This window comes from Mobula birostris, chromosome 13 (genome assembly GCF_030028105.1).
Source record: "Mobula birostris isolate sMobBir1 chromosome 13, sMobBir1.hap1, whole genome shotgun sequence".
Taxonomy (NCBI): Eukaryota; Metazoa; Chordata; class Chondrichthyes; order Myliobatiformes; family Myliobatidae; genus Mobula; species Mobula birostris.
In genome coordinates, this window is record NC_092382.1 from 66696285 (window position 1) to 66768373 (window position 72089).

General features: G+C 45.2%; 1 long non-coding RNA gene across 1 annotated transcript; it reads left to right on the forward strand.

Moving 5' to 3' along the window:
• Positions 1-5843: 5843 nt before the first annotated feature.
• LOC140207670 (uncharacterized) lies at positions 5844-17166 on the forward strand. The gene is made up of 3 exons (XR_011888614.1): positions 5844-5873; positions 14626-14870; positions 16953-17166. It is a non-coding gene; the product is annotated as an uncharacterized lncRNA (long non-coding RNA).
• Positions 17167-72089: the final 54923 nt, after the last annotated feature.

Genomic DNA, 72089 nt, shown 5'->3' on the forward strand with positions numbered 1-72089 from the left:
CTGCCACTTACCCACACCGAGAGTCTCACACATCATCCCCACATCTCAGACTGGGTGGTGCAGTCAGGGATTCCCCCACAACCAATGTCCAGCTGCTTGAAATTTCTGCTTCATTGCATAAGGATGACCACCCAGCCCCATCTGTAGAAGCAGTGAACAATGTCAAAGCCAAAACACCAATAGTTCCATATCCCTGGAATGCCAATCACAGGATTATAGCCCAAGCACCAACATCTCCCAGTACTCTTTGCTGCCAGTAAAATGCTGCAGTGTGTCAGCCAGTCACAGTTCAATAACTAGCACCTCCACACCAATGCACAACAGAACTGGAACCTGATGACCCTTTGGCATTCCAGCTCACAAAAACTGATTCCAGAAATAACTCAGCGAGGCCAAAGCTGTAAAAGAACACTCACAATGAAGACAAGTGTTAGAAGAAAGATTGCTGATATATATCATTGAAGAGGTGTAATGCAGGGTGGACCAAGGTTGACCCAGATGGTTGATATACATCACTGAAGTTGGGGGAGAGAGAGACTGGACAGAGGTTGAACAAGATGGGCAGGGAATGAGCAAATGGAACCAGGTGGAGAAGAGTTCAAGAAGAATCAATGATGGTTCTCCAGCAATACACAGATACAGAATTAATAGTAAACACTACCATATAAAAGATCTTAAAATGACGAAGTTAGAACAAACAATAAGAACTTTGGCATTTACAATTTGACCCTCACCAAATTTTTATCAGCACACCATAGAAAGTTTCCCATCAGGACACTTCAACCCCTTGCATGGTAACGACTCTGCCCGTGACTGTGAGGAACTGCAGAGACTTTTGGATACAGATCAGCACATCACAGAAACCATTCTCTCCCCTAGACTTCCCAGTCCCTCGGTAAGCAGGCAGTGAAATCAAACATCCCCTCAACCTGGGACGTTCTTTCTCACCCACCCTAGTCAGGGAGAAGACACAACAGCCATAATGCTCAAGGACAAATGCGAGGAGCCTCAGGAATCGAGGCGAGTTGGGAGAAGTTAACGGGACTCAGTGGCCAACATCAGATTTCCCAACACAATATGGACGAAGCATCACCACACATCCTGGGTCTTTGAGACAATAACACGTGATCTTGCGTCGCACAGCAGAGGGCGGGGCAAATCTGCGGGAAGCAGCCTCACGTGACCTGTTGGCGGGACTGCCATTTCAATTCTGCGGAAATAGACAGCCTGGGCTGCTGGTTTGAATCGTTCAATGCAGATTCAGTGAAGTCTGCGCATTTTTGACGAGCCCAGATAACTGGGTACTAAATGAGTAATCGGCCCTCAGTTCCGGGCTCACGGCCAACATCGGATCTCCCCGCTCGGGATCGGTCTCTATACTCACAGATGGGAAAGTGACATCTTCGGCCCGCAAACAGTGATCCCGACGCCCGGGTCTCCGACTGAGAAAGCGAGGACGCTTTCCCAAATCCGCAGACGACCCGCTTCGGCACTGAGCAGGGAAGAAAACACTGCCCAACCAGCATTGTGAGCATGCTCGAAGTGATTATTGCATCATCCGGAGGGCGGGGCCTCGGAAACAGACGCGCAGATACTGCCCATCTGTGGTTAAATGGGAGGGGCGAACGGGATCACGTGACCGGTGTGTGTGTGTGTGTGTGTGTGTGTGTGTGTGTGTGTGTGTGTGTGTGTGTGTGTGTCTCTCTCTCTCTCTCTCTCTCTCTCTCTTCCTTCTCCTCCTCCTCCTCCTCCTCCTACCCTCCAACCCCACCCCAGGCAAAGCATTCCAGCTACCCATCACTCTGTGGAAATAAACAAACTTGCCCCTCACATCTCCTCTCACCTTAAATGTATTAGACATTTCAACCCTCAGGAAAAATATATTGTCTGTCCACTCTATCTATTCCTCTCATCATCTTATAAACGTCATTCCAGTCTCGCCTCAGCCTGCGCCGCCCTGGGTGTCCAACCTCTCGTTACAGCTCATGCCCTCTAATCCAGGCAGTATCCTGGTAAACTTCTTCTGCGCCCTCTCCAAAGTCCCGACATCCTTCCGAGAATGGGGGCGACCAGAACTGTATGAGATACTCCAGATGTGGTCTAACTAGTTTTATAAAGCTGTGTTATGAACTGTAACGATTTAGAAACGAACCAGCAGCAATACAGTTCACACTGGAATCTGGTTTTGATGTTAAATCCACTATTTTTACTAGTATCTACTTATAATGTAGTAACTTAACGAAATAAAGGAAAGTTTACAGTGTTATGTGTATATATGTGTAAATATAACTCCCAAACTATCGAGTCTGAGGGAACAAAGCTTAGAGTCTTCAGATGGTAAAGTAGGAAAATTCAGTAATCCACGGAATAAATGATGGGAGAGAGATATTTGTAATCCAGGGTGAAACGTAGAGAAAAGGCCGTTACATCAAAATAGCCGTCTTCGAAGTTCTTATCCGTTGAATCCGTCCACATACAAGTTATCAGCGAAAGTGACCTGTCACAGGAATACCGTCTTCCAGGGGTTACCACACAACACACCCAGGCAAGGGTTAACACAAGCGGTCCCCCAAAATATTCCAAAAATTCACTCCTATGGATTATACGAAGTGATAGCCACACACATTCGTTGTGGTTCCCTGTACCGATGATCAAGAGCATAGGAGAGTTCCAAGCCTCAGCTGTGACAAACTGAAGCTATCAGCTTTTCCAATCCCTCTCTCTCTCTCTCTCTCTTTAGACTGGCCGACTGCCTGTCTGCAGATCGCTCTCTCTCTCTTATGGTTAAATCCACAGTCAGCGCCGTCAGCCTGTGACTGACGTCATAGCACCGCCTCCTCACTCCGGCGCTCTTAAAGACACAGTCACAGTCCGACCGCAGGCTCGCAACAGCCGCAACACAACTTCCCGACTTTTCAACTCAGTGCTTCAACTAATAAAGACAACCACGTCATTTGCCTTCTTAACCACCCGATCAATCTGTGCAGTCTCTTTCAGGGAGCGATGAGCTTGGAGTCTAAGATCCCTCTGATCATCACCACTGTTCAGTGTTTTGAGTTTAACAGTGTACTGTCTCATACATTCGACCTACCGAGCTGCCAAGATGATCATCACTAATCAAATCTCACTGAGATTTCTCAGGTCCTGTTGAATTTATTGCCAAGTGCACAAGTACGGGAAGGTGCAGGCACAGAGAAACACTGACTTGTGGCAGCATCGCAGGCAAGTACATTCAGATAACACACGGAACACAAATTATACGATTCGCTGTCAGTAGCAATATATAAATATGATTTATGTCATTAACAATATATAAAATACAGTACATTCTGTCATGATCAAAATTAAAATGTGCGATAACAGACTTGGAAGTGTTGAATTTGATCCCTGTCTCCATTCCTCCTGTAGTCCACAACCAGCTCCTTTGTTTTTGTCACCATGAGGGAGAGGTTGTTTTCTTGACACCACTGTGTCGGGGTGATGACTTCTTCTCTGCAGGCTGCCTCGTTATTATTTGAGATTAGGCCAATTAATGTAGTGTCCTCAGCCAACTTAATTGGCAGATTGGAGCTGTGGGTGGCGACACAATTCATGGGTGCACAGAGAGGGCCAAGGAGAGAACGCTGTGGGGTATGTGTGCTGAGGGTCAGAGAAACAGAGGTGAGGGAGCACACTCTTACCACCTGCCGGCGATCTGACAGGAAGTCCAGGATCCAGCTACACAAGGCAGGGTGAAGGCCGAGGTCTCTGAGCTTCTTGTCGATACTTCACGACTTCGTATGGCTGCTGCTCTGCCCATGACTGCAAGGAACTGCAGAGAACTTTGGAGAGCAGAGAACATCCGAGAAACAAGCCTCCCCTCCATGGACTCTTCCTACACTTCCCCTGCCTCGGAAAAGCAGGCTATGTACACAAAGATCCTCACAACCTGGACATTCTTGCTGCAAACCCGCTCCCCCATCGGGGAAGAGATACAAAAGCCTTAAAGCGCGAACCACCAGGCTTAAGGACGGCTTCCTGTCTGCGGTTATAAACCAAATGAATGGTCTCCAGTTCGATAAAATGGACTCGACCTCACAATGTAACTCGACGTGACCCTGCACCATATGTCTATCTGCACTGCACTTTCTCTGCAGCCATAATGCTTTGTTACAGTTATTGTTTTGACATATATCAGCTCAATGTACTTTTATAATGTACAGATCTGGTGACTGAAGGCAGCTGCAGGTTCATGAGGGACTGTCACTGTCAGATTCTCCAGTTCTTGCGGCTGCTCATCGCACCCAGGACTGAACCCTGGTCACTGAGCATTGGAGGAGTCCGTTCTGCTGATGGTAGCCTTAAACTGGACTGATGGTTAATATTGTGAATCTGTGAAAGATAAATCAGTTCTGTATCAAATCCCATGTCTCAGGTACTTACTGTCTCTACCACACTCACAATGTACACTAGAGAGGCCACTCCTCCCATCTGGTCCCTGCCCATGTTTCTGTTCCATATCAGTATATCAAAATCTATCCCTGCCGTTCCCCTCTCACTCTCCCTGTGATGACAGGTTGCAACTAGTCATCACTCCGTGGGATAAGAGATTTCCCTTGAATTTCAGAGGATCATAGAAATATGCAGCACATTACAGACCCTTTGGCCCACAATGTTGTGACGACGTGCAATTTACTCCAGAAACTGCGTAGAATTTACCTACCGCACAGCCCTCTATTTTCCTAATCTCCACGTACCTATCTAAGAGTCTCTTAAAAGACCCTATTGTATCAGACTCTACCACCGTCACTGGCAGTGCATTCCACACACACACACCACACTTTGTTCAAAAAACTTAGCTCTGACATCTCCTCTGAACCTACTTCCAAGCAGCTTAAACATAACCCCCCACCCCACCCCGTGTTAGCCATTTCAGCCCTGGGAAAAGACTCTGGCGATCCACACGACCAATGTCTCTCATCATTTTGTACAGCTGCATGGATTTCCTGCATGCTTCTCTCCAGGCTGAATAACACGATGAGCTCACAGTGGTTTCAACGTTCTTCAGGGCTCTGGACTATGGTGGTTAAGCTCCTTCTTCCCTGCTTTTTTCAACGCTTTGTGTCATTTTCAATCATTTGAAAGGACTGTGCCATAGACAGCTGGGTTGTTGCAATGCGCCTCTAAAGTCTGACAGCAGATGAGCCAGTGAATCTTCGATGGTGCAGAGTCAGAAACCAAAGAGTTACCAGCCTGAGTCAGGGCTTTGGGGCTCCAGAAAGAGATGGGGTCTAGACTTTACAAGGAGGAGGAGGAAGAGGAATCAGACCAGCAGGACGTGGCCACAAATAAAAGATCAGAAACATATTGAAACTGTTTCATTGAAAAAAAAGTGGTTAATTTCTTCAAAACACTGGAGGAAATCAACAGATCAGGCCGCAACTGTGGAGAGGAATACGTTTAAGCCGAGACCCTTCAGCATGCCGAGTCTGTGTACTTTTCTGCTTAGTTGCTGCCTGAACTGCAGAGTTCCTCCAGCATTTTTGTGTGTATGTGTTTATATTTCCAGCAACCGCAGAATTTCTTTTGTTTTATATCTGCATTTCTAAGAAGGTTCTACTTTGGCATTAGACACGTGGAAAGTTTGTTAATATTAAGTGTATTGTTTATGGGAGCTGCTTTGTGCGTTAAAACAGCACTGAGTTTTCCCACGCACAAAAAAAGAGGTCTGGACATAGAGCTGGTGCTTGCAGAAACCTTTAATGGAAGCGTGTTTACCCAGAAGGCTCTGCGAACAATATTCGCCGTCGCTGAAGCACCGATCGAACGCATAGGCTGTTCCCGAATATCGCGCATGCGCGCAGTGCACAAAGGCCTCGAGAAGTCTGCTCCAGGTAAGAGATATTCCCCGGCTGCGGGTGGGAATTTTCAACACCGAATTCGGGACAATTGCTGTGAGCTCCGGACACCGTGGCCCGCAAGCCCGGGATAGTCCTGCTCTCTTCCCTCTCTCTCAGCACCACGATCCGCCCGGGGGAGATTCCGGCTGATGAGGGAATGGGAACTGATGGATCTCTCACACAGAGTTGAACTCCAGCTATCTAAATGCAAGGATTAGGAACTCGGAGAAAGGGGACAAAATCTTTTACATCAGCTGTTAAGAAAATCACCTTTGTTCTGCCTCCAATCACAAGCAAGGGATAATCTGCAGATATTGAAAATCCAGACAACACACACAAAATGCTGGAAGAACTCAGCATTAGTACTCCTTTCCATAAATGCTGCCCGGCCTGCTGAGTTCCTCCAGCATTTTGTGTGTGTTGCTTGTTCGACCTCTTCTTGTTCTGGACCTTTTTCACCCGTGAGGACATGTTTTGATCCATTCACTCTGTGAAAATAATGATATCAAACACCTTTGTCCTGGGCAACAAATAGCTTTCACATCACGAATGTGCCAGACTCCATTGAGACAGAATACTGCCCTTCATTTCATATGCATTGGCCGTCAGTCACCTGGGGGAGGGTTCAGGGGAAATATTTATGTACAATACAGAAACTGGTATTACCTGTGTGTATTGTGGCGATGCAAAAGTTGCTGGAGAATTTGCAAGTGGGAGGAAGTGGAGTGATATTTGGAAATCTGACTTTTTAAAGTGTCATTTAGCAAGCAAATCAGATATGGACGATGTGCAATAGCTGGAGTGAGAAAATCCTTCATAACCCTTTACGGGCCTGCTACATAGATTGTGTGAGAGTGCAGATGAACTTGATCAAACCCAGAGGATGTCTTATTAACAGTGATTTGCTAACTGTTAAAATAAATAACTCTGTATTTAAAATTCAGTGTGCACATATTGTTGTTACTGGGTAAAAATTGCACAGCACAAGATTTTTTGGCACACCGATCATTACAAATGAGGGGACGTTGGTGGGAAGGTGGGGAGACTTCCAGTGTCCTTGACACCCTCACGTACAAGATGTGCATCCGGCTGCAGCTTGTAACCCTGCACGTTAGGGAGTTGGAGCTGGAAATGGATGAATTCCAGATCATCTGGGATAGATATGACATGAAGAGCGGTGAGTTACACCCAAGGTGCAGGACACAGGAAACTGGGTGAGAGTCAGGAAGGGGAATGAGGTTAAATAGCCATCGCAGAGTACTCATGCGGCCATTCCACACTACAACAGGTAGACCACTGTAGAAACTGTTGTGGGGTGGGGGTGATTACCAAGCAGAGCAATGTCAAAGGGTTGATAGAGGATTTGTTAGTTCAGGAATTAAAACTAGCAGAGATCAAATATCCTAGTGGTAAGTCTTGCTAGTGCTAGTGTGTGGTGGGGGGAGGTGGAATTAAAGTTCCAGAGGGGATTAGAGTCAGACTACCAGAACAGATAGTGGAGAGGGCGAATTGAAATAACTTGTATCCTTAATATACATGAGGAGTAGAAATCTTTATATTATTTCTCCATCTAAATGTGCAATGTGTAATTTATAGTAATTTATAATAAATAGTTTGTACATAGGACAGTCATTATAACATAGAAATACAGCTGCATCAGCGTGAATTAATCAGTCTGATGACTTGGTGGAAGTAGCTATCCAGGAGCCTGTTGGTCCTGGCTTTTATGCTGTGGTAACATTTCCTGGATGGTAGCAGCTGCAACAGTTTGTGGTTGGGGTGATTCAGGTCCCCAATGATCCTACGGGCCTTTTTACGCACCTGTCTTTGTAAATGTCCTGAACAGTGGGAAGTTCACATCTACAGATGCGCTGGGCTATCCGCACCACTCTCTGCAGGCTCCTGCGATTGAAGGAAGTACAGATCCCATACCAGGCAGTGATGCAGCCAGTCAGGATGCTCTCAATTGTGCCCCTATAGAAAGTTCTTAGGCATTGGGACCAATACTAGACTTCCTCAAGCATCTGAGGTGAATGGGGTGCACAGCCACATACCACACAGCCAGTATGTACAGACCAAATGAGATCCTCGGTGATGTTTATGCCGAGTAATTTAAAGCTGTTCACTCTCTCAACCCCAGATCCATTGATGTCAATAATGATCAGCCTGTCTCCATTCCTTCTGCTGTACAGCCGTCCCCAACCACCGGGCCGCAAAGCATGTGCTACCAGGCCGCGAGGAAACGATATGAGTCAGCTGCACCTTTCCTCATTCCCTGTCACGCACTGTTGAACTTGAACATTGGGTTGTTAACTGTCCCTTATTTGCTGGGACATCCCGTATATTGGGCTAGATTGGTTTGTCCCATACGGATTGTCCCGTATTTCCCCCGCTAAGGTAGAGTGTTCCTATGAAACCATTCATGCCGGAATGGCGTGAAGCGAAGAAGCAATTACCATTAATGGGAAAAATTTATGCGCATTCCCAGACCCAAAAAATAACCTACCAAATCATACCAAGTAACATATAAAACCTAAAATAACACTAACATATAAAAACGTAGTAAAAGCAGGAATGATATGATAAATACACAGCCTATATAAGGTAGAAATAATGTATGTACAGTGCAGTCGGGAAGATTAAGCCAAAGCCGATTTGTGGTAAAAAAAAAATGGCACGTACGCACATGCACACACAGTGTCCGCGCAAGGCTTCATGGTCATTGTAGTCTTTCTCGGGGTAAACACAAGTGACCCATATTTGACTGCTACTTTTGTCCCTTATTTGGGAGTGAGAGAGTCGGTAACCCTAACTGTAAAAGACATGTTGAGGTGAGTTTAACCCTACTTGAACACTGCCCACCCCCCGACCCCCAGGTCGGCCGGTCCGCAAGAATATTCTCAATTTTTCACCGGTCTGCGGTGCAAAAAAGGTTGGGGACCCCTGCTGTAGTGCACAACCAGTTCCTTTGTTTTTGTGACATTGAGGGAGAGGTTGCTTTCTTGACACCCAGACAGATGTTGCTCAGACAAAGTCATCAATCAAAAGGTTGAGCATGGTGTGATGAATGTGCTGAGCTGTGTATATCACAATGCAGGAAGCATCATAGGAAAGCCAGATGAGCTCAGGGCATGGAAACATGATATTATAGCCATTTCTGGGACTTGGTTGCACCCAACAGTCTGAGGGATTTTGAGGAACGAATTTGTAGAGAGATCGCAGACCATGCCAAGAAACAAAGGTTGATTCAGTCAGTGATTATAACTTTCCATATATTGACTGGGACTCCCATACTTAAAAAGGACTAGATGGGGTAGAGTTTGTCAAATGTGCCCTTAATCAGTACATAGAACTCCTGACGTCGAAGTATGCAATAGGCTGTCAGGGAATGATCCAGGGCTGGTGACAGAAATTAGTGATCATAATGCTATGAGATTCAAAGTATATATGGAAAAAGAGAGGTTTGGACCATGAGTTGTGATTCTAAATTGGAGAAAGATTAATTTTGATGGTATCAGAAAGGATCTAGAGGAACAGATTTGTAGAGAGATTGCAGACTATGCCAAGAAACAAATGTTGATGTAGTAAGTGATTATAACTTTCCATATATTGACTGGGACTCCCATACTTAAAAAGGACTAGATGGGGTAGAGTTTGTCAAATGTGCCCTTAATCAGTACATAGAACTCCTGACGTCAAAGTATGCAATAGGCTGTCAGGGAATGATCCAGGGCTGGTGACAGAAATTAGTGATCATAATGCTATGAGATTCAAAGTATATATGGAAAAAGAGAGGTTTGGACCATGAGTTGTGATTCTAAATTGGAGAAAGATTAATTTTGATGGTATCAGAAAGGATCTAGAGGAACAGATTTGTAGAGAGATTGCAGACTATGCCAAGAAACAAATGTTGATGTAGTAAGTGATTATAACTTTCCAAATATTGACTGTGTCTGCCATACTGTAAAAGGTCTAGCTGGGGTAGAGTTTTTCAAATGTGTCCTTAATCAGCATGTAGAATTCCCAATGTAGAAGTGTGCAATAAGATATTGGGAAATGATCCAGGGCTAGTGATGGAAATTAGTGTATGGGAACACCTTGTATCGACTGATCATAATGCCATGAGATTCCAAGTAAATATGGAAAAGAGAGACCTGGACCACGGGTTGAGATTCTAAATTGGAGAAAGGTCAATTTTGATGGTATCAGAAAGGATCTGACAAGTGTGGATTGGGACAGGCTGTTTTCTGGCAAAGGAGTACTTGGTAAGTGGGCATCCTTCAGAAGTGGAATTTTGATGTGTAGAGTTTGTATGAGCCTGCCAAATTAAAAGTTGAAGGTAACTGGTTCAGAGAATCTTGGTTTTCCAGAGATATTAAGGCCCCAGATATCTTGTTCCTCTGAATGCCTCAGACTGTTGGATGCTACCAAGTCTCATTAATAACTGCAAATCATAATTCAATGCCCTGAGCATATCTGATTTTTTTAGTAGTTGTCTTCTGTTAGTTTTAAAAACTTTCCAATAGTTTTTGTTCTATTATTTGCCATCTCTTTGACTTTTATGTTGGCTTTGGCTTCTCATTTCAGCCACGGTTGTGTCCTCCTGCCTTTCCAATGCTTCCACTTCTTTGGAATGTATCTATCACTCACCTCCTGAAATTCTCCCAGAATCTCCAGAAATTGCTGCTCCATCATTAATCCTACCAGTCTCCCCTTCCAATCAAGTTTGGCCGGCTCCTCTGTCATAGGGACATGGAGAGGATCTGTTAAACAGGCCATTCAGCCCATCGAGACAATGCCTAAAATATTTAAACTCTCTGATGCAACGTCCCACACTGGGACCACAGCCCTCCATACCCCTACCATCCAGGTACCCATCCAAACTTCTCTTAAATAGTCAAATTCAGCTGGCACGAGCCACTTGTGCTGGCATCTCATTCCACACTGTCACAACCATTTCAGTGAAGAGTTTTTTCTACATGTTCCTCTTAAATTTTCACCTTCCCCATTTGCCCATGACCTCTGGTTGTCATCGCACCCAACCTCAGTGGAAAAATCCTGCTTGCATTTACCCTATCTAAACCCTCATAATTGTGTATACTTCCTACAGTTTCTATCTTTAACTTTTATTCTGACAAGCACATATCCAAAATTTTTCAAAATTTTGCTTTAAAGGCCTCCCATTTACCATAAAGCAGCCTGTCCCAGTCCACAGTTGCCAGATCCGAGTGTCATAATTCCAGGTGTTGATCCATGCCCTGAACAAATCTGCCTTTCCTACGATTCTCCTGGTATTGAAATATACAGGGTTCAGCATATTCACCGCACCATGCTCAACTTTTTCATTTCTGACTTTGTCTGAGATCTGAACAACATCTGTCTCCAAAACCCCTCCACTCTCTGCTCTGTTATTCAGACTCCCATTCCACCTTCAAATTTAGTTTAACACCCCCGCCACATCCCACCTCCCACCATGCAGCTCTATCACCCCTTTGGCTTTCATCTCCCAGATCAATAAAAAGCTGGTGCATACCAGGTACAGACAGATCGGAACAAATGGGGTACTTATGAAGTACATGAAATTCAAGTGAACACTTATGAAAGAAATAAAAGAAGGTATGAGGTTGCCCCAGCAGACATGGATTCTGCAGATATGTTAAGAGCAAAAAGATTGCAAGGGAAAAAATTAATCTTCAGCAAGATCAAAATGATAATCCATATGAGGAGACAAAATAGATGTGGGAGATATTTTTTGCATCCGTATTTACTCAGGAGATGGACACAGAGTCTATGGAAGTGAGGCAAAGCAGTATCAACTTCATGGACCTGTACAGATTACAGAGGTGGGCGTGTTTGCTGTCTTATGGCAAATTAGCGTTGATAAATCCCCAGGGCTTGACAAGTTGTTCCCTGGGACCCTGCAGAAGACAGGTGCAGAAATTGTCGAGGCCCAAGCACAGATATATAATTCACCCTTCGTGACAGGTGACGGACTGGAGGATTGGAGGACAGCCAATGTTGTTCTGCTGTTCAAGAAAGTCTCTAAAAATAAATGAGGAAATCTTATGTTGGTGAGCTTGACATCAGTAGGGGGAAAGTTATTGCAACACATGTGCAGGAACCAGATGTATAAGTATTTGGATGGATGTGGACTGATTAAGGATAGGCAGCATGGCTTTGTGCATGGCAGGTCACGTCTAGCCAATCTTACAGATTTTCTCGAGGAAGTTACAAGGAAAGTGGATGAAGGCAAAGCAGTGGATGTAGTCTACATGGACTTTTGCAAAGCACTTGACTAGGTCTCATATGGGTGATTGGTCAAGAAGGTTCAGTCACTCAGCAATTAAGATTAGACATTAAATTGGATGACGCACTGAAGCCAGAGTGTGTTGCAGATGTTTGTCTCTCTGACTGCAACCTGTGACTGGTGGTGTGCCATAGAGATCAGTGCTGGGTCTGTTATTGTTTGTCATCTATATCAGTAATCTGCAGTGAGGAAGGTTTTCAAAGCTTGCAGAGGGATTTGGACCAGCTGGAAAAATGGGCTGAAAAATGACAGATGGAGTTTAATACAGACAAGTGTGAGGTATTGCATTTTGGAAGGACAAACCAAGGTAGAACATACAAGGTAAATGATAAGGCACTAAAGAGTGCAGTAGAACAGAGTGATCTGTGAATGCAGATACAAAATTCCCTAAAAGTGTCATCACAGGTAGATAGGGTCATAAAGAGAGCTTTTGGTACATTGGCTTTTATAAATCAAAGTATTGAGTATAAGAGTTGGAATGTTATGGTGAGGTTGTATAAGGCATTGACAAGGCTGAATTTGGAGTACCGTGTACAGTTTTGGTCACCTAATTACAGAAAGGATATTAATAAGATTGAAAGAGTGCAGAGAAGGTTTACAAGGATGTTGCCGGGACTTGAGAAACTGAGTTACAGAGAAAGGTTGAATAGGTTAGGACTTTATTCCCTGAAGCGTAGAAGGATGAGGGGAGAATTGATAGAGGTATGTACAATTATGATGGATATAGATAGAGTGAATGCAATCAGGCATTTTCCACTGAGTCTAGGGGAGAAAAAAAAAACAGAGGACATGGGTTAAAGGTGAGGGGGGAAAAGTTTAAAGGGAACATTAGGCTTCTTCGCACAGAGAGTGGTGGGATTATGGAATGAGCTGCCAGACAAGGTGGTAAAAGCGGGTTCTTTTTTAACATTTAAGAATAAATTGGACAGATACATGGATGAGAGGTGTGTGGAGGGATATGGTCCAGGTGCAGGTCAGTGGGACGAGGCAGAAAATGGTTCAGCACAGCCAAGAAGGGCCAAAAGGCCTGTTTCTGTGCTCTAATGTTCTATGATAACATGGTTAGCTGGAGCAGCAAATTTGTGGATGAAACCGAGACTGGGGGTTTAGCAGACTGTGCGAGGACTATCATGGCTTTGCAGTGCAAACTGGAGCAGCTGGAAAAATGGCCTGAGAATTGGAAAATAGAATTTAATGCAGACAAATGTGAGGTGTTGAACTTTGGTAGGACCTACAAATGTAGGTCTTTCTCAGTGGCTGGTAGGGCATGGAGGAGTGTTGTTGAAGAAAGGGATCTGGGAATACAGGTGTATATTTTAGTGGAAGTGGTGTCACAGTTAGATAGGGACAGAAGGAAAGATTTTGGCACGTTGGCCTTCATAAATCAAAGTACTGAGTACAGGAGGTGGATGTTATGTTGACTTTGTACAAGACATTGGTGAGGCCTAATTTGGAGTATTGTGTGCAATTTTGGTGACCTACTTACAGGAAAGATGTTAAAGAAGTTGAAAAAGTTCAGAGAAAATTTGCAAGGAAGTTGCCAGGTCTGGAGGATTTAGGTTATGAGGAGAGATTGAACAGGCCAGGGCTTTATTCCTTGGAATGTAGAAGATTAAGGGGAGATTTGATGGAGGTGTACCAAAATAATGAGGGTTATAGATAGGGTAAATGCAAGCTGGGATTGGGTGGGACTACAACCAGAGGCCATGGGTTAAGGGTGAAAGGTGAAATATTAAGGGGAACATGAGGGGAAATTTCCTCACACAGAGGGTCATCCAGGTGTGGAATGAGCATCCAGCACAACTGGTGTATGTGAGCTCAATTTCAACATTTATGAAGTTTGTATAGGTACTGGGATTGTAGGGGTATGGGAGTGGAAAGTTTAAATAGTTCAACACCAACTATATGGGCCAAAGGGCCTGTTTCTGTGTTGTACTTTTCTATGACTGTGACAAGAACCTTCAGTAATACTAATATTCACTCGAATTCCTTTTAACAGCTGTGCAGACCAACCATACATCTGAGTAGGAGATATTTACATGGCATTAAAACTGTGGCACTTTCAGTTAACAGTACATAAAGAAAATCTGAGCTGCACATTAACAAAGGCTATTTGTGTGAGAGTGCTTCAGTTACTGTGAGGCCAGGCAATGCCGCTCAGGCAGAACAGGGAATAACACCAATGGACAGAGTCAAACCGAACCAGGTCACAGATTGGAGTTGGCAGAAATGCCCCATTCTTATAGAGACAGGAAGAGCATCAGAGAATTTGATGGTCATTCCAGTCACCAGCACTGTGACCAGCTAGAAGATGATTTCTCTCTCCAACTTGGGTTGAACTTCACATTAATAGTGCGATGTCACACCTTGGCAACTAAAGTGATCTTATCTGAAATGTTATCCTTCACCCATTGATGGATTTTGTAAATCTTTTTTCAGGTTTAAAAAGGACAGGGAATTTGTCTTTGGGAATCTCGAACACGGCACGCCAATTTTGCTGTCTCTGTCTCGATATTTAAGAAGTGGAGCAAGGGATTCACTCGATCATCTTTCCTGCTCAGTCTGTGGGGAGGGATTCACTCGATCATCTGACTGACTGGCATGCCCGTCATTTTACACAGGGAGGAACCCATTCGTCTGCTCAATGGATTCAGTGGGAATGGATTCAGTCATCTGAACTGAAGGTACATTAGCAAGTTTACACTGGGCAAGGCCATTCATCTGTTCTGTGTGTGAGAAGGGATTCAGTCGGTCTTCCCACCTGTGGACACACCGGTCAGTTCACACTGGGCAGAGGCTGGTCATCTGCTGAATTTGTGGGGAAGGATTCACTCGGTCATCTGACCTGATGGCTCACCAGTCAGTTCACACCGGGGAGTGGACGTTCTCTTGCTCGGATTGTGGGAAGAGATTCACTTGCTCATCTAAACTGAAGGTACATCAGAGAGTTCACGCTGGAGAGAGGCCGTTCACCTGCTTGGTCTGTGGGGAGGGATTCACTCAGTCATCCAACCTACAGAGTCACCAACGAGTTCACACTGGGGAGAAGTCATTCACCTGCAAAGACTGTGGAAAGGGATTCGCTAAGTCATCCACCCTATTGGCACACCAGTCAGTTCACACTGGGGAGTGGCCATTCACCTGCTCAGAATGTGGGAAAGGATGCACTCAGTCATCTGATCTGCTGGTACACCAGCGAGTTCATACTTGGGAGAGGCCATTCACCTGCTCAGACTGTGGGAAGGGATTCAATCAGTCATCTCACCTACTGACACACCAGTCAGTTCACACTGGGGAGAGGCCATTCACCTGCTCAGAATGTGGGAAAGGATGCACTCAGTCATCTGATCTGCTGGTACACCAGCGAGTTCATACTGGGGAGAGGCCATTCACCTGCTCAGACTGTGGGAAAAGATTCAGTCATTCATCCAACCTAATGGCGCACCAGCGAGTTCACACTGGGGAGAGGCTGTTTACCTGCTCAGTCTGTGGGAAGAGATTCACTCGGTCATCCAACCTAATGGTGCACCAGCGAGTTCACACTGGAGACAGACCGTTCACCTGCTCAGACTGTGGAAAGGGATTCACTCGGGCATCTCACTTACTGACACACCAGTCAGTTCACACTGGGGAGAGGCCATTCACCTGCTCGGTCTGTGGGAAGAGATTCCGTCGGTCATCCAACCTCAAGACACACCAGCAAGTTCACACTGGGGAGAGGCCAATCACCTGCTCAGACTGTGGGAAGGAATTCACTCGGGCATCTCACCTACTGAGACACCAGTCAATTCACACTGGAGAGAGGCCGTTCACCTGCTCAGAATGTGGGAGAGGATTCATTCAGTCATCCGAACTATTGGCACACAAGTCAGCTCACAGTGGGGAGTGGCCATTCACTTGCTCAGAATGTGGCAAGGGATTCACTCGGTCATCTAATCTGCTGGCACACCAGCGAGTTCACACTGGGGAGAGGCCATTCACTTGCTCAGACTGTGGGAAGGCATTCACACATTCATCCAACCTACAGAGACACCAGCGAGTTCACACTGGAGAGAGGCCATTCACCTGCTCAGACTGTGGGAAGGGATTCACTCGGGCATCTCACCTACTGAGACACCAGTCAGTTCACACTGGGGAGAGGCCGTTCACCCGCTCAGAATGTGGGAGAGGATTCATTCAGTCATCTGAACTATTGGCACACCAGTCAGTTCACACTGGGTAGAGGCTGTTCACCTGCTCAGACTTTGGGAAGAGATTCTCTCAGTCACCTCAACTGTATGTGCATCATTCAGTTCACACTGGGGAGAGGCCGGTCAAGTGCTGTGAATGTGGGAAGAGATTCACTTAGTAATCTAACCTTGTGACATATTACCGGGTTCACACTTGGGAGAAAGTTTCAATAAGCTGTATGCTGGATATTTGTCTATCACTGTTGCTGATGCAATTTCGAGAGTGACTGTCAGTGCTGAACTCTGCAATTATTGCTGCTGCTCACCACACCCAGTCCTGCACCCTGGCCACTGGGCATGGGAGGAGTTTCTTCTGCTGCATATTCACCTTTAATGGGACTGGAGTTTAATATTCTGTGTAGTGTTCTTAGTAATATTAGTTGGACTGTTAACTGTTAATTGCTAATTACAAAATGGCTTCTCTGAAGTGTTATACTAAAACGGCTTCCCGTACTGTTTGCTGCTGAGTAAGGGGTTCTCTGTAACAGCATGTTTGGGTTATAATTAGTGATAATGGAAATTGTATTCATTTGCCAGCCAATGGAAGTCATGATATGCTATCTTGCATGTGTGTGCTGAGCTGAGGATCGGGGGCTTTTTCAGGAGGCAAGCGGAGAGGATGGATGTGTGGGGAACGGACAGCGGTTCCAGGGCGGCAGATACCAGACCTCGGGGGTTCGGATGGTGGCCAGAGTCTTGGAAGGACATTTTGGATGGAATCGGAGGTGTGAGCTCCAACGTATTAAAATATTAGGTGCACAAGACTGATAAGTTACTTATGTGGCGCCTTTTCTTTTAGTTGTTTCTACAACCCATCATTATGAATTGCTATAAAGTATGTTCCGGTGGGATGAAAGACGTTACATTGTGGGGGCTCGTCCAGGATTTGAATTCTGTCAGATACAGAGTAAGTCACCGGGTTTAAATTAGGGGAGATGGACTCGGATAAGATTGAACTTTGGTGTGAGATCGATGATGTCCCAGTTAATCATGCCTGTGTACTAAGGGGGTGGACATACGTACTCCGGACGATGTGTTAATTCGATGTTTGACTATGGTCAGAGCTATCGGTAAAGTTGAGATTGTAAGCAGAAATATTGGTAAAATGTGGGACTCAGCCTTTGTGCTGGTACAGACGGGCGCTGACGTCAAGGAATTGGGACTGCAGCCGTGTACCAGTGACGTAGGTGAGGCGGGTCTATGGGGCGTGCACACTGTCATGGAGGAAGGGTTTGAAGGGACACCAGTAGCGTTGCCCGCAGCTTGGGGCGCAGATTTTAGAAAGCGGGTCAGTCGTTTTTGAAGGATGAAGGAAGGGAGAGGTCAGATTTTGAGAATGTAATTGATTCTCATTCCCCACGGAAGGGGGAAGGCTCTGAGTTGGCTTCAGCCATTATCTCCCTGGTGACCAGGGCGGGCGGTCCACGTCAGAAGTTAAGAATTTTCTCAGGGAGGGCTCCCATTCCCGAAGGGAAAGATGATGATGAAACCTGGGCAGAACATACTTCTCAGCTGCTCGGTGAGTGGCAGTGTTCTGAGGAGGAGAAGCGGCAAAGATTGGGAGAAAGTTTGAGAAGGGTGGCAGCCGAGGTGGTAAAAGGCGTGGAAGTTAACCAGCCCTTGGCTTCCTGGAAGGAGTATCTGGAAGCATTCGTCGTCTGAACCCTCAGTGCCTAGGTGGCACATGGGGTCTCCACAAGGGTCTAGAAGCATTCGAGGAGGCTTTTGGGCAAACTGGGGGCAGGGTGGAGCTTTTAGGGGGAATTCAGAATTTGTGTCAGGATAAAGGGGAAAAGCTTTCTGAGTATCTTTTCCGGCTGGAGCGAAGGCTAAATTGCTTGAGACTCCGGGGATCATTTCAGGGAATGAGGTGGATTAGATAAGGATCGACCAGGTAGCCAGGGGCATGCAGAGACATGATGCGGTCGCTATGAGCCTCCGGCAGCCCCGTAGAACGCGTCTTTTGTTCGGTTGCTCAGAGAGGTAAGGGAGGAGGAGGACCCATTGGGAGCGGAAGGGGGCCTCGTTAGTACGGTGCCGTCCTCGGTAGCAGCTCCTTGTGGTGAAATGGCCGGGGCCAGATCCATGCGGGAGATAGCAAAAGAGATTGCGGCAGGCGGAGTCTCTCCGCGTGGGGGGACTAGTGGGAAAGGCCCCTCCCTGAAGGGACGGACAGCACTGAGGCCAGGCAGAGGCTGGGGTTTCGCGAGACGAGGCATGTGCCATAACTGTGGGGAAGAGGGGAACTTCAGGTGGGAATGTGAATGGCAGGGAGCCCCTTGGAGGGAGAGCCCGCGGGTGTCCCAGCCGGAGAGGAGCGGGGTGTTGGGAAACTTAGAAGAGACTCAGTGAGAGTACGGACTGGAGTCTTCGGGAAAAATATGTTCCCAACAATGTGCCACGGGGCCCTCGAGAGGAAAAGACCCTATCCCAGAAGTATTGGTGGGACCCCGAGGGAGGGGACAGATGCAAAAGCCATACTCGACACGGGGTCGCAGGTCACATTACTGTACCGGTCGTTCTACGATCAGGAGCTGGCGCATTTACCCCTGACACCTTTCAGTGCACTGGAAATGTGGGGTATCAGTGATGGTGATTACCCGTACGATGGCTATTTGTCTGTGAAACTGGAGTTCCTGGAAGCTGAGGTGAGGGTGTCTGAGGCTCACGAGACCCTGGTACTGGTTTACCCCGACACCGGTGAGACTGGGGGTGTGTCCATTCTGGTGGGGACCAACACCCCTATTGTGCAGAGACTCTTCGGAACCTGTAAGGAGAAGTTGAGAAAGACTTTGGAGACCCTGTCAGTGCACCCAGTGTTCTGAGCTGCTTTTGAGGAAGCGTGGGGTCACCCGGGGCTGGATGCGGCGTGTGAATGAGTCACTGTGTTGTGTGCACAGTCGAAGCCCAGGGCGGTACGGCCCGGTGAAGTAGCAAGTGTGATGGGGATCCCTAGATTCCCGGGAGTGCCTGAGGGTGAAGCCCTTTTAGTGGACACCTCGGAAGACCTTGAGGGGGGGCCGAGATTCCCTGCTGGGGTGCTGGTGAGACCCGAGTTGCAGAAGCCCTCGGTGGTGCAGGCACGCAGGCTGGTGGTGACCGTCAGGAACACAGCTGCGCGAGAGGTCACCTTTAAGCGGGGACTGCCTCTGACGCATTTGTTTCTGCTGATGGTGATGCATAGCGCCCCCGTGAGGCCAGCTGGGGAGAGCTGTCGGGAAAACAGCCTAAGGTGACAGCTGAAGCTTTCAACTTTGAGGCATCCCCTGTGCCGGAGGGTTGGAAGCAGAGGCTGGTGGAGAAGATGTTGACGATGATAGATATTTTTTCCATTGACGAATTTAATGTGGGTTGTTCCAGGAGCACTCGCCTCACCATACGGGTGACTGAGATTTATCTGTTTAGAGAACGATCACGGAGACTGGCCCCTGCAGATGTGGAAGACGTGCGGCAGCATTTGTGTAAGTTGAAGGAGGCTGGGATCATCACAGAGTCCTGAAGCCCTTATGCGTCTCCTATCGTAGTGGCCTGGAAGAAGAATGGGAAGGTTCGTATGTGTGTGGACTATAGAACACTGAACAGGCGCACGGTCCCTGATCAGTACACAGTTCCCCGGGTCGAAGACGCGCTGGCCTGTCTGAGTGGGGTGGAGTGGTTTGGCGTGTTGGATTTGAGGAGTGGATATCACCAGATCCCGATGAGTAAGACCGATAAGGAGAAGATGGCCTTCATGTGCCCTCTGGGATTTTACCAGTTCGGAAGGATGCCCCAGGGCATATCGGTGGCCCCTGCCACTTTCCGTAGGGTCATGGTGAAGACAGTGGGGGATATGAACCTGCTCGAAGTGCTCGTGTATTTGGACGACCTCATAGTATTTGGATTCACCTTGGAAGAACACGAAGTGAGACTAATGAAGGTGCTCAGCCGTCTTTAGCAGGAAGGGTTAAAACTTTCCCTGGACAAGTGTCAGTTCTGTCAGACGACTGTTAGCTATGTTGGACACATTGTCTCGCGGATTGGTGTAGCGACCACGGCTAAGATCGAAGCGGTGACCACCTGGCCAAGGCCCCAGACCATGAGTGCTCTGCGCTCGTGCCTAGGCTTCTGTGGGTGCTATCGGAGATTCGTGAAAGGTTACACCGGGATGAGTCATCCCTTGAACCAGTTCCTGCGTGGCTACCCTCCCCTGGGACAGAGGGGGAAGGGGAGGAAAGGACGGGAGGTGGGAGAATATTTGAACCCGTCAGATCCCTTCGGACAGAGATGGGATGACAAATGTGAAGCGGCTTTCCATTCGCTGAAGGAGATGCTGACTCAGGCGCCGGTGCTTGCCTCTGCGGACCCCCGATTGCCCGATGTGCTACACACTGACGCTAGTCGTGAGGGGTTTGGGGCTGTTCTATATCAGGATCAGAGCGCTGGCCTGAGGCCTGTGGCATTTGTCAGCCGGAGTTTGTCACCTTCGGAAAGGAACTATCCCACTCACAATTTGGAGCTCCAGGCGTTGAAATGGGCGGTGGTGGATAAGCTGAGTGACTATCTCTACGGGGCCAAGTTTGAGGTGCGGACAGGCAACAACCCGCTCACTTACATCCTGACCTCAGCGAAACTGGATGCCATAGGCCATCGGTGGCTGGCAGCTTTGTCTTAATATGATTTCAGCCTGAAGTACCGGCCGGGGAGCCAGAATGTCGACGTGGATGCGCTGTCCCGACGGGGCCATGAAGAGCTGGGGAAGGACGAGGAGTGGGAGAGGGTTCCTGCATCCGGGATGAAGGTGATGTGCGAGTTTGCTATCATCGTGCAGGATGAGGAGAAGGAAAGGCCGTATCGAGCAGTCGACTGATTGGGGACATCCAGTGATGCTCTGCCTCCAGTGTACTGTGACATGACTGCTCTGAAGACCACGCAGTTGCCGGGGTTAAGCCCTGGGGAAGTGGCCACTGCTCAGCGAGATGACCCAGACATAGGCCCGGTCTGGCATGCCGTGGAAGAGGGGGATGTTGCACGGACGGAGAAGGCCAAGCACGGTCCCGCATCCCTGTTACTGAAAGAATGGCTTTGGTTGAGGTTGAAGAACCAAATGTTATACCGGGTAACGTCAGCCCGGACCGAGCTCGGTGTTGGCAGCTGGTCCTGCCAGAGAAGTATCGGAAGGTTGTGTTGAAGTCCCTCCATGATGGCTCTGGACATTTGGGGGTTGAAAAGACCTATGGATTGCTCAAGGATCGGTTTTACTGCCCTGGATTAGGACGGAGGTTGAAGAGTACACCAAGTTCTACATTCGTTTCACACGGCGGAAGACGCTGCCCGGGCAGGCTGCCCCTTTGTCCCACTAGCAGAGTGCGGGGCCTTTGGACCTGGTGTGTATGGATTTCCTGTCCATAGAACCCGATGCCACCAACACAGCAAATGTCCTGGTCATCACGGACCCCTACACCAGGTATGCTTAAGCTTTCCCTACCAAGGATCAGAGGGCGACTACCATGGCGAAAGTGCTATGGGAGAAGTATTTTGTGCATTCTGGTCTTCCCCGCTGGATCCATACTGACCAGGGACGAGACTTTGAGAGCAAACTCATCTATGAGTTTCTGGGCATGCTGGGGGTTGAGAAATCGAGAACCACGCCCTATCATCCGCAGGGTGATCCCCGGCCGGAAAGCTTCAATCGGACACTACTAGACATGCTCGGGACTCTGGAGATCAGCAAAAAGAATTGTTGGAGTCGACATATTGGACATCTTGTTCACTGTTGCAACTGCACACGCAATGAAGCTACTGGTTACTCGCCCTATTATGTCGTGTTTGAGCGCGAAGCAAGGTTGCCCATTGACCTTTGTTTCGAGGCTGATACGGGTGAGGTGTCACCGAAGCCTTACTTGAAATATGTGTCTGATATGAGGCAAGAACCGAAAAGAGCTTACGAGTTGGCCGGGGAGGCAGCCGCCCGACAGAATCAGGGAAATAAGAGGAGGTACGACCAGAAAGTAAAGTTCACTCAACTCCTGCCGGGAGACCGAGTCCTCATCAGCAATCTGGGATTACCGGGAAAACACAAACTGGCTGATCGCTGGGCAGCCACGCCCTATGTGATGGAGAGTTAAATGCCAAACCTGCCGGTTTTCTGGGTATGGCCTGAGCATGGAAAGGGGTCTGTCAAGATTCTCCATCGGAATCACGTGTTGCCGCTGGGGCAAGATGTGCAGGTAGAGCAGGAGCCTGAAGAGGTGGCTGCACACCGTGCCAGGACTCTGTGCCCCCGCAGGGTGGAGAACGTGCCCACCCCTGGAGAGACGGGCCCAGGTCCAGCCCCTGTGAGGGATGCTGATTCGGAATTTGATGACTGGGATGGTTGGTACATTCTGCCGTTCGCTGATGCTCCCCGGACGGAGAAAGAGATCCTGGCCTTTCCCCCACTGGGTTAGAGTGGGCTAGTGAGGGGCATTGCGTGGTACCACAGGGCCCTGGAGGAGAGAATGTAGGGCCTGGACAAGAGATAGAGGGTTCCGAGGTGCAGAGGGGCTTTGGTGACCGCTCGGGGGAGGATTTGCCTCGTAGTTTAAAAGGGTCCCCTGTAGTGTCCGAGGCAGAAGGGGTAGACAAGGGGGTGCGTAGGCCTTAGAGGAGTCGGAAACCCCCAGAGAGGTTGGCCTACGTAGCACCTGGGGAACAAGGTCTGATCTCCACTGTGTTGGGGAGTCAGATCACTGCTTTCTGCACGTGGATTGGGCTGTGCGTTCTGCAGGAAGGGATGGTGAATTATCTGAATGTGATGAGGGCATGACTTATTTCGGTGGGGCGGGGTGGAATGTTGGTCTCTCAAGATGCTAGGTGGACGGTTAACTGTTGATCGCTTATTACCAAAATGGCTTTTCTGAAGTGTCATATCAAAATGGTTTCTCGTAATGTTAACTGCTGAGCAAGGGGTTCTCTGTAACAGCAATGTTTGGGTTATACAGGGAGATAATGGAAATTGTATTCATTTGTTAGCCAATGGAAGTCATGTTCTGTTATCTTATACATGTGTGCTGAGTTGAGGAGCGCGGGCTTTTCGAGAGGCGAGCGGAGAGGACGGATGTGTGTGGAACGGACAGTGGTTCCAGGGCGGCGGACACCGGACCTTGGGGCTTCGGAGGGTGGCCGAAGTCTCGGAAGGACGTGTGGAGGGAATTGGCGGCGTGAGCTCCAACATATTAAAATCCTATGTGCGCAAGACTGGTAAGTTACTTATGTGGCGCCTATTCTTTTTTTTTGTAGTTATTTCTACACAGAGGAGCTGAAAGACACCAAGAGGGTTCAAGAGACAGGAGAACAGGTCAGCAGAGGTCTGATGTCTGTTGACAAGTGTGGTTTGCCTGGCAAGTTGAAGTTGTGGTGCTTGCAGTACGGACTGATGCCACGGATAATGTGGCCACTAACTGTCTATGAAGTGGCAATGTCACACGTTGAGGCAATGGAACAGAAAATCAACAAGTATGTGAAGAAGTGGCTTGGAGTACCGAGCAGCCTCACCAATGTTGCAATCCACAGTAGCCAGACAAAGCTTACCATCCCAGTGCAATCCCTTGTTGAGGAGGTCAAGGTAGTCAAGGTAAGATCATTCTTGATGCTTCGAGACTCAAAAGACCCTGTCATCAGGAAAACCCAGCCGGATGTGCGATCAGGCAGGAAGTGGTCAGCCCGTGTAGCAGTTGATGAGGCAGAGTCTAGACTGAAGCACAAGGAGACGGTTGGGGCTACCCAGCTAGGCCGCCAGGAATTTGGATGGACAACCCGCAAGTGGTGGTCATCTTCTACAGGTAAGGAGCGCCTTGAGCTTGTAACACAAGAAATACGAGAGGTAGAAGAGGAGAAGAGGTTAACTAAAACAGCTGGCCTGGCCAAACAGGGGGCTTGGACCTGGTGGGAAAGTGTTGAACAACGACATCTATCTTGGAAAGTTCTGTGGCAGATGGAACCGCTCCGCATTCCTGTTCTATGCAGAGCAGCGTACGATCTGCTCCCAGTACCTGCCAACCTCAGCACCTGGTTTGAAGATAAGACAGACAGGTGTGCTGTTTTTTTAAAATATAATTTTTATTGAATTTTCGAAGTGATTGCATAGAATGATAATATATACCCTCCCCCATCCCCTTAACCCTTCCCCCTGATACATACCCCTACCTGAAAAAGAAAGAAAAAAAAAGAAAGAAGAACTGCCTGGATAGTGGAAGGTTTCCACATGCTCCATGGGATTCAAAATAAATTTAGTATATTTGTTTATTACTTTCCCCAAGGGACCAATATCTTTATCATCGGAGCAACTAAATATGCCATCCTATCGTTTGTAAATAAGGGCGCCAAATATCCAAAAATGTATCATATTTATCTCTTAAAAGTAATTTTTTTCGAGTAGAATACAACTAGAAATTTCAGTATTCCAACGATTCATACTTAAATACGAATCCGATTTCCAAGTAACTGCTATAGCCTTCTTGGCTACTGCCAATGCAATTTTTTATAAATTCTTTCTGATATTTATTCAGTTTAAGTTTCGGTTTTATCCCTTCAGTATTACCTAATAGAAACAATATAGGGTTATGTGTAAGTTGAGTTCCAGTAATTTGTTCCAATAAAAATCTTAAATTTATCCAAAAAGGTTGCATTTTGGAGCAAGACCAAGTAGAATGTAAAAAGGTACCAATTTCTTGATTACACCGAAAGCATTGATCAGATAAGTTTGAATTTAATCTATTTATTCACCCAAAAATACACCCGAAGATTTTATATATAAATGGGAATCTAAATGGATACGGGAAAAGAAAGCATCTCCTATATTAAAACATTTGATTGATCTATGGAATAAGATAAACGTTGATAATGAAATAAAGAAATCGTTATTAGGAAGGAGACTTTTGATCCAAAACAGACTTATTCCTTCTACAATGGATAATCAACTTTTACATAATTGGTACCAAAAAGGGCTTAGATCTATAGGAGACTGCTATGAACGAGGTATATTGATGGCATTTGAACAACTAAAGAATACATATAAAATATCAAATAACACTTTATTTTGCTACCTTCAATTAAGGGCTTATTTAAAAGACAAACTGGGTCAAACAATGTTTTTGCCAAAACCCAATTAAATTGAAATTTTAATTCAAAAAGGAAAGATTTAAAAAATGTATTTCTTTTATGTATAATTTGATTCAAAAACAGACAATTAAACAAGGAATCCACAAGTCAATACAAAAATGGGAAAGGATCTGAATATTAATATTGATGAAACAAATTGGTCAAGACTATGTCTTGACAATATGACAAATACAATAAACGTTCGACAATATTTTTTTACACCAATTATATATTACACCGCAAAAAAAAAAAATAGATTACAGGTGTGCTGCTTGTGGCGAGAAGGGAACACTTCAACATGTTTTGAGTGCATGCAGAGTCAATCTCTCCAGCACTTGGAGACATGACAACATTCTCAAAGTCGTAACAGAAGCGGTTGAGCAGAGAGTACTGCAGCACAACTTATCTCATTGCCCCATGCTGCACAGAACATCGCATATCATTTGTGAAAGAAGGCTCCAAGTCCAGGGTGTGCAGCGCAGGCTCACGATCAAGCATACTTTCTTCAGCCAATGACTGGTGTGTCAATGCCGACCTGGATGGGAAAGGCAGTTTCCCGGAGCAAATAGCTTTCACCACATTGCGCCCAGATATAATCGCATGGTCTGACACCAGTAGAGATGTGGTTATTGGTGAACTCACAGTCCCCTGGGAAGACAATATCGATGAAGCCCATGAGCGCAAGTTAACCAAGCATGCAGAATTAAGATCAGAGTGCAGAGGCAGAGGGTGGAAGGTCTCACGCTATCCATTTGAAGTAGGTTGCAGTGTGTTGATTGCGTTCACTCTCCAGAAGTGGCTGCGTGACCTCGGCTTCACTAGAAGATAGATCAAGTCAACCAGCAGGGCTGCAGCTGAGGCAGCAGAGAAAGGGTCAGCATGGGTGTGGACTAAATATGTCCAGAGGGGCAGATAGTCTGGCAGTGTATACATATCTTGCAAACCCTTCAGTAGTTGCATAGACACCTGAAGAGCAGACTATCTGTTGGATGGAAGTGACCAATAACTCTGATAGAGGCAGATGCCAAGTTTTTAAGCTCACCAGTGGGAGGTGGTGCTTTAGCACTGCTGGCCCACCACCTCGAGGGAGTCTTGATCATAAGCGGGCCGAAACTTCTGAAGACAGGTGTCATATCAACTGATGAACCCACTGGTGACAGCACAGGACAGTTAACATCTTCGTCCACGTGTATTTTTAACTCTACTAACCCATCACCAAATATTTGCTAGAATGTATAATTCTTTACTCGCACTTGGTATATTGTTTCATATTTGTGTTCTGGCTGTTCATTGGGCGGCTCACACCTTACCCGCACCAAAGCAATTGCACTGTTTGGCAGGGTCGACGGCTATTCACCCTAGTCAACGGTGGGTCGGTGGGGCAAAGACTGTTACATGTGAAAAACTTACCCCTGGTTTACCCTCTGTACCTATTTCCCAGCACTTTAAAAACTATGCCCCTTGTGTTAGCCATTTCGGTCCTGGGAGGAAAAATCTCTGACTATCAACACGATCAATGACTCTCTTCATCTTATAAACCCTTATCAAGTCACATGTCAGTAAGATCTTTTTTAACGCAGAGAGTGGTGAGTGCGTGGAATGGGCTGCAGGCGGCGGTGCCGGAGGCGGATACAATAGGGTCTTTTAAGAGACTCCTGGGTGGGTACATGGAGCTTAGAAAAATAGAGGGCTATGGGTAAGCCTAGGTAGTTCGATAGTAAGGAGGTGTTCGGCACAGCTTTGTGGGCCGAAGGGCCTGTATTTTGCTGTAGGTTTTCGATATTTTTATGTCATCCTCCGTCACTACAAGGGAAAAAGCACAAGTCCACTCAAGCTGTTCTCCTAAGGTACGGCCTCCATTCCAGGCAACACCCTTGTAAATCTCCTCCGCACTCTCTCTCTAGTATCCACGCACCCTCTCTATAGTCTCTACAGTATAGAGATGGGGAAAATCTGCGTGCATTCGCCCTGTTCATTTCCCCAACTCTTCCTTTCAAATTATCGCTGGATATTTTGAAGCTTATTGATATTTCAAAACTGTAAGTATGTGGCCAGAACCGATAAACGATATTCTATCTAAGCGTGTTGTACAGCTTCAACAAAACGTCCCAACTCCTGTACTCCGTGACCTGATTGTGAAGGTCAATGTGATCAGAGCTCAATACGAGCCGATCTGCCCGTGACGCCACTTTCCCGGAATTATCGATCTGTATCGCCAGGTCTCTTTTTAAGTACTGCGCACTGAAGTCCACATATTCAATATGTGCACAGAAACCTGCTGTATCTTTTCTCCAAACGCAGACCATCTCACACTTCCCTGTATTAAATGCCATCTACCATGTTTCAGCCCATTTCCTAGCCAGTCAACAGCAAGCTACAAGCTTGGATAGAGTTTCTGGCTGGAACAACGCCCCTAACTTCGGAGTCGTCCGCAATTCTTCGAATTCTGTTATCTACATCGACATCTGATTCATTAACTACGTGATAAATAGCAACGGGCCTAACACTAATCCCTGAACTAGACTTGTCTGAATCATGTTACTGCTCATCCTGCAGAGACCAGTTCATTCTGTTCCTTGCAATGTTTTATCTTATTCGAGCAATATTTTCAAATTATTTCAAAATCTTTAAAAAACTGTCTCAATTTTACTGTACACAAGCATATCTCGTAATTCTGCAATTGACGAACTATAATGGGTTAACTACTTCTCACCTTGACTGTAATTAATCTGACTAGTGATGTAGAATAATTCTCTCGTGTTGTTTATTCTACACCATCTGCTTGAAACTACAGAAAGTTTACACATTTATTCGCAGCGTACAGCACAATTTTTTCAAAGGTTAAGAATACCTCACATATGCTTATACGTACACAGGGTATTTTAACAATTATATTCACTATTTTATTGCTGGTATGAGACATCAGAGAACATCATATCGGTTGTATAAAGGTGATGAGTACTCGGCATTGTCATGTTCCCCCGTGATTTCCATTATCTGAACCTACTGAACACAAGCTGCACCTATTTTCGTCATTCATAGTCATAGTCATAGTCATAGTCATACCTTATTGATCCCAGGGGGAAATTGGTTTTCGCTACAGTTGCACCATAAACAATAAATAGTAATAGAGCCATAAATAGTTAAATAATAATATGTAAATTATGCCAGTAAATTATGAAATAAATCTAGGACTAGCCTATCGGCACAGGGTGTCCAACCCTCTAAGGGAGGAGTTGTAAAGTTTGACGGCCACAGGAAGGAATGACTTCCTATGACGCGCTGTGCTGCATCTTGGAGGAATGAGTCTCTGGCTGAATGTACTCCTGTGCCCACCCAGTACATTATGTAGTGGATGGGAGACATTGACCAAGATGCCATGCAAATTAGACAGCATCCTCTTTTCAGACACCACTGTGAGAGAGTCCAGTTCCATCCCCACAACATCACTGGCCTTACGGATGAGTTTGTTGATTCTGTTGGTGTTTACTACCCACAGCCTGCTGCCCCAGCACACAACAGCAAACATGATAGCACTGGCCACCACAGACTCGTAGAACATCCTCAGCATCGTCCGGCAGATGTTAAAGAACCTCAGTCTCCTCAGGAAATAGAGACGGCTCTGACCCTTCTTGTAGACAGCCTCAGTGTTCTTTCACCAGTGCAGTTTATTGTCAATTCATATCCCCAGGTATTTGCATTCCTCCACCATGTCCACACTGACCCCCTGGATGGAAACAGGGGTCACCGGTACCTTAGCTCTCCTCAGGTCTACCACCAGCTCCTTAGTCTTTTTCACATTAAGCTGCAGATAATTCTGCTCACACCATGTGACAAAGTTTCGGACCGTAGCCCTGTACTCAGCCTCATCTCCCTTGCTGATGCATCCAACTATGGCAGAGTCATCTGAAAACTGCTGAAGATGACAAGACTCTGTGCAGTAGTTGAAGTGCGAGGTGTAAATGGTGAAGAGAAGAAAGGGAGACAAGACAGTCCGGTTGTTTATCCGCCAACCCACTGAATATAAGCATGTAACAGAACTTGCAAATAAATAACATTGAATTTCTTTTAGCTATACGAAAATAAAAATGTGCGAGTGCCCGGCAATATAAACACGGCCCCATGTGATGATAGATCAAAAAAGAGTGAATATTTTTCCTCAACCGCTGGGCCACAACTGAAATGAGTTCGAAACTAGCAATAAAAGACCGGGTTGAATGTCTTTCTGTCCACTGATGTTTCGGTCACTGGTTGGTACATTAACGGTACAACTCTCTCCTCTGAACGACAAGTTGCAAGGAGATTCTGTCCACATCACATAGCCATCTCCTGCTGTGCAGGGTACTATGAATGCCATTAATGATTACACATCTGAGGTGTTGGTTCTGCAGATTGTAATTCGTGTTTTTATTTGCTGCAAGGGATCGGGCATTGACAATCAAATGCATAAACAATATGTTCTGATATCCAGCGACAGTCTGATCATTGATTGCAGGACATCATTGCTAATTGTGTGATTCTTCTGAACAGCAATTTTTATATAAATAGAGATGGTGTTAAGGTTTATTGGTCATACATCTTGTTTTCGCTGTGTCCATCTTGAGGTTGCACAAACAATGGATTTACCAGTATACTTGGAGATGGTTCTGAATAAGCAGTGATACGCTTTGTGTGGAGAGATCCTGGGACCAAATGAGATGTGATAATAACATTGCACAATCGAGGGATCTGGCCAAGCAGAGACATTGTCCACGTGGTCACTGGCATGTCAGAATAACCATTGATAACACCGCGAGGGGCAGTTATGTTTCTGTAGACCTGTGACAGTCCTGTTCATTGCAGTAATGGATCCTTTGGAAGGTGGAAAATAACCTCACTGCCCAGAAACGGAATCAGATTTTTTGTCTCATAAATGTAATCCTTCTCAATCTATCTATACACCTATTTACCTACTTTATTTATATTCGTCCATTGACGATAAAATGAAAACGTCTTTCTTTGAAATAGCCGTGGTGACAATTTCTATGCAATATGCAGAATCATAGCTAGCAAACAAATGTATACCCGAAATAATTGTGAAAAGCGTGCTAGGTAAAATCCTGGAAGAATATCAATGGGTTATGTCCTATATGATTTGGTTTGTTGTTTTACTTCTAGTTCCCTTTGAATTATTGTTTGTTAGTGTTGATTGCCCGTCGTTTCCGACGGTGGCTTAGCCTGTGAAGGAAGAATTTCACGGTGAAAAATCCGTTGCACCGGGGCAGTTCCACTCTCTCGGCCTCTAAAGTCCTGGTCCAATAGCAGGAAAGAATGTCAAGATTGGAGACTTCCTCGGCCGCGGTGATGCCGTGACGCCTTCTGTGCCTTGTTTTGCCCTTCGTTGAATTGGACGAGCTGCCTCTGGGTAGAGTACGGCAAGCCCGCCACCAGAGGTACAAATAAGTTACTGTTTATAACATTTTAAATTGAAGGGTTTTGGAGATTTTATTTTGGCACGAAACTTGAGCTGCTAGTTTGATAAATATTAGTAATTAGTCACTTTCATAGCATGCACTAAAAGGTATCAAATCTGAGCTTTGGAAGAGAACAATGTTTTCCTGTTAACGACAGGGAGATTTTAAACTGGTAAAATGAAGGATATGTATAAGTGTTCCTGAAGGGGAAAGACCCACGTTTCACTGAGCCGTTAGTATTTCATTGCTGGTGGTAGTTGATGATAATTAGCATAATAAATGTTTACGATATTTATTTGACCAGTACAAAATCAACATTTTCAGGATGACAATGAAAGTAGTTGTTTTCACCGGAGAGACACCATCTGGAATTTTGTTGCAGAGTTGGCAGAACAACGCTTTCTAGCAGGTAAATATACCGTCGGTCCGTGTCCTTAGATACCTCTCATTGATGATCCTGAAAAACCATCCTCACACGCTTGACAACAGAAAGCTTACACGTTTATTCGCAGAATACAGATTTTTTTTTTCAAAGGTTAAGCATACCTAACGTATGTTTACACGTATATAGGGTATTTTAATAATTATATTCTCTATTTTATTGCTGGTAAGAGACATCGGAGAAAATCATATCGGTTGTGTAAAGGTGATGAAAGCTCGGCGTTCTCATGTTCCCCGGTGGTTTCCATTATCTGAACCTACTGAACACAAGATGCATCTATTTTTGTCATCGCGGTTCTTTATCCACGAACCCACTAAATATAATTCTGTAACAGGACTTGAAAATAAACAACACTGAATTTCCTTTAGATATACGAAAATAAAAATATGCGGGTGGCCGGAAATATAAACACGGCCCAATGTGATGAATAAAAAACAATGAGTGAATGTTTCTCCTTATTCTCTGGGTGACACCTGATGCGAGTACGAAACTAACAACACATGTCTTTATGTTCACTGATGTTTCTGTTACTCGTTGGTACATTGACCGTACAACCCTCTCCTCTGAACGATAAGTTGCACGAAGATTCTGTCCAAATCACATAGCCATCTCCTGCTGTGAAGGTACTGTAAATGTTATTAATGATTACACATGTGAGGTATTGATTCTGCAGCATGTTAGGTATGTTATATAGGACAAGATGTCATTAGACGTGAGAAGCACGGAGGAACATCTGGAGAAACTTCTGAAATGCCTGTTTTTAAAGGTGAATCACACGGAGAGACTAGCCCAGTCAGCCTCACAAATCGTGTACAAAGTGTGAAAGTGGAAAGCGTTTTATCAGCACTGTGATATTTTCAAATAAGAAGAAGGCCACGGACCATTAAGAGTTCCACGATGGATACAGAGAGGTAAGTCATCCTCCAGTGAGCTGTGGGCAGCACATCGATACCAGTTCCACGACAGATACAGACATGAGACTTTCTCCAGGCAACCGAGGGCCACACATTGGTACAAGTTCCACAGTGGATGCAGAGTGGTGAGACTCTGTTTTCACTATAAGCCCAGGAGCCGCTCATCGGTACGAATTCCACAATAGGCACGGAGTAGTTTGTACTACAAAAGCAGAAGGAAATGAGCTTGAAAGGTGCGGTTGAATACGCCCTCTGTTCTGCACATGCTGATATTGGTGACGATGTGGAAAATGAGAAGACACTGACTTGGGAAATGGGACAGAGGTAGCCATGAAGTCACAGAATATTACGACAGAGGAATAGGCGCCATCTAGGTCATCCCTCTGTGATCTTCCGCCCCGTCCCATTTATCTGCACCCTTTGTCCCACTCTCATCCACGTACCTACACAACCCCCACTGAAATGATACAATTGAATCTACATTTGCCAGTTACGCTTTCAGTTCCTTTCACACTCGCTCGACCCTCTAGGTGAATATCTTCTTCTACATACACTTCTTGCATATTCCAACTTTCTCCCCGAGCCTAAGAGCTGTAGTTGTGAATTCATTCAAAGGATAGAACATAAGAGATAGAAATCTACAGCATATTTCAGACACTTCAGTCCACAATGCTGTGCCAAATATGTAACCTACTCTCGATATTCCCCAGACTTTCCCGACGCCATAGCCCTGTATTTTTCTGAACTCCATGTACCTGTCCAAAAGGCTGTTAAAACACCGTACTGTATCCGCTTTCACCACCGCCGCCGGCTGTGCATTCCACGTACCACTCTCTGTGTGAAAAACGCACGTCTGATATGCTCTCTGTACCTAGTTCCAAGCACCTTCAAACTATGCCATCTTGTGTTCGCCATTTCACCCCTGGGGGAATAAAAGAACCATTTACTATCCACACGATCAATGACTCTCATCATCTTAAACTGTACACCTCTATCAGGTCACCTCTCATCCTCCGTCACTACAGGGAGAGAAGGCCAAGTACACACAACCTGTTTTCCTCAGGTACGCTCTCCAATCCAGGAAACATCCTTGTAAATCTCTTCTGCACTCTCTCTCTAGTATCTACGCACCCTCTCTATAGTGTTTATAATATAGACGCTGGGTGGGGAAAATCTGCATGCATTCATCCTGTTCATTTCCTGAACTCTTCCTTTCTAGTTATCGCTGCACTCTTTGAAGCTTATTGGTATTTCAAAACTCTAAGTAGGTGGCCAGAACCGATAAACGATATTCTATCTAAGCGTGTTGTACAGCTTCAACAAAACGTCCCAACTCCTGTACTCCGTGACCTGATTGTGAAGGTCAATGTGATCAGAGCTCAATACGAGCCGATCTGCCCGTGACGCCACTTTCCCGGAATTATCGATCTGTATCGCCAGGTCTCTTTTTAAGTACTGCGCACTGAAGTCCACATATTCAATATGTGCACAGAAACCTGCTGTATCTTTTCTCCAAACGCAGACCATCTCACACTTCCCTGTATTAAATGCCATCTACCATGTTTCAGCCCATTTCCTAGCCAGTCAACAGCAAGCTACAAGCTTGGATAGAGTTTCTGGCTGGAACAACGCCCCTAACTTCGGAGTCGTCCGCAATTCTTCGAATTCTGTTATCTACATCGACATCTGATTCATTAACTACGTGATAAATAGCAACGGGCCTAACACTAATCCCTGAACTAGACTTGTCTGAATCATGTTACTGCTCATCCTGCAGAGACCAGTTCATTCTGTTCCTTGCAATGTTTTATCTTATTCGAGCAATATTTTCAAATTATTTCAAAATCTTTAAAAAACTGTCTCAATTTTACTGTACACAAGCATATCTCGTAATTCTGCAATTGACGAACTATAATGGGTTAACTACTTCTCACCTTGACTGTAATTAATCTGACTAGTGATGTAGAATAATTCTCTCGTGTTGTTTATTCTACACCATCTGCTTGAAACTACAGAAAGTTTACACATTTATTCGCAGCGTACAGCACAATTTTTTCAAAGGTTAAGAATACCTCACATATGCTTATACGTACACAGGGTATTTTAACAATTATATTCACTATTTTATTGCTGGTATGAGACATCAGAGAACATCATATCGGTTGTATAAAGGTGATGAGTACTCGGCATTGTCATGTTCCCCCGTGATTTCCATTATCTGAACCTACTGAACACAAGCTGCACCTATTTTCGTCATTCATAGTCATAGTCATAGTCATAGTCATACCTTATTGATCCCAGGGGGAAATTGGTTTTCGCTACAGTTGCACCATAAACAATAAATAGTAATAGAGCCATAAATAGTTAAATAATAATATGTAAATTATGCCAGTAAATTATGAAATAAATCTAGGACTAGCCTATCGGCACAGGGTGTCCAACCCTCTAAGGGAGGAGTTGTAAAGTTTGACGGCCACAGGAAGGAATGACTTCCTATGACGCGCTGTGCTGCATCTTGGAGGAATGAGTCTCTGGCTGAATGTACTCCTGTGCCCACCCAGTACATTATGTAGTGGATGGGAGACATTGACCAAGATGCCATGCAAATTAGACAGCATCCTCTTTTCAGACACCACTGTGAGAGAGTCCAGTTCCATCCCCACAACATCACTGGCCTTACGGATGAGTTTGTTGATTCTGTTGGTGTTTACTACCCACAGCCTGCTGCCCCAGCACACAACAGCAAACATGATAGCACTGGCCACCACAGACTCGTAGAACATCCTCAGCATCGTCCGGCAGATGTTAAAGAACCTCAGTCTCCTCAGGAAATAGAGACGGCTCTGACCCTTCTTGTAGACAGCCTCAGTGTTCTTTCACCAGTGCAGTTTATTGTCAATTCATATCCCCAGGTATTTGCATTCCTCCACCATGTCCACACTGACCCCCTGGATGGAAACAGGGGTCACCGGTACCTTAGCTCTCCTCAGGTCTACCACCAGCTCCTTAGTCTTTTTCACATTAAGCTGCAGATAATTCTGCTCACACCATGTGACAAAGTTTCGGACCGTAGCCCTGTACTCAGCCTCATCTCCCTTGCTGATGCATCCAACTATGGCAGAGTCATCTGAAAACTGCTGAAGATGACAAGACTCTGTGCAGTAGTTGAAGTGCGAGGTGTAAATGGTGAAGAGAAGAAAGGGAGACAAGACAGTCCGGTTGTTTATCCGCCAACCCACTGAATATAAGCATGTAACAGAACTTGCAAATAAATAACATTGAATTTCTTTTAGCTATACGAAAATAAAAATGTGCGAGTGCCCGGCAATATAAACACGGCCCCATGTGATGATAGATCAAAAAAGAGTGAATATTTTTCCTCAACCGCTGGGCCACAACTGAAATGAGTTCGAAACTAGCAATAAAAGACCGGGTTGAATGTCTTTCTGTCCACTGATGTTTCGGTCACTGGTTGGTACATTAACGGTACAACTCTCTCCTCTGAACGACAAGTTGCAAGGAGATTCTGTCCACATCACATAGCCATCTCCTGCTGTGCAGGGTACTATGAATGCCATTAATGATTACACATCTGAGGTGTTGGTTCTGCAGATTGTAATTCGTGTTTTTATTTGCTGCAAGGGATCGGGCATTGACAATCAAATGCATAAACAATATGTTCTGATATCCAGCGACAGTCTGATCATTGATTGCAGGACATCATTGCTAATTGTGTGATTCTTCTGAACAGCAATTTTTATATAAATAGAGATGGTGTTAAGGTTTATTGGTCATACATCTTGTTTTCGCTGTGTCCATCTTGAGGTTGCACAAACAATGGATTTACCAGTATACTTGGAGATGGTTCTGAATAAGCAGTGATACGCTTTGTGTGGAGAGATCCTGGGACCAAATGAGATGTGATAATAACATTGCACAATCGAGGGATCTGGCCAAGCAGAGACATTGTCCACGTGGTCACTGGCATGTCAGAATAACCATTGATAACACCGCGAGGGGCAGTTATGTTTCTGTAGACCTGTGACAGTCCTGTTCATTGCAGTAATGGATCCTTTGGAAGGTGGAAAATAACCTCACTGCCCAGAAACGGAATCAGATTTTTTGTCTCATAAATGTAATCCTTCTCAATCTATCTATACACCTATTTACCTACTTTATTTATATTCGTCCATTGACGATAAAATGAAAACGTCTTTCTTTGAAATAGCCGTGGTGACAATTTCTATGCAATATGCAGAATCATAGCTAGCAAACAAATGTATACCCGAAATAATTGTGAAAAGCGTGCTAGGTAAAATCCTGGAAGAATATCAATGGGTTATGTCCTATATGATTTGGTTTGTTGTTTTACTTCTAGTTCCCTTTGAATTATTGTTTGTTAGTGTTGATTGCCCGTCGTTTCCGACGGTGGCTTAGCCTGTGAAGGAAGAATTTCACGGTGAAAAATCCGTTGCACCGGGGCAGTTCCACTCTCTCGGCCTCTAAAGTCCTGGTCCAATAGCAGGAAAGAATGTCAAGATTGGAGACTTCCTCGGCCGCGGTGATGCCGTGACGCCTTCTGTGCCTTGTTTTGCCCTTCGTTGAATTGGACGAGCTGCCTCTGGGTAGAGTACGGCAAGCCCGCCACCAGAGGTACAAATAAGTTACTGTTTATAACATTTTAAATTGAAGGGTTTTGGAGATTTTATTTTGGCACGAAACTTGAGCTGCTAGTTTGATAAATATTAGTAATTAGTCACTTTCATAGCATGCACTAAAAGGTATCAAATCTGAGCTTTGGAAGAGAACAATGTTTTCCTGTTAACGACAGGGAGATTTTAAACTGGTAAAATGAAGGATATGTATAAGTGTTCCTGAAGGGGAAAGACCCACGTTTCACTGAGCCGTTAGTATTTCATTGCTGGTGGTAGTTGATGATAATTAGCATAATAAATGTTTACGATATTTATTTGACCAGTACAAAATCAACATTTTCAGGATGACAATGAAAGTAGTTGTTTTCACCGGAGAGACACCATCTGGAATTTTGTTGCAGAGTTGGCAGAACAACGCTTTCTAGCAGGTAAATATACCGTCGGTCCGTGTCCTTAGATACCTCTCATTGATGATCCTGAAAAACCATCCTCACACGCTTGACAACAGAAAGCTTACACGTTTATTCGCAGAATACAGATTTTTTTTTTCAAAGGTTAAGCATACCTAACGTATGTTTACACGTATATAGGGTATTTTAATAATTATATTCTCTATTTTATTGCTGGTAAGAGACATCGGAGAAAATCATATCGGTTGTGTAAAGGTGATGAAAGCTCGGCGTTCTCATGTTCCCCGGTGGTTTCCATTATCTGAACCTACTGAACACAAGATGCATCTATTTTTGTCATCGCGGTTCTTTATCCACGAACCCACTAAATATAATTCTGTAACAGGACTTGAAAATAAACAACACTGAATTTCCTTTAGATATACGAAAATAAAAATATGCGGGTGGCCGGAAATATAAACACGGCCCAATGTGATGAATAAAAAACAATGAGTGAATGTTTCTCCTTATTCTCTGGGTGACACCTGATGCGAGTACGAAACTAACAACACATGTCTTTATGTTCACTGATGTTTCTGTTACTCGTTGGTACATTGACCGTACAACCCTCTCCTCTGAACGATAAGTTGCACGAAGATTCTGTCCAAATCACATAGCCATCTCCTGCTGTGAAGGTACTGTAAATGTTATTAATGATTACACATGTGAGGTATTGATTCTGCAGCATGTTAGGTATGTTATATAGGACAAGATGTCATTAGACGTGAGAAGCACGGAGGAACATCTGGAGAAACTTCTGAAATGCCTGTTTTTAAAGGTGAATCACACGGAGAGACTAGCCCAGTCAGCCTCACAAATCGTGTACAAAGTGTGAAAGTGGAAAGCGTTTTATCAGCACTGTGATATTTTCAAATAAGAAGAAGGCCACGGACCATTAAGAGTTCCACGATGGATACAGAGAGGTAAGTCATCCTCCAGTGAGCTGTGGGCAGCACATCGATACCAGTTCCACGACAGATACAGACATGAGACTTTCTCCAGGCAACCGAGGGCCACACATTGGTACAAGTTCCACAGTGGATGCAGAGTGGTGAGACTCTGTTTTCACTATAAGCCCAGGAGCCGCTCATCGGTACGAATTCCACAATAGGCACGGAGTAGTTTGTACTACAAAAGCAGAAGGAAATGAGCTTGAAAGGTGCGGTTGAATACGCCCTCTGTTCTGCACATGCTGATATTGGTGACGATGTGGAAAATGAGAAGACACTGACTTGGGAAATGGGACAGAGGTAGCCATGAAGTCACAGAATATTACGACAGAGGAATAGGCGCCATCTAGGTCATCCCTCTGTGATCTTCCGCCCCGTCCCATTTATCTGCACCCTTTGTCCCACTCTCATCCACGTACCTACACAACCCCCACTGAAATGATACAATTGAATCTACATTTGCCAGTTACGCTTTCAGTTCCTTTCACACTCGCTCGACCCTCTAGGTGAATATCTTCTTCTACATACACTTCTTGCATATTCCAACTTTCTCCCCGAGCCTAAGAGCTGTAGTTGTGAATTCATTCAAAGGATAGAACATAAGAGATAGAAATCTACAGCATATTTCAGACACTTCAGTCCACAATGCTGTGCCAAATATGTAACCTACTCTCGATATTCCCCAGACTTTCCCGACGCCATAGCCCTGTATTTTTCTGAACTCCATGTACCTGTCCAAAAGGCTGTTAAAACACCGTACTGTATCCGCTTTCACCACCGCCGCCGGCTGTGCATTCCACGTACCACTCTCTGTGTGAAAAACGCACGTCTGATATGCTCTCTGTACCTAGTTCCAAGCACCTTCAAACTATGCCATCTTGTGTTCGCCATTTCACCCCTGGGGGAATAAAAGAACCATTTACTATCCACACGATCAATGACTCTCATCATCTTAAACTGTACACCTCTATCAGGTCACCTCTCATCCTCCGTCACTACAGGGAGAGAAGGCCAAGTACACACAACCTGTTTTCCTCAGGTACGCTCTCCAATCCAGGAAACATCCTTGTAAATCTCTTCTGCACTCTCTCTCTAGTATCTACGCACCCTCTCTATAGTGTTTATAATATAGACGCTGGGTGGGGAAAATCTGCATGCATTCATCCTGTTCATTTCCTGAACTCTTCCTTTCTAGTTATCGCTGCACTCTTTGAAGCTTATTGGTATTTCAAAACTCTGAGTAGGAAGCCAGAACAGCCCACGATATTCTACCTATGGCCTCATCAACGTGTTGTACAGCTTCAACATAACGTCCCAACTCGTGTCCTCCGTGATCTGATTGTGAAGGCCAATGTGACCAGAGCTCAAAACGAGCCGATCTGCCCTTGACGCCGCTTTCCCGTATCTCCAGTTTTTTTTTAAACATACTGTACACTAAAGACCAAATATTCAATATATGCGACTTAACCTGTTGTATCTTTCTTCACAACGCATATTTGTCTGTATTAAATTAAATCTGCCATATTTCAACCCATTTCCCAGCCAGTCAACATCAAACTACAAGCTTGGATAGAGTTCCTGGCTGGAACAACGCCCCTAACCTAGGATCCGTCCGCAATTCTTCTGATTCAGTTATCTACATTGACATCTGAGTCATTAACTACATGATAAATAACAACGGGCCTAACACCAGTCCCTGCACTACACTTGTCACAGTCAAAGAATTAACTATCCACTCTCTGCTAATCCAGAAAAGAACGTACATCAGTCCGTCCACAAGACGCTTCTAAATTCGCGTTTATATTATCACAGCTCCCTGTAATATTGCTCTCGATCTCTTTTATATGCTCAGAACATAAGTATAACGTGTTTTATTGTGATACATGTCATCAGCTGACACTGTGACATTCGTCATTCAAATGACTCGAACTGACTGGAACAAGCGACAGAAAAAAAATGAACCTATCTTCCCCCTCCATAAACTGTACTCTATTTCACCTGTCGAGCCAATGTCCCGCCCTCAATGTCAGAAGCGAACGTGCTCCGCTGAATGGGACAAAATGAATCTGTTTGAAGTTGATTGTCCATATTAATTGCTCAGGACGATTGCCTATGTTAAAAAGAACACTGATCAGAAAATGTCCCACTTCAGCAGCTGACGTCAGATGTCTTGGAAAGTACAATGGCAACGTTCATATTACCTTCTGTTTAAAAGTTAATAACTTGTGACATCCCTTCAGGAGACGAATTCATGGCACGGTGATAGAGTAAGAAAAACACCTTAATGTAAGTGTTTGTGTAGCTGGTCGTCCCTAATGCGAAGATGTGATAGCCACACGAATTGCCTCAGTGGAATTGCTCTCCCTTGTATATAACTCTGTAAAACCAGTCACCAGTTCATATGAGCAGTTGGATCGTTCCGTGCAACTGAACGCTGCCTCTGACGGAATATGGGCTATGCAGCGATTTACTACATCGCGGGCGTTTTCTATCCTGCAATTGTAGCGATCGGTATCCCTGGTAAGATACTGAAGCTGGTCACTTTATGTACGGTGCTGTCGTCATCTCGCTTTCGTTCCGCTGCATTGTTTAGACTTTTACTGAGCACAGACGCTACCTTCGTCTGAAATCTGCTTCCAGAATTGAAGATTCAAGCAGATGATAGTTTCTTTATTCAGAATCCATATCTTTTCTATGTATTTTTTTTATTTCTTTTGTCAATTGCGTTGGTGCCGATATTGCCATAGTTCCGTAGTTTCTCCTTGCTCGGCTTTCTGAGCCGATAGTGGTTGCTTTTCCAGATGGGAAACTGTTTCAACTGCCCTGGCAGTCGAATATCGACGCCTAGGTCTGTTCTTCCATAAAACGTTAAATTATAACTTATGCATTAAATCTCATGATGTCACCACAAATAAACCCTTCAGCTATTTCACCTCAACAATGGAAATGGTGTTTACTGAGCCATCGACCGTCACCGGGACGTGACGTGGGAATCAGATTCCCGGCTCTAATCTGTCGGAAAGTCGCCACCCCATTGCAAATTCTGTCCATTATTGTCCAGTCGGAGTGCACGGACAGAGTCCGCACAAATTGAATTTCTGCTTTTCACTTCCAAAAAAAAACATACCCTGGAAAAATGGTGGGACTTCGGACATTTGCAGCTAACGGTAATTCTGTGTTTTTTTTTCATTCTCCAAATTTCCTGTAGTTAACTTAACAGCGATTGTGATCCTACCACGGGGAAGGTGCGGACTCTCCAAATGCATCACCCGTTACCTGGTTGGAATGGCAACAGCGGATCTGATGGTGGTTATCGTTCATGCTTTAGTGGAACAGACCAACAATATCCACATTTATTCCAGATCACTGCTCATCACTCCTGTATGCGCTCTGACACTTGTATTATTTGTTGTGACGAGGGACTGTTCTGTTTGGTTTACGGTCAGTTTTACCTTCGATCGTTTCGTCGCCGTGTTGTCGAAAGCTCGGAGAACGATACTGCACTGACAGAACAGCAACGGTGGTTATGGTGACGGTGGTTATAGTGAGTTGCGGGAGAAGTGTCCCGTTTTACTTTGCCTTTGAACCTTACGTCATTATTGACAACATACCGTGGCGTTGCGCCTTCTCACAGGAATACGCTACTTTACCCGTGTGGAAAGGATTCGAATTACTGGATAGCATTTTAACACCGTTGCTACCAATCGGCTTAATTCTAGTGGTCAATGGGTTAACAGTAAGACTTATCATTGTGGCAAATAGAGTCCGCAGAGGGCTTCGGAAGAACAACGATAATCTGAAAGATACCGAAGCAGAAAACCGCAGAAAATCGATGATATTACTGTTTGCAATTTCTGCTAATTTCGTATTACTTTGGATGCCCTATGTAGCTCATTCCCTGAAATGGCAATTGGAAAATTACTTTTATCAGGACAGATATTTGAGTTCCCCGGTATATATACTACAGCAATTTGGGTTCATGTTGCAGACTCTCAGTGTGTGTACCAATACTTGTATCCATACACTGACACAGAGGAAATTCAGGCAAGAGCTTAAGGGTGGAATGAAGTATGTGTTTACGTTAAATGGCCGTCTGTGTAGATAATGCCCACTCCAATTGGTATTCAGCGCAGTTTTAGATTACATGATTAGGTTTGGCATAATGTCATAAATTCAAACAGTCATGTGCCTGGTTATCCTGAAGTGAATGATTTCCAAACTATCGCAGAGACTTGACAGTCATCCGCGAAAAGGTACCGCAGAATAAAAGCCAGGACTGGCAGACTCCTGGATAACATCATCAACCAGGCCATCAAACTGATTAACTCACGCTGATTTGAGTGTTTTTCTATGTTACATTGACTGTTCTATTTACTATAAATTACTGTGATTGCACATTACACATTTAGACAGAGACGTAACCTAAAGATTTTATTCCTCATGTATGTGAAGGACGTAGGAAATAAAGTCAATTCAATCACTAGGGGAGGGATGACTTCCGGACTCTTCGGGGTGAGATGTTTCATAGTCAGGTAAAAGAGAATAAAGAGAACGTGTTTTAAATACAGGAAGGGTGCGATAGCGTCACAGCTGTGGAAACGGAAGACACTGTGATGGGATTGTTTGGTAATAGACTGTGAGTGGAACTCAGAAGTAGGAAGGGAACAAACACTCGTTTGAGATTATTCCGTACAGAGCTCCCATCACCAAAACGAAAACAACACACAGAGACAGTGACAGATCGGGAGATAGATTTTGCACAGGTGCCATATTAACGCGCAGTTGGCACAGGCAACTTCACTAATATTCATGTGTACTTTCTCTGGTTAAAAGTTTAGACGTGACAGATTTTCTCAGTTGTATCCAGAAAGGAGTGCTGGCACAATAAACGGAGAGGCGGTCTAGCGAACAATCCAGCCTAAACTAGTGCTGGATAAAGAAATGGATCAGTTAACAGATCTCTCCGCAGGTCAGCATTTCATGACAATAGAGCACAGCTGTTTGACATTGACTAATACCTTATGCTAGGATAGGAGAAGATAGTATGGAATGTGTGTAATTGATGCTATCAGGTAGGAACTTAGTAGCCGAATTTGGGAAGTGATTTCTTCCCTCAAATGCACAGTAGAATCGTGGAGATTGTTAATGGAGAACCAGACTAGAGTTCAGTTGAGGACTGACGGAGAGTCTCGGCCTGAAACGTCGACTGTACCTCTTTCTAGAGATACTGCCTGGCCTGCTGCGTTCACCAGCAACTTTGATGTGTGTTGCCGTGTACAGTAACCCTGGTTGATAAGAGATATTGAACACCTCTTCAAGAAGAAGAAATAAACATACTTAAGGCTTTGGAAGAAAGGATCAGGCAGGGCTGTGGAAAGTCACAATGTAGCCAGAAGGGAATTAACAATGGATTTAGAAGAATTAAAAGGGGACCTGAGAAGTCCTTGTGGAGCCACATGAAGGTAGGTGAGAAACAGAAGGATGACGAACGAGAGAGAGGGAGAGATCAGTGATAAAAGAGCGAGTGTGTGTCTGGAGAGCAAGGAGGCATTGCAGCCCCTTAATGATACTCTGATTCGATATTCACCAGTGAGTTTGACTTTGATTAACGTGGATACAGCGAAAAAAGGGCAGTTGTACTGGGACATGCCGACGCTTAGAATTACGAGCTAGAAACTGGCAAAACATTAAAATAAATCTTTCCCCGGTGCTAGATGGGATATTCTCCTGGTAATTAGTGAAAACGAACGAAGGTATTGCTGGGCTTTTGGACATGACATTTGCGTCATCGCTGGGCACCGAGAATGGCAAATGTTATTTATTTATTCAAGACATGTAAGGTAGTCCTGAGAATTACAGGCCAGTGAGTCTTTGGTCAGTAGTGGGCAAGCCATTGAAAAGGTTTGTTAGAGACAGAATTTATGAGTATCTGGAGATACCTATCCTGATTGGGGCGAGTCAGCGTAGCTTTCAGAGGGAGGCCGTCCCTTGTGAACCAGAATGAATTCCATGAAAAAGTGAAAGGTAATCGGATGAATTCAGAACAGTCGATCTGAGGTATATTAATTGTTATGGTGTTTGACTGGTTTCCGTATGGTGCAGGCATCCAGAACGTCATTTGGCCTGGGTTCCAGTGAAACATAGATTCGGAACTGGCTAACCAAGGGAAGGCCGATTTGGCAGTAGTTAACGTTCCGCAAGGAAGGTATAATCTTTAGTCCACCCTACAACTATATCTAGGCTCTGCTATTATAGTTTTCCGACAGACCGACATTAATTTGACCGTCCTGCAGCACTTGGATAACTTACTGAGTTAGGGCTGATGATGAAAGCAAAATTCTGAATCCGGACTGAAACTGCACGCTATCTAAACTGAAATCCCATTTATTTATTGCGGGGTCGATGCTACCATTTCATCAAAACAATCTTTTCCAGTGGAACCCTACAACTCATAATCATCATTTCAAATAGTTCAGCAGCATCCTTTTCTGCTCCCGAAATGAACCATCCTCCCAGAATGCGAATTTCAAATTCCCAATTCAAGTATACACGAATTTGTCTTAATATGAATTTACCATTTAACAGCGGGTTTGTGGTACCCGGAATAGATACACTCATATCTCGATCCCTTTACCCTCGATTTCACATGGCCAGTGTTGAATAGGTCTCCCTCTGAAATCAATACCAAAGCAAACAAACGTAAGAATACAATCTAAATACGCTGGTAAGGCAAAACAAAAATCTAAGCTCCAACGTTTCTTCCTTCAAAACTGTCGCCAGTAGCTCGCGTGTATAGAATAAACAGTTAATTCCTAGAGTGAAAATCCTTATAAAATATGATAAAGAACAAAGGGAAACCAGATGTGTGTGATTGCGGCCCCCATAAACCAAGACTTTATACAATTTCGGAAAACGAAGCAGTCTGGTAGTCACATTTCGTGCAAAATTATTTCAACCAATGAAGCAAATATTTGTAGGCAGTGAGATCTTATTGTCAAAGAAAGGATTAATTTAAACATCTTTTCAATGCAATCCTAAAAATCACACGACTCGTTTTCCCTTGATTTAGAGACACATTACCTCTGTTTCTCTTTCAACTGAACTCACAAATGTCCAGTGCTTGTGCAATATTTTACATTCTCAATGCGTTCACGCTTAAAACTATCGCAGAGTATGACATACTCTTAAGCGTTGAACAGTTAACAAATGATCTATAATTAGTGTCATACAAGATTTAGGAAATACTTTTCAGTCGAAAGCAGACGGACGCTGACAGTTATGTATCGTACTCAAGTTAATATTGAACATATAGAAATCATGACGTCATCACGTGATCAACTCTCCAACGAATTAAGCGGGCTCTCACCTCCAATCACTGATGGAAGATAGGATTGAGGTTAAGTGACCGATTTGTTGTATAGTATCAGGTTTAATAATCCCCATTACCACCGCTGAAGTAAGAAATTTGGACTCCTTACTGGGACCTTTGCCACACAGACCTCCAATCCGGAAGTATGGTCTTTAACGCCTTAGTGATGGAGTGAATGTATATTTCTTATAATCAGAGGGAACAGCTTAGGATGATGGCGCCTTATGGAGACTGCTTTGCTCGCATCTTTGGAAACAGCTCTATTTCTATCTTTAATATTTTTTTCTTCTGTTTTCAGGGTTCCTTGGAAGACCCTGCCCTGGAGCTACACGTTTTAGAAACATATAGTATGGAAGGGATAGATAAGATAGAGGCAGCAAAGTTGTTTCCACTGGTGGATGAGACTTGAAATTGGGGACATAGCCTTAGGATTCGGCAATGTAGAATTTGAACAGAGATAAAGAGGACCTGTTTTTAGAGAGTCTAAAATCTGCGGATTTCTCTGTCCAATGAAGCAGTAGAGGCTACCCCTGTAATATATTTAAGTCAATGTTGGATAGTATTTTTTCCAGAGTAGGGGAGGGTTATGGGGAAAAGACAAGTAGGTGGAGATGAGTCCATGGTCAGATTGGCCATTATTTTATTAAATGGCGGAGAAGGCTTGTTGGGTCAAGTGGCCCACCCCTGCTCCTATGCCTTACGTTATTCTGTTTGTAAGCTTTACACTCATATGATTGCATTTTGTTAGCACGTCTAGCGGTATCCGCTTCGAATACCCAAAAGTAACTTACCAGAATCTTTAATTCTTCACTTGCTTCTTGTATTTTCGGAAAAAGTTGAATGTTAATAATGTAATTCTGAGGCTTCATAAACCTGCTATGTGTTATAGCATTTTGATACGTTCGCATAGGAACACATTCCAATTAATTTCCGTTCCTCTGCAGTATCTAGACATAACACTGCTCTCGGCTGATCAGTTGCCTGTAACAGCTCACTATGGTTAGCCGCGGCCAGTAATGCATCAATATCATTATCAATATCTCTCTGAAGCTGAGGCAGAAGGATGCAGTGCAAGTAATATTGTTCTTTTTGCCTTCCATTGCGACCTTCTCGCTGTTCGTAAATGGGGAATGGGATCAGACTTGTGACGACGTACTGGGTTCTTTGGTTGTATGCAACATAGTCCCTGCGTTACAGACCGCATTCTCTGCTTCTATTGTCGCACTTACTCCCAAAAACAGAGTAACAGAGAATATATTGTGCCTACGTTGGTTTTAAAGCAAAACCACACTGTCAATAATATTAAACATGTTGCAGAGTCACCAGCTTATGCTGAAAGTCGGACCAGAAAATAACTGATTGAGCGAAGGTGATAAAATGTGTATTAAGCTGCTAAATAAAGATGTACTGCGCAGTGGGACATAAATACACGTGCACAGGAAGTCATGAGGATATGGTTGTTGACTTCAGGAGAACACCGAACGACCACTCTCCACTGAACATCGACGACTCCTCCGTAGAGATCGTTAAGAACACCAAATTTCTTGGTGTTCAACTGGAGGACAATCTCACCTGGTCCCTCAACACCAGCTCCATAGCAAAGAAAACCCAGCAGCGTCTCTACTTTCTGCGAAGGCTGAGAAAAGTCCATCTTTCACCCCCCATCCTCACTACATTCTGCTGAGCTTGTATTGAGCGCATCCTGAGCAGCTGCATCACGGCCTCGTTCGGGAACTGCACCGTCTCGGATCGCAAGACCCTGCAACCGATAGTGAGGTCAGCTGAGCAGATCATCGGGGTCTCGCTTCCCGCCATACAACATAGAACATAGTACAGCACAGTGCAGACCATTCGGCCCACATTGTTGTGCCGACCCTCAAACCCTGCCTCCTATATAACCCCCCACCTTAAATTCCTCCATATACCTGTCTAGTAGTCTCTTAAATTTCACGAGTGTATCTGCCTCCCCCACTGACTCAGGCAGTTTATTCCACGCACCAGCCACCCTCTGAGTAAAAGAATGTTCTCTAATATCCCCCTTGATCTTTCCATCCCTTACCTTAAAGTCATGTCCGTTTGTTTTGAGCAGTGGTGCCCTGGGGAAGAATTACAGACATTTACACCACACGCTGCATCCGTAAAGTAAACAGCATTATGAAGTACTCCACGCACCCCTCGTACAAACCCTTCTCCCTCCTGCCATCTAGCAAAAGGCACCGAAGCATTCGGGCTGTCACGACCAGACTATGCAACAATTTCTTCCCGCAAGCCATCAGACTCCTCAATACCCAGGGCCTGGACTGACACCAAGCTACTGCACTTTACTGTGCCTATTGCCTTGTTTATTAGTTATTCTAATGCCTGCACTGTTTTGTGCACTTTATGCAGTCCTGTGTAGGTCTGTAGTCTAGTGTAGTTTTGTGTTGTTTTACGTAGTTCAATGTAGTTTTTTGTATTGTTCATGCAGCACCATGGTCCTGAAAAACGTTGTCTCGTTTGTACTATGTACTGTACCAGCAGTTATGGTCGAAATGACAATAAGAAATGACTAGACTTGACTTGACTTGGAAGCTGTTCCTCAAGCACGCTGTTACCGTGTTCAGACAGAGAAGTTTATAGAAGAGGGGGCGGGGATCTTTGACAATCCATGAAACAAGAGGCTACAGAAGGAATACTGCATCAGTTCAGCTACTGTACACTAGGAACAAAGTGAAGGTCCAGGTAAAGAAGCAGAAGGAAGAATTCATTATTCAGAAACCGGTATCAGTATCTGAGCTTTCGGCAGTGCAGTGGCTTGTAAATGCAGTTGCTGCAATATCTGTGGTTCGTGGATTTGGGATTAATGATATATCAGGGAGCATTCTGAAACTAATTCTGAAACCGTTTGTATGTGCATGAGAATAAAATGTTCAATTCCGCGCAGCGATCTCCTCCTCGAGGATCTGTGTATCATGAATTGTATGAAGGCACATAAGGTGTCTGCACCCGCACGGTCAGCTGTTCATAGTCCTCCACAGATACTGACTGATATGTTAAATGCCGTGCTGGTTGTTCATGGGTTCAAACACAGGAGATTCTGTGTTTACATAAGGTCAAGTCAGGAGCGGCTAAATTCAAAAGGTAATTCCGAGTTTCTTTTTGGAAAACATTTTGTTTTGCCAATTTGTATCCTAACTCGCTGACAACATTTGCACAGAAAATGCGGTGTATATTTCAACCTACAACAGGCTATGAGAGGAAGGGTAAGAGGCCCCATATTGATGCCACATGACACTCAGCCTGTCGGCAGTTCCATTCGTTAACAGACTTATAGAACAGAGAATCATAGAGAGTACGGCACTGAAACAAACTCCTCTGCTCATTCGTCAGTGCAGAACTGATGTTGCACCTGGACCGTGTCATCTGTAGCCCCCACATTCATATTGCTACCCCATGTATTTTAAATGTTGAAATCAATTGAGGATATTACACCGATTCTGAACCGTCTCAAACTTTCCCTCTGCCTCCGGTCCTCAACTCCCGCCATCGTCCTCGCAATATATCCCTCTACTCTTTCAAAATCATTGATATCGTTCATGGAAGTAGATGACCCGAACAATACTCCATATTAGGCATTGCCATCGCTTTCTACAACATAAACATAGCATCATAACTCCTTTACTCATTACATTGATATATGAAGGCCGAAGCGTCATAAGTTTTCTTTACCACCCTATCTAACTGAGACTCCACTTTTAAGGAATTATCGATCTGTATTCTCTGATTCCTCTGTTATACCGCACTACTCTATGCCCGACCCTTCACTGTGTACGCCCTAACACGGTTTGTCGTCCCAAAGTACTACACAGCACACTCACCTGTATAAAATACCATCAACCACAGCGGCTGTCTACTACGTATCATTTGGTGTCATTTACAGTCTCAGTTTATCATATTATCAATCAATCGTGGATATAGATGACAAACACCAGTGGCCGATTATAAGCAAGCAGTCGCGAAACGGCACGATGCTGCCTATAAACAAGAAACGGCCCATCTCGACACTTTTCAAATTATACTTGGCGACTTTAACCAGGCTTGTCTGAAGAAAACCCTGCGTCCAACTATCTCCAGCACGTAACATTTTGGACCAGAGACTCCAACACACGAAACCACTGCTACTACAATATGGAATGACCATCGTTCCTTCCCGAGTCCGCATACCTAAGGAGGAAGGAGAAGATGGCGACGCGACGGAGCGCGCGGCCGTTCCGACTGATATCGATATGTGTTAACTAGGGGGCCGTGCACAATCCGGATTTGATGGAGACAGCCGTGAGGAGCATAGAGGAACACCTGGAGTAACTTCTGAAATGTCTGCTTCGCTACCGCTGCTACTGTGCGATCGAGAATCTCCGGAGGGGAAGGCCCCAAATCCTCGGCTTTGCCTATTGCCTGTTGCCGGGGCCGGGAACGAGGCACTCGGCAGAGATTGTACTCGGTGCTCGGTGTCGGAGAGCTAGTCGGAGGCTCGGAGTTTTCGGACGGAATTGGAGTCAGACTGTGGTCGGATGCTTCCAGTATACTGCATCGGCAAGTTGGCGGCGCTGGAGGTTCACCGTCTGTTTGAGATGATGGGACTTGCGAAAGACTTTGAGACTTTTACTGTGCCATGTTCTGTTCTTATCAAATTACGATATTGCTTTGCACTGTTGTAACCATATGTTATAATTATGTGTTTTTTTTAAGTCGGGTTGTCATGTGTTTCTGTGATATCATTCTGAAAAAAAACATTGTATTATTTCTTAATGCATGCATTACTAAATGACAATAAAAGAGGACTGCGTGTCCTCATAATCTAATCTAATCTAATAGTGGCAAATCGAAACATTGGACTGTACTCCTGCTACCTGCATAAAGACAGCGCCCAAAGATCAATGATTCATAGGACAACTAATCGCTGAAGGTCGCTGAAGGCAAATGAATGGTTACAGTATTGCCTGAGTCAGAGGATTTGGCTCTGTTGAATAACTTATAACTGGACTAGAATAACTACACCGGGGAGTTGCATACTTTATTAAAACGGCACTGGATGGGTGTGCCCGATTTGAACAGTGAAATCCGGAACCTGCTAAAAGCCAGATCAGAAGCATTCAAGTCTGAAGATCAAGAATGCATCACGAGGTGCAGATATCATCTGCAGAAAGCTATCTCTCGGGCGAGGTGGAGATTCCGGTCTGGGCTGTAATCACCGAGGGATTCTCGGCAGCTCTGGCAGGGTTTAAATGCCATAACCTCCTACAAAACTAAACCTTGCGTCATGGGGAACAGCAGTGCCCCTCTTCCAGATGAAGTCAATGTCCTCTATGCTCGCTTTGACCACATATACAGGAAGGAATCATCGCGCTCCACATGTCTCCCGATGATCCCTTTGTCTCAGTAGCTGACGATTACATACGGGCTGCCATCAAGAGAGTGAAACCAAGGAAAGCAACCTGTCCGGGCGGATTACCTCGCCGAGTACTAAAGACCAGGGCCGACCAGCTGGCTGGTGTGTTCACGGGTATCTGTAACCTCACGCTCCAGCGGTGTGTGGTACTCAAATTCTTCAAGCAGTGTGGCGTACTGATGGGCAAGAAGAGCGTGGAAAGCTGTCTAATTGACTATCGCCCAGTAGCATATCCATCCATAGTGAAGACGTGCTCGGTAGGCGAATTGGAGCCTGTCCAAGCGACCACTCAGACAGGTGCTAACCTGCCCTTTGCGACGCTACAACAGATGCTATTTGCTGTTGTATTATTCTTAGCTTCAGCTACTTAAATTGAACAATTTTAAGAAATGTTCACTTTTAAAATATGGACATACAACTCAAACATTTGTCAGTTCTTATACTACGCAGAGCACAATTATTCTCTGTTAAAGATCTGCAGATTGAAGCAGGTTAAATGAGTTCTAGATATCGGTTTTCCTGCAGCTAGAAGACCCCGTTTCCTTGAGATGATGGTAATTTAAAGCTAAATCACCTGGATTCTATGGAGACTTGACAAAACAACACTTTCTGGCACTAAATATACCGTTCGGACCGATTCCCGAGGACATCGCCCTTTGATAGACTTGACAGACATCCACACACGCTTGAAGTGTGACGCGGTTTCCTGCATTTTCATTGACATCAGATAGTAATCACCAGCATTTTGCAGGTCCCAATGTTTTGCTTTTACCACAATCGTGCCTGGCCTTGGCTTCACTGAACGAAATTGTCACCCAGGAAGATTTGAGAATTTATCGATATGTATGTCTCACTTTCCAGAAAATTTTCTGTCATGTCATCCTCTGGAATCACAACTAGGAAAAAAGTTTCTCAATTTCGTGAGGTACCACCCACGAGATACCATCCTCCATAATTTCCCCGTATCCAATAGGGACTTAAGAACCCATACCCTACCCCACTCCCACCGCCTTTTCCGCTCTCTGCAGGTATCACTTTCCACATCATTCCCTCGTCCACTATCCCTCCTTACTGATCTCCTTCCTGGAACTTATCCCTGCAAGCGTTATTAGTGCCACACCTGCCTCTGCATCTCCTCCTTCACCAACCAGCATTCAGGAAAATCTGTCCTTCCAGGATAGACGGTTATATCCGGCTCTCCTGGAGCGGCAGCCTCCACATTGGTGAGACCCAGCGGAGACTGGAGTACCGCATTGCGGAACGCCATCACGTCGCAGTCACCCACTGCATCAGCGAATGAACGTGTATCACCCTGCGCGAGTTCCGGAAGTTTACGCGGCACAGCTGTCTTGTGTGTGCACAGACACTTCTATTCTTTCCCTCTCTCAGAGCGTAGTGCCCTCCTGCTTCAAAACATACACCATTGTCCCTGTACCAAGAAAATCAAAGTCTGAACGATTGTCGCCCTGTCTCACTCAATTCAATCATAAGTAAATGCATTTAGAGGCTGGTCAAGGAATACATGCTACCACCCACACTGGACACCCTACAATTCACCTACCGAAATAACCGATCATAAGACTATGCTAAAGCCACAGAACTGCATTCACATGGATAAGAGGGATGCACTCGTTCAAATGTTGTTATTGGACTACAGTTCAGCATCCAACACCATAATTACCCCCAGGCTCGACAAGAACTTCAGAGACCTCGGCCTGCATCCTACCTCGTGCAGCTGGATATGCGACTTCCTTTTGGATCGCCGGCAGATGATAAGGAATGGTTCCCCCAGTCTCTGGCCATCTAATGCTCAAAACAGGAGCCCTCAGAGATGTGTCTTGAGACCTCTCCTCTTCTCCCTATACAGCAACGACGGTGTTGCCACGCACAGTTCCAACAAGCTGATCAAATTTGCAGATGAAACGGCATTGATAGGCTTTATTTCGAAAAATAATGCGACAACCCACAGAGGAGAAGTCAACGCCCTGACGGTGCCAAGAAAACAGCATTAGATTAGATTATGAATATGAGGACTCTCAGTCCTCGTTTATTGTCATTTAGAAATGCATGCATTAAAAAATGATACAATGTTCCTCCAGAAAGATATCACAGAAACACAGGACAAATCAAGACTAAAACTGACAAAATCACATAATCATAACATATAGTTACAACAGTGCAAAGCGATACCGTATTTTAATTAAGAACAGACCATGGTCACGGTAAAAAAAAAGTCTCAAAGTTCCGATAGCTTCATCATCTCACGCAGACGGTAGAAGGGAGAAACTCTCCCTGCCAATGATCTCCAAGCGCCAGAAACTTGCCGATGCCGCACCATTGGAAGCATCCAACCGCAGCGGACTCTGAGTCCATCCAAAAACTTCGAGCCTCCGACCAGCCTTTTGACACCGAGCACCATTCTCTGCCGAGCGCTTCGACCTCGTCCCGGCCGCCGATCAACAAGAAAAGCCGAGGGCTCGGGGCCTTCCGCTCCGGAGATCCTGGATCACACAGTAGCAGCGGCAGCGAAGCAGGCATTTCAGAAGTTTCACCAGATGTTCCTCCGTGCTCTCACGGCTGTCTCCATCAAAACAGGATTGTGCACGGCACCCTATTTGACAGATAACAGGTACCACCACGGAGTGGCCACTACGAGCTACGTCGCGCCACCATCTTCTCCTCCCGCAGCTCCCAGAATGTAGACAAAAACAAACGAGCTGACCGTAGATTACAGAAGGAACAGTGACAGGCCAGTCCCTATTGACATCAATGGCACTCTAGTTGAGAGGATGAGTAGTTTCCAGTTCCTCCGTTTACACATCACCGAGGATCTCACCTGGACTCTACATAACAGCTGGGTGGTGAAAAACGAACATCAGCTCCTCTTTCACCTCAGACGCCTGAGAGGTTTAGCATGAGTCCCCCAATTGTCAGGACTTTCCATCATCGACAGCATACTGACTGGCTGGGTCACCGCCTAGTACGTGGGCTGTACTACCCACAATCGCAGGGTACTGCTAAACACACTCTCTGCAGGATATGTACAGCAGCACATGCCTAAAAAAAGCCGGAAAGATGAACAGGGACTCAAACCACGGCAACCATAGACTGTTTCAGGTACTTCAGTCTGGTAAGTGATACAGCTGCATGAAGGTCAGAAATAACAGGCTCCGGGAAAGCCTCTTTCACCAAGCCATCAGAATTATCAACGCATATTGATCTGATTACACATCTGACTGTCTGTTGTATGTGACTGTACATACATGTACACAAAACAATTCTGTATACAGTCTTAGTGCTTGGGCAATATCCTACCACATGGATGATAAATAACAGCGGACCTAACAACAATCCCTGTAGCAGACTCGTGATATTCAACGAATCAACTATTCGGCTTCTTACGCCAAAAGAGTGTTGGAATCACGTTGTTTGGGTTTGATGTGTCTGAATGGAAATTGGAAGACAACATACGATTTTCAACTGAAGAAGCAAAAAATGTGACGACTCTGCTGTGATTTATGGGGACATAATCGGCACCTTGGAGTTTCAACACATAATATCAGTAGGAATAAAATATATCGTATTTTATGGTTTTTAATTCGGTTTTCGTGGCAAGTAATAGACCTGCCTGGGGACCTGCTGATAGATCATATATTTGAGTTTCTACTTCTGTTCAAACCAAATATGGACGGGGAAATGATGGTAAAATTGTTGCAGCTCTGGCTAATGTCTTTAAAGTTAAATAAACTGCACCACACGTCACGGTTATGGGGTAAGATGGTCAAGTAGAAATAGATGTAAATGTTCTGTGCTTCATAACGAACGTCCGATGTGTTAACTAGACCAGAACGTTCAGCAATCGGACCACAAACCGCAGCTAATGTCATCTGGGCATATACCACCTTATTATCAAAAATCCCTGGAATATTGCTCTTGATCTCTTTTATATACTTAGAAAAACATAACTGCAGCGTGTTTTATTGTGATACATGTGATCAGCTGTTACTGTGACTTTCAGCGTTCAAACCACTCGAAATGAATAGAACGAACGAATGAAAAGAATGAAACTATCTTCCCCTTCAATAAAGACGCGTACTCTATTTCACCTCCTGAATTAAACTCCCGCCCTTATTGTCAGAAGCGAATGTGCTCCGCCGAATGTGACAAAATCGATCTGTTTGAAGTTGATTGTCCATGTTGATTGATCAGGATGATTGTCTATGTTAGAAACAACACTGATCAGAAAATATCCCATTTCAGCAGCTGAAGCAAGGTGTTTTTGAAATTACATTGGTAACGTTCATATTATCTGTTCGCTTAAAAGTAAATAACATTTAACTTTCCTTGGGAAGAAAAAAATAATATTGCACGGTTTTGGAATGAGAAAAACACTTTAATGTCAGTGTTTTGTAGCTGGTTGTCCCTTATGTGACTGTCGTGATAAACACACTAATTCCTCGGAGGAATTACTCTGAATTGCATATAACTCTGTAAAACCGATCACCGGTCCATATAACCAGTTGGAACGTTCTGTACAACTGAACGCTGCTTCTGACGGAATATGGGATATCCAGCGATTTACTACATCGCGAGCATTTTCTATCCTGCAATTGTAGCGATAGGTGTCCCTGGTAAGAGACTGGAGCTGGTCACTATATGTATGGTTCCGTCGTCTTGCCTTTGTTCCGCTGCACAGTTCGGAATTTTAGTCAGCACAAATGCTACTGTCGTCTGAAAAGAGTTTCCAGAATTGAGGATACAAACGTCTCATCTGTTTTTTTTTTTGAAATTCAGTTTCCATATTTTTGATATGATATTTTTATCTCATTTGTCAAATACGTTGTTGCCTATATTGCCATAGTTTAATAGTTTGATCTTGCTTTGCTTTCTGAAGCGACAACTGTCCCTTTTGCAGATCGGCAGCTTTTTCACATTACCGTCCAGTCGAATATCGATACGCATGTCAGTTCTTCCATAGTCAACAATTTTAACGTATGTTTTCAACCTCATTAATCTTACTAAAAATAATCCCTGCAGCTGTTTCACCTCTTATAAAGGTGTTGTTCACCTTTCCAAGACGTGAGTCTTGGAAATCAGATGCCTCCCTCCAAACTGTCGGAAGGTCGCCAACCCACTGGCACTCTAGTCTGTTATTATCCACCAGCCAGAGTGCACCGACGGAGCCGGCACACGTCGAACTTCTGATTTCCACTTCCAAAATAACTATACCCTGTATAGCATTGGAAGAATGGTGGGCATTTAGACATTTGCCGCGAACGATAATTCTGTGTTGTTATTTTATTTCTCCAAATTTCTTGTAGTTAATTTAACGGCGATTGTGATCTTATCTCGGGGAAAATGCGGACTCTCCAAATGCATCACCCGTTACTTGGTTGGAATGGCAACAGCGGATCTGATGGTGGTTATCGTTGTTGCTTTAGTGGAACAGACCAACAATATCTACATTTATTCCAGATCGCTGCTCATCACTCCTGTATGCGCTCTGACACTTGTATTTAGGATTGTAACGCGGGACTGTTCTGTTTGGTTTACAGTCAGTTTTACCTTTGATCGTTTCATTGCAATATGTTGTCTAAAACTGCGGGAACGCTACTGCATTGAGAGAACAGCAACTGTGGTTATGGTGACCGTGGTTATAGTGAGCTGCGGGAGATGTGTCCCGTTTTACTTTGCCGTTGAACCTTACGTCATCATTGATGACATCCCGTGGCGTTGCGCCTTTTCACATGAATACGCTACTTTATCCGTGTGGAAAGTATTCGAATTACTGGATAGCATTTTAACACCGTTGATACCAATCGGCTTAATTCTAGTGTTTAATGGGTTAACAGTAAGACATATCATTGCGGCAAATAGAGTCCGCAGAGGGCTTCGGAACAGCAGTGATAATCAGAAGGATTCCGAGATGGAAAACCGCAGAAAATCGATGATTTTGTTGTTTGCGATATCAGCTAATTTCATATTATTTTGGATGCCCTATGTAGCTCATTCCGTGAAATGGCAACCGGAAAACTATGTGTATCAGGACAGATATTTGAATTCCCCGGTATATGTACTACAACAACTTGGGTTCATATTGCAAATTCTGAGTATGTGCACCAATACTTGTATCTATACACTGACACAGAGGAAATTCAGAAAAGAACTGAGGAATGGAATGAAGTATGTGTTTACATTAAATGGCCATCTGTGTAGATAACCAGCATGTCAGTTGCAATTCAGAGGAGTTTTCTCATGAAACAATTCGAAAAAATGAGTAGGTCATGAATTCAATCAATAATTTGCCTGGTCATCCTGTAATTGCAAAAACCGCAGAAGGTTGCATACTTCATACAGTTAAGGTGAAAATCTGGCTAAACGTTTAAAGGGCTGGCATGATTGTTACATTGGTTAAATTACTCCAAACTAACGCAGAGACCTGACAAACACAAGGGCAAGAATGGCTTTTGGACATACCCAGGTTCAGATGTTTCAAAATGGACAGAGTCGGGTAAATGAGGGTAAAGTGAGTGTCACTGAAACACAGTGAGACTATGATAGTAACACAACTGTTGGAGGCGATGAGACCGTGGAGTGATTACCCATTGATAGACGGTGAGTAGATCTCAGAAGCTGAAATAGAGCAATCACTCGTTTGGGAGTGTTCCACACACCCCGCACCTTATTTACAAAAAAAAAAAAAAGGTACGGAGACAGCGAGGAACTAATCGGGAGATAGATTTTAGACTGGTGACATAGTAACATGGTTGTTGTCACAGGAAACTTAAACTTCCCTAATATTGATTGGCACTTCCTGAGGTTAAAAAGGTTCAGATATGACAGAATTCCTCAATAAGCGAGCAGGCGGACTAGAGTAATGTCTATCCAGGATCCAGTACCACAAGATGAAACAGATCTACTCGTGGGTCAATTATTCGACATTTACAGTGGGATAGGAGCTGACAGTATGGAATGTAGTTAAATGCTGTTATTAGGTGGTAATTTGGGAGCCGAATTTAGAAAATGGTGTGGTTCTTGGAATGGTAACAGATGTTTGTTAATGGAACACTTGATTGGGGTTTGGTATAGATTTCTCTCATTGAGACTAGGAACAGATGGAACACCTCATCAAGAAGAAGAAGGAAAGATTCTTGAGGTTCAGGAGAAAGGATCAGGCAGGGCTATGGAAAGTCACAAGTTAGCCAGGAAGAAAAATAACGATGAACTTAGCAGGGGACATAGGAAGGTCTTGTAGAGTCGCATTAACGTAAGTGAAGAGCAGAAGGATGGCGAGAGAGAGAGAGGGTGGGATACATTAGAAACAAAAGAGGAAGCATGTGTCTGCAGTGCAAGGAAGCAGTAAAGGTCCTTAGTGATATTTTGCTTCGGTATTCACCAGTGAGCGCGACTTTTATGAATGTTGATATTACGTAAAAAAGGCAGGTATGGTTGGGCATGGCGACGTTACGAATTATGCTCTGGAAACATGTAAAACATTAAAATAAATCATTGCTCATTGCAGGAAGGGATGTACGCCAGGTAATTAGAGAAAGCGGGCGAATATATTACTGCGCTTTTAGCCATGCCGTTTGCGTCTTCACTGGCCACAGGAGTAGTACCAGATGACTGGAGGATAGTAAATGTTTTACTTTTGTTCAAGAAATGCAACAGGGATAGTCCTGAGATTTACAGGCCCGTGGGTCTTCCGTCAGTAATGCGCAATCTATTGGAGAGGATTCTGCGAGACGGAAATTATGAGTATCTGGAGAAATGTATTCTGGTTCGGGATAGTCAGCACGGTTTTGCGAGGGGTATCTTACTGAATTCTTTAAAAAGGTGAAAAAGAAATATATACAGATGAAGTCAGAATAGTCGATGTGGGCTGTACTAATTTTGAAAGGAGTTTGACCTGGTTATAAATGGTTTGCGACTCTAGAAAGTCAGACAGCATTGCATGTAGGGAAAGCTGGCTGCGTGACTCAGAAGGAAGAGGATTTTGATTAAATGAACCTCTTGCTGTATGGTATCGGGATTAGTAATCCCCATTACCACAGCTAAATGAACATATTTGGACACTCTACTGGGAACATCTCCCCACTGAATCCACTCCGGAACTATCGTTTTTATCGCCTTGCTGGAGGTATATTACTTTCCTGTGTTACCCCCCTTATAAGTGTAAAACTGCACTTTCTTATTCACACGTGATAACGTTTCACCAAGTCATCAAGCATCACTCTTTGTAAGGACAGAGGGATCAAACGTTACACAAGACTTTCTGGATGCTTCGGTGCTACGAGAGACTAAAATTCTGAACGATATATATGTGACATCTGGCTCTAAATTGTCTCGATATAATGTTGATTAACTACAGCGCTTGGAACACCATTCAGAGATCTGACATAAATATATAGGATGCTTGCCGCTCATCTGGTTGCATTTTATGAGCACGTCGGGCTGTATCCTCTGTTAACACCTAAAAGTAACTTAAAAGAGTAACTTAGCATATTGTTCACTTGCTCCCCTGTCCTTGTATTTTCGGCAAAATCGAGTGTTAAGAAATTAATACCGAGGCTGCTCTGTGTCACGACCTTATGATATGTTCGAATAGAAATACAGTTCAATCAATTTCCTTTTCTCCGCAGTACCTAGACAGAGCACTGCTCTCCGGTGATCAATTGCCTAAACAGCTCAATAAGGTTATCAGGATCAATATCTCTCAGATGATATTCTTTCACATTCCTGCATGTTTCCTTCCATTGCGACATTCTCTCTTTTTCGCAGATGGGGAAGGGGGTGGAAGTAGGTACAATAGTCCTGGGTTATTTGGCTGAGTACTGGCCGGAGATGCTGCCTATCATAGTCACTGCTGATTTAAATCAGTAGAAACTTTACTCAATCCTCCCACTTCGCTCCAAGCTAATGGGCTTCTCCTCACTCACTTCTCTTTCACAAACCGCCTAAGAATGACTCAGATGTATTATTTCCTCTTTCTGAGCACCCACACTCCTCGCAAATACGTTGCTTTCTCGTTAAGGAGACAGCTTCTCTGCAAGAGGAGTCTCCACATCATGGAAAACATGACTGCTTCGTCTAATCAGTCCCTCTGTACTTTAGTTTCCTGCCGCCATTCTACCCAATCCTCAGTGAAGCATTCTTTAGCTCTGGCTTCGTTCAAATTCCTTGGCTGTCATGGATAATCATCCGCATCTTTATCACATCGTTTATGTTTTCCTTCATACATCCATAGAAGTTGGAGATGGAGTTAATATGGCGCTAAACGGCGACTGCTTTGCTTGCATCTTCGGAAATAGCTCTATTTCCGTCTTTAATATATTTATTTTTCTCTTCCATGGCTCTTTTGAAGACTCTGACCTGGAGTTACACGCTGGCTTCGGTTATTTGCGGGGATGGGACCCGTTCTCGGGGTTTCACGATTGACCGTTAAACTACATGCCAAGGGTTCGGCCTAAGAGTCCCGTTCGAGTTTGGGAGCCTAACATCTCGGAGCTCTGGAGACAGGCGGACTGAAGGTCGGTGTCATGGCAGGAGACTAGTATGCGTTCGGGAAGGTAGGAAAATCTTTCGCTGTTGGCCCGAAGACCCGAAGTCTTTGCGACCTTCGGACACGGAGCTCGAAAAAAGCGGCGAAACCGACTTTTAACCTCGTAAAACAGCGGGTTGTTTTTTATGTCTCCCGGTCTCTGTGAAAATGGGGGACACCTCCCTCTCCCTTACTAGGGAGAGACAGAACCTGTGGATTTTCGAATGACGGATGAAATGCGAAGCCTTTGGGGTAACATTGGTCTGTGTCTTTGCTATTGCTTAGCACACGCTTGTGCTGAGTGACCGTACCGATGCGCTTTTTTATGGCGGGGGAGGGGGGAGTCGTTGCTTGCTGCCGCTTACGCGCGGGAGCGGGGAGCTGGAGAAGACTTTGGGCGCTCTCACGTTTAACTGTCGTTTATTCTTTGGGGCCCTTGTCTTTTTCCGTCGATGTTTGCGAAGGAAAAGTTTTTCAGGATGTATATTTTATACATTTCCATGACGTTAAATTGCGGCTTTGAACCTTTGACCTTTGGAACTTCGGACCTTTGACCACGTATGCCTCTACACGGAGGACAATTCCTCGTTACCTACTTTCCCGAGTATTAAAACAAAACAAGCTTCAGAGTGATGCCATAGTTATCGAGGACTTGTTTTCCCAATTATTGAGTAGGAGAACCCAGTGACTAATGGATTACAGGAAAGTAAATTTATTGAGTCGTTGAATTGTTGTTGTTGTTGTTTTTTTTTTAACCCTGTATACTAACGCACCACCAGAAGGCGAGGCCTCTCTCGATTTTATATTCTGTAATTATCAGGATAGACTTTTGAGCACTGAAGTTCGTGATTCTTTCGAACCAAGCGATCAAACATGTCAGTTTCGAAGTCTATTGGGAGAGTATATCAGTAAAAGCCAACACCATCAAGTTGAATTTCATTAAGGCAAAGCTTGCGCAGTTGCAGCATGGACTTCGGAAGGTAAACTGGAAGGAACTGCTTGACGTTGATGACCAATGGAGCTGATTTTAAAAGGTTATACACGCTGTGCAGGAAACGTTAAACCCAAGGTCGCGAGAAGCAAAATAAAAGCAATAGATCAAAGTTTGAATTAAAATTTATTATCAAAATACATACATGGCACCACATGCAACCTATGATCCCCTTTCTGCGGGCATATTTAGCAAATCTATGGAAGAGTACATGGATGAATAAGGATATACATAAAATATATGAAGAAAGACAACTATATAAAGAATAGCGAAAATATAGTAATGGTGTTAACTGTAGTGCATATGAACATATGAGCGTTATAGTCAAGAGGGGAATTCGGATTGCCAAAATGAAGGTTGAGAAGGATATTGTCGATAATGTTAAAATGGACACCAATAGATTGTTTCCCCCTATAATGTACTGTAGTAGTAAAGGAAAAGTCAAGGAAAAGCTAAGTTTATTAGGAATCAGAGTGGGATGTTAAACTATGAAGAGAAGTACATAGCGGATACTCCTACATCACGTGTTGCTGACGTGTTGGCACTATAGCTCTAAGTGCAGAGAAAAATAAGGCTGAAGAAACTACAGACTAATCAAGAACAGGGCATACAGACAAACCAGTTGTCTTCGTTTTCCAACATTTTGTTGACTCTTGGGTAATCTAATCAGAGCAATTGCATGTGGACAGAAGATGCTTCAGGTAATGGGCTGCTCAATCTGAGACCATTCTAGTAGGAGTAGCTACTTATACGTAAATTGGCAGACTTGCCGTAGAAGCAATCTGTAATCTCGTAATTGTTGTAATTGGAGCGGAAACCTCCAAAAATACGAGTTGAGTGTGTCGCCGTAATACGAGGAGTTTGTCGACCGCCATGGCTCTGAGGCGAAATCAGCTGGGGATGCCCGGTGCAAAATCGCCCAAGGAAATCTGCCGAGCAGGACGTCCAAACGTTTACAAAGAAAAAAAACAGTTTAATTGAGGATTTGATAGAATTACAACAAAATGCTAAGGCAGAAAGGCACAGATTAGAATTGGACAACGAAATTCGGTATAAAGTAGAAGCCGAGCGAGATGGGTACAACAGGAAAACGTAAAATATCAACATAAAGCAGAAGCCAAACGAGATGGGTTACAAAGAGAACAAAAATTGCTCCAAAATGAGGTAGAAAACTTTAGAGGAAGGATTACAGAGTCAGAAAATGATAGACTTTATGCATACAGCCAGTTTCAGTTGAAGTGTGAGGAATTCCGTAAAGTAAAAAGTAAGCTAGAGGAAGCAGCCGAACTAGCGAATGATGAAATGAACTGTGCACTGATTTAAAGAGGGCTATGAATGTTATTCAGAAAGCAGCACTGGAAAGGAAGCACAGCGCTGCTGGATTCAACAGCTGCAGGACAAACTTGCTGCACTGGGAAGCGTAATTTGTGCTTTTGGATGTTTACAAAAAGGGAACAATGCGAACATTGAGATGATGGTTGGTATGATTAAACAGACGAAGCTACTAGATACGATTACGGTAATTACGAGGCACCATTTTCCGAAGAACTCCCACCAACACACTGCCAACTGGAACCGGTGCTGTCGTCTGCACGAATGGTGCCCCTAGTTATTATCAGAGAAATGTGGAGGCGGCGCAGGGGGAGCACATCAAATCAGAACGCCACACCGTTCGGGGTACAGCAGCTTGAATATATTGCTAAGAATATCGTGACATGTATGCTCGTAGACGGTCCTCCGGAGCTTTTCCAAGCAACTAGTCATCACAGAGTAATACGTGGACGAGATGACTCCGAGGAAAGGAAATTAATGATAATGTGTTTGCATCCAGATATACACTTAGCTTTGCCAGATATACAATGACATGTTGGGGGAGCAGATGAGGGTTTGGAGAACGCAATAATTACTATTAATAGTGTTGACAGAAGAGACCCGGTAGACCCACTCGGCGAATGCTACAAGAGGAGAGGAGAACATCCAACTGCATTTTCATCCCCTTGGTGGACAGTATTCCAAGGGGTTTGTGGAACAGCACTAGCGCTGGACCATTTAGGGACAGGGCCTAAAATGGATGGTTGAGGAGACTGGCGTCCCACTGGACCGATAGATCTGAAACGGCACTGGAAATGTTTAATCCTTCTGACCCACACGCACAGAGGCATGCGTACTGAGGAAAATGAACAGATCGTGGGAAAAGGAGATACAAAGACCGAGTAAACTTTCCCACGGGATGGTGATGTCTATTAAATATCAGGCTGCCGGGTGAAATAAGGGTAGGGTCCCCTTCCCAAGGACGTACCTGCTACAGTATCAAGGGGCAAGGAAGAGCAGCAGAAATGGAATAGGCCTGAGAACAGGATGAACTGAGGTGGAGGAATTAAATGCTATAACTGTGGACAGCATTGATACATTAAGAGACAATATCCAAACCTGAAACGGGAAAGAACAGAGCGTTTTGCCCATGTTTTGCCCATGGAGCGGTCAGAAAGACCGAGACGACACACCAACATCCAGGGAATTGCACGCTGAGCCTCAATGACGGTATCAGGCCTCACCAACATGGGTGTGAGACACAAGGTACGATGAAATCGGAAAACCTCTAGTCACTGGTAGGGTTGGAGGCCGCCCTGTTTCCTTTCTATGGACACTGGAGGATCCCGAAAACATCGTCAACACCAACAATTAAAAAGAAAAAATACGCAAACTGAAATATGCGAGGTAGAATTATCCTACGTGGATTCACAGGACATTCAAAAGTGGGACATGTAACTGTAACATTGGAAGTTAGAGTAGGAGACATAACATTGAAACATTCAGTAGTGCTGGTGGAGCCGCAGCATGTAGTGGGGAGTGATTATAGGGCTTTGTATTGACCTAGTTTATTCCATGATTTGGAAGATGCCAACTGGCGTGAATACATAAACCTCATACAGATCACAGTAGCAGAATATCAAGGTAGAATCTGCAGAATGAGTGAAATGTGGATAAAACCGGAAGAGTTTAGCAATGATCAGAAGGTGCAGGAAAATATTGCACCAAAATCAGAAGCATTTGCAAGGCACAAGCATGACTGCAGAAAGATCGCTGGCAGTTTGTTCATACAAAGTCCAAGCCCCAAACCACAGAAGCTATATGGGTTTCCCAAAAAAACAGTGGAAGCTGTACATAAGATAATACATAGTTTGCTACAACAAATATTCCTGAGGCCAGTAGCCTCCAATAATAACTCAACCATACGGCCAGCGAAAAAAACAGATAGTAGCTGGAGGTTCACAACCGACTATCAACAGCTGTATAAAGCAACTCCGTTAACAGCCCGAACTGTAGCAACTAACCTGGAGACAGTGGTCAAACAGTATGAAAGAGTGCAATGTTCACAGCTTCAGACAAAACTCATGGAGTTTGATCTATCACACTAGATCAAACGTGTCAATACAAGTTTGCATTTACCTTTCAAGGACAGCAGTATACATGGAATGCCCTACAACGGGGTTTCCAGAATTCCTCGTCTACATTTCACCAGTGCTTATAGGGAAAGTTTGAAACGGTTTTCAAAACTCGAATCTTTGATACAATATGTAGATGATCTACTCCCGCAGACTGAAACCAAGCAGTAACATCATCAGCTATTGACAGAATTGCTGCAATTATAACTTGCATTAGGAGTAAAGATAAACCGAAAAAAACACAGGTAATGAAACAAGTAGTTAGTTATTTGCGAATGCTCTTGACATTGGGAAGAAGAGAAATTGAAAAGCGAAGAGGAAATTCGGTTATGAAACTGCTTGTTCCCCGGGAACTGAAAGGGCGGGGGTCCCTTCTGAGGCTGGCCAGCTACTCTAAGGAGCACATTGACGGACTTTCCAGTAAGGCAGCTCCTTTAAAGGAATGAGCCATTCTCAATGGAAGTGGTGACAACTGTTATCACACTCTCAGCAGTGCTATTACAGGAGACGCATGTAAGTTAAGACCAGTAGTTTATCCATCACGCATGCTCTCACTAATCGAACTGGGGACACTGTGTGTTAAAAACATTTGTTAGCGGTTCTCTGCGCGATTCAACATTTCGCCTACATAGTGGGAAATTGTTCACTTAAAATTCTGAGAGAACACACTCCCGTACAATTACCGTTAGATGAAAGGGTTCAAAATGGATCAGTAAGCCAAAACAGAATTACTGAATGGACATTGCTGTTGCAAGGACGAAATACTAGTGTATAGGAAATAAACACAATGTCAATGTTAGCCAGTACCTTGATGTGCGAATGAAGTGAAACATGGCTGTCAAGTTATTATAGCAAATGATCTGAAGGGTCTGCTTGTAACCAAAACAAAACGGAAAAAAAACAGGACGGAAGAAGATCAGATTAAGCAATGATTGAGAACAGAGACACAAAGGAAAGAGAAAACTCCTACTTGATTTTTTTTTTTTTTTTTTTTTTTTGCAGATGGATACTCACTAGTACAGGATGTCATGGTCCGGTCCGTGAAGACCGCATTCCGGTTCACTGTCCGGTCCGTGGACTCAGGACTCCGGGTCTTCCAGCTGTCCCTTGATTTGGTTGAGTTAATCATAGGCACCTGATTCTCATCTTGACTGGCTTGGAATACAATAGCCTTGGGGACGATTGTGGGCTGCTGGTTTGTCTTATCAATATTCCCTGGAAGCAACATGCTGGTGGAAGGCTAGAGTGGCCACTTGACATCTTTAGACCGCGTTAGAGAACCATCGCTTCATGCACCCTTGCTGTCTGTAGTCCGAGCCGTCTTTGCGGTATGGATTAGAATAGATTATCAGAACACTCAGTCCTCTTTTATTGTCATTTAGAAATGCATACATGCATTAAGAAATAATACAATGTTTCTCCGGAGTGATATCATAGAAAACAGGACAAACCAAAGACTAACACTAACAGAACCACAAAATTACAACATATAGTTACAGCAGTGCAAAGCAATACCATAATTTGATGAAGAACAAATCATGGGCACGGAAAATAAAGTCTCAAAAGTCCCCGAGTCGATCGACTCCCGAATCCCCGATAACAGACCGCAAATGGGAGAAACTCCCTGCCATATACCTCCAAGCACCGATAAACTTGCCAATGCTTTGGAAGCAGCCAACCACAAACGACACTGAGTCGATCCGTCCGAAATCTTCGAGCTTCCGACCAGCCTCTCCGATACTGCCTCCCAAACGTCATCCTCTGCCGAGTGCCTTCGACCGCGCCCTGGCCGCTGAAACAAGCAAAGCTGAGGATTTTGGGGCCTTCTTCTCCGGAGATTCCCGTTATCACACAATAACAGCGCCAGCGGAGCGGACATTTCAGAAGCTTTCCAGATGTTGCTCCGTACTCTCACGTCCGTCTCCATCAAATCAGAATTGTGCACGGTCCCCTACTTGACAGATAACAGACATCACCACCGAAGTGGCCACGCGCGCTGCCGTCGCGCCGCCATCTTCTCCTCCTCCACTTCCCAAATTCGGCCGTTTCCCGAGCCAGCTGAGTGGTCGTCAACCACTACGAGCCAGGTAGAGATCCGGCTGTTTCCACAGGCAGCCTACGTTGCTGGCCGTAACTGCTTCTCGGAGCAACCCCGATGCAGAGGTGGAACAGTCTGTCGTTCTTTAGTGTTAGTCTCTTCTTACCCTCGCCTCCGTCGGGTAAGTTAGGCCGTTATACCGTTGCCCTGCGGGGGACCTGACTTGTTTTGTCTTGTCTTTGCCTCTGTTCTGTAAGTCCGGCCGTTCTGCTGTTAACCGACGGATTGTCCTGTCCCACTATGGTGTGGAGATAAAGTTGAGGCCCGGCTTGTCTAAAGATAAGTCCAGGCTCTAACTTTTGTACAGTTCCCAGTATGTCTCCGAGCTCCATCCTCCGAGTTATCAGCCTCCGCATTCCAAGACCCCAGCCTGTCTCCAAGCTCAAGCCTCAAGACCCCAGTCTGTCTCAAACTCAAGCTTCAAGACCCCAGTCTGTCTCCAAGCTCAAGCCTCAAGACCCCAGCCTGTCGCCAAACTCAATACTCAAGACCCCAGTCTGTCTCCAAACTCAAGCCTCAAGACCCCAGCCTGTCTCCCAGCTCATACCTCAAGACCCCAGTCTGTCTCCAAGCTCAAGCCTCAAGACCCCAGTCTGTCTCCAAGCTCAAGCCACAAGACCCCAGCCTGTCGCCAAACTCAATACTCAAGACCCCAGTCTGTCTCCAAACTCAAGCCTCAAGACCCCAGCCTGTCTCCCAGCTCAAACCTCAAGACCCCAGTCTGTCTCCAAACTCAAGCCTCAAGACCCCAGTCCGTCTCCAAGCTCAAGACCCCAGCCTGTCTCCAAACTCAAGCCTCAATACCCCAGTCTGTCTCAAACTCAAACCTCAAGACCCCACTCTGTCTCAAACTCAGGCCTCAAGACCCCAGCCTGTCTCCCAGCTCAAACCTCAAAACCCCAACCTGTCTCCCAGCTCAAACCTCAAAACCCCAACCTGTCTCCCAGCTCAAGCCTCAAGACCCCAGTCTGTCTCAAACTCAAGCCTCAAGACCCCCGCCTGTCTCCAAACTCAAGCCTCAAGACCCCAGTCGGTCTCAAACTCAAGCCTCAAGACCCCAGTCTGTCTCCAAACTCAAGCCTCAAGACCCCAGTCTGTCTCAAACTCAAGCCTCAAGACCCCAGCCTGTCTCCCAGCTCAAACCTCAAAACCCCAGCCTGTCTTCCAGCTCAAGCCTCAAGACCCCAGTCTGTCTCAAACTCAAGCCTCAAGACCCCCGCCTGTCTCCAAACTCAAGCCTCAAGACCCCAGTCGGTCTCAAACTCAAGCCTCAAAACCCCAGTCTGTCTCCAAACTCAAGCCTCAAGACCCCAGTCTGTCTCCAAGCTCAAGCCTCAAGACCCCAGTCTGTCTCAAACTCAAGCCTCAAGACCCCAGTCTGTCTCAAACTCAAGCCTCAAGGCCCCAGCCTGTTTCAAACTCAAGCCTCAAGACCCGCGCCTGTCTCCAAACTAAAGCCTCAAGACCCCAGTCGGTCTCAAACTCAAGCCTCAAAACCCCAGTCTGTCTCCAAACTCAAGCCTCAAGACCCCAGTCTGTCTCCAAGCTCAAGCCTCAAGACCCCAGTCTGTCTCAAACTCAAGCCTCAAGACCCCAGTCTGTCTCAAACTCAAGCCTCAAGACCCCAGCCTGTTTCAAACTCAAACCTCAAGACCCCAGCCTGTCTCAAACTCAAGCCTCAAGACCCCAGTCTGTCTCCAAGCTCAAGCCTCAAGACCCCAGCCTGTCGCCAAACTCAATACTCAAGACCCCAGTCTGTCTCCAAACTCAAGCCTCAAGACCCCAGCCTGTCTCCCAGCTCAAACCTGAAGACCCCAGTCTGTCTCCAAGCTCAAGCCTCAAGACCCCAGTCTGTCTCCAAGCTCAAGCCTCAAGACCCCAGCCTGTCGCCAAACTCAATATTCAAGACCCCAGTCTGTCTCCAAACTCAAGCCTCAAGACCCCAGCCTGTCTCCCAGCTCAAACCTCAAGACCCCAGTCTGTCTCCAAACTCAAGCCTCAAGAGCCCAGTCTGTCTCCAAGCTCAAGACCCCAGCCTGTCTCCAAACTCAAGCCTCAAGACCCCAGCCTGTCTCAAACTCAAACCTCAAGACCCCACTCTGTCTCAGACTCAAGCCTCAAGACCACAGCCTGTCTCGCAGCTCAAACCTCAAAACCCCAGCCTGTCTCCCAGCTCAAGCCTCAAGACCCCAGTCTGTCTCCCAGCTCAAGCCTCAAGACCCCAGTCTGTCTCAAACTCAAGCCTCAAGACCCCAGTCTGTCTCAAACTCAAGCCTCAAGATCCCAGTCTGTCTCCAAACTCAAGCCTCAAGACCCCAGTCTGTCTCAAACTCAAGCCTCAAGACCCAAGTCTGTCTCCAAACTCAAGCCTCAAGACCCCAGTCTGTCTCCAAGCTCAAGCCTCAAAACCCCAGTCTGTCTCAAACTCAAGCCTCAAGACCCCAGCCTGTCTCAAACTCAAGCCTCAAGACCCCAGCCTGTCTCAAACTCAAGCCTCAAGACCCCAGTCTGTCTCCAAGCTCAAGCCTCAAGACCCCAGTCTGTCTCAAACTCAAGCCTCAGGACCCCAGCCTGTCTCGCAGCTCAAACCTCAAAACCCCAGCCTGTCTCCCAGCTCAAGCCTCAAGACCCCAGTCTGTCTCCCAGGTCAAGCCTCAAGACCCCAGTCTGTCTCAAACTCAAGCCTCAAGACCCCAGTCTGTCTCCAAACTCAAGCCTCAAGACCCCAGTCTGTCTCAAACTCAAGCCTCAAGACCCCAGTCTGTCTCCAAACTCAAGCCTCAAGACCCCAGTCTGTCTCCAAGCTCAAGCCTGAAGACCACAGTCTGTCTCAAACTCAAGCCTCAAGACCCCAGCCTGTCTCAAACTCAAGCCTCAAGACCCCAGCCTGTCTCAAATTCAAGCCTCAAGACCCCAGTCTGTCTCCAAGCTCAAGCCTCAAGACCCCAGTCTGTCTCCAAACTCAAGCGTCAAGACCCCAGCCTGTCTCAAACTCAAGCCTCAAGACCCCACTGTCTCCAAACTCAAGCCTCAAGACCCCAGTCTGCCTCCAAACTCAAGCCTCAAGTCCCCAGTCTGTCTCAAACTCAAGCCTCAAGACCCCAGTCTGTCTCCAAGCTCAAGCCTCAAGACCCCAGTCTGTCTCAAACTCAAGCCTCAAGACCCCAGCCTGTCTCGCAGCTCAAACCTCAAAACCCCAGCCTGTCTCCCAGCTCAAGCCTCAAGACCCCAGTCTGTCTCCCAGGTCAAGCCTCAAGATCCCAGTCTGTCTCCAAACTCAAGCCTCAAGACCCCAGTCTGTCTCCAAACTCAAGCCTCAAGACCCCAGTCTGTCTCCAAGCTCAAGCCTCAAGACCACAGTCTGTCTCAAACTCAAGCCTCAAGACCCCAGCCTGTCTCAAACTCAAGCCTCAAGACCCCAGCCTGTCTCAAACTCATGCCTCAAGACCCCAGTCTGTCTCCAAGCTCAAGCCTCAAGACCCCACTGTCTCCAAACTCAAGCCTGAAGACCCCAGTCTGCCTCCAAACTCAAGCCTCAAGTCCCCAGTCTGTCTCAAACTCAAGCCTCAAGACCCCAGTCTGTCTCCAAGCTCAAGACTCAAGACCCCAGTCTGTCTCAAACTCAAGCCTCAAGACCCCAGTCTGTCTCAAACTCAAGCCTCAAGACCCCAGTCTGTCTCCAAGCTCAAGCCTCAAGACCCCAGTCTGTCTCAAACTCAAGCCTCAAGACCCCAGCCTGTCTCGCAGCTCAAACCTCAAAACCCCAGCCTGTCTCCCAGCTCAAGCCTCAAGACCCCAGTCTGTCTCCCAGGTCAAGCCTCAAGACCCCAGTCTGTCTCCAAACTCAAGCCTCAAGACCCCAGTCTGTCTCCAAACTCAAGCCTCAAGACCCCAGTCTGTCTCCAAGCTCAAGCCTCAAGACCCCAGCCTGTCTCAAACTCAAGCCTCAAGACCCCAGTCTGTCTCCCAGGTCAAGCCTCAAGACCCCAGTCTGTCTCCAAACTCAAGCCTCATGACCCCAGTCTGTCTCAAACTCAAGCCTCAAGACCCCAGTCTGTCTCCAAACTCAAGCCTCAAGACCCCAGTCTGTCTCCAAGCTCAAGCCTCAAGACCACAGTCTGTCTCAAACTCAAGCCTCAAGACCCCAGCCTGTCTCAAACTCAAGCCTCAAGACCCCAGCCTGTCTCAAACTCAAGCCTCAAGACCCCAGTCTGTCTCCAAGCTCAAGCCTCAAGACCCCACTGTCTCCAAACTCAAGCCTCAAGACCCCAGTCTGCCTCCAAACTCAAGCCTCAAGTCCCCAGTCTGTCTCAAACTCAAGCCTCAAGACCCCAGTCTGTCTCCAAGCTCAAGCCTCAAAACCCCAGTCTGTCTCAAACTCAAGCCTCAAGACCCCAGTCTGTCTCAAACTCAAGCCTCAAGACCCCAGTCTGTCTCCAAGCTCAAGCCTCAAGACCCCAGTCGATAACTTGCTGCTGAACACATTCCGAATATCTGCCTTCACTGACCAGAAAGGTGAAGACATAAGAATATATAGTTCTTCACAAACAAGAGAAAATCTGCAGATGATGTAAATCCAAGAAACACACACAAAATTGCGTATATAATATTTGCCTGATTAGAGATCTTAACTTACCTGCTGTGAATGCAATGGAACCGATGCAGAGGGGTTTCACCAGGAACATGGAACATTTCAGATATCAGTGGGGGATCCTTCATTCCCTCCTTGAAGCGGGGGAAGGTGAGATGCTTCATACAGAAGCTTAAAAAGTATTGGCGAGGTACTTGTGTTCACTATGGTAACCATGTGTCCATATCAGC